At 35.9% G+C, this 72,089-nt stretch overlaps 3 protein-coding genes across 6 annotated transcripts in view; 1 reads left to right on the forward strand and 2 right to left on the reverse strand.

The window, feature by feature from the left end:
* The first annotated feature begins 1,979 nt into the window (after positions 1-1,979).
* Positions 1,980-6,690, forward strand: LOC131165812 (reticulon-like protein B5). Its single transcript, XM_058123906.1, has 5 exons — positions 1,980-2,402; positions 3,129-3,309; positions 5,716-5,857; positions 6,145-6,214; positions 6,304-6,690. The coding sequence occupies exons 1-5, from the start codon at positions 2,186-2,188 to the stop codon at positions 6,468-6,470; spliced, it is 777 nt and encodes a 258-aa protein (XP_057979889.1). The 5' UTR covers positions 1,980-2,185; the 3' UTR covers positions 6,471-6,690.
* Positions 6,691-8,771: 2,081 nt separating this feature from the next.
* Positions 8,772-50,344, reverse strand: LOC131165813 (golgin candidate 4). 4 transcript variants are annotated; one of them, XM_058123908.1, is made up of 16 exons: positions 49,904-50,337; positions 49,082-49,180; positions 33,796-33,903; positions 33,270-33,464; positions 28,425-28,563; positions 28,271-28,335; positions 26,739-26,903; positions 26,501-26,614; positions 25,835-25,945; positions 25,518-25,664; positions 24,240-24,536; positions 24,069-24,134; positions 12,461-12,663; positions 11,272-11,326; positions 10,008-10,193; positions 8,772-9,226 (listed from the first exon to the last, which is right to left on the reverse strand). In XM_058123908.1, the coding sequence occupies exons 1-16, from the start codon at positions 50,108-50,110 to the stop codon at positions 8,891-8,893; spliced, it is 2,493 nt and encodes an 830-aa protein (XP_057979891.1). In that variant the 5' UTR covers positions 50,111-50,337; the 3' UTR covers positions 8,772-8,890. The 4 variants fall into 4 exon arrangements, with proteins under 4 accessions (XP_057979891.1, XP_057979892.1, XP_057979894.1 ...); XM_058123909.1 differs by having other exon boundaries at positions 28,425-28,553; positions 33,281-33,464; positions 49,904-50,325; XM_058123911.1 differs by lacking the exon at positions 25,835-25,945 and having other exon boundaries at positions 28,425-28,553; positions 33,281-33,464; positions 49,904-50,344.
* Positions 50,345-71,622: 21,278 nt separating this feature from the next.
* The window catches only part of LOC131166676 (uncharacterized), a 555-nt gene continuing 88 nt past the window's right edge, over positions 71,623-72,089 (reverse strand). The window contains exons 1-2 of the mRNA XM_058125252.1: positions 71,808-72,089; positions 71,623-71,708 (exon numbers count right to left, since the gene is read on the reverse strand). The exon at positions 71,808-72,089 is cut by the window's right edge and continues 88 nt beyond it. Of these exons, the coding sequence (XP_057981235.1) occupies positions 71,623-71,708; positions 71,808-72,089 (368 nt within the window). The remainder of the gene's footprint in view (positions 71,709-71,807) is intronic.

A 72,089-nucleotide genomic window follows, 5' to 3' on the forward strand; every position in this document is an offset into this window, starting at 1 on the left:
CATGTTGCCACACACTGATGTGTCTTACTCCTATAATTTCTAACATTTTAGGAAATCCCATAAATCAAGCCTTGAGTGCTCCAAGGCAAGGCTGATTAGAGTTTGTTCAGGGTAAGTTTTTACGAGACACAATTATGTGAATGGGTATACTTAGTGTTTCGAGTGATGTATTTATAAACTTGCGGGGAAATATGTATGTATTGCATTTGGAGTTTGTACATTTTTGTTCTGATGTGTTGTGTGGGAAGAGTTATGGACAGGTGTACCTGGTGCCCACTTTGGGTATCGAGTTGTTACAAATGTGGTATTAGAGCATATTTATGGTAGATTTTCATAGGACGCCACAGTATGTTTTTCCTACGTGGCACGCTGGACCCCACTTTTGGGTTCGAAGTGCTACAATTATAGTCTTAGGAATTGTGACTTAAAAAAATATTAAAAGTGGAGAGGAATTGTGCTAGTTATTTCAATAAACTTAAATGATTAGGATACTAATCTCTCTCTCTCTCTCCACATAATTATTCGACAATTTTCCATTTGCCATTTGCAATACACCATGTACCCAATCGTAAAAGGTAACTATGATGCAAAACTATTCTTCCACACTATGGAATCCCAAATTGTCATCACTAAACTATATAAATACTTGTCTCTCTTTTGTCAATTTTGTCCAAATATAATTCTCCTTTTTTTAACTATCAAATCTTCATCCAACCATACCTACAATATTATATTGTTGTATTTTTCTAAACCTACTTTACCTTCTTATTTTAGCCTAGGATCCTTTTTTTTTTTTTCAAATAACTAAATATAATTATTTTTTATTAAGGTTACAAAAAATTCCTACAAGCATTATCTTGATTCTTTAATCCTCGTTGAACCACATGAATTTACGGATTTATATTTAGATTTATTTCAATTGATTGTACCAAAAAAATTATTTGAGTGAAAACAAATTGTATGTATATTTATGCAGCTTTAAATCCAAAGATTCCAAATTTATTTTCTAAAGACACAATAGTTTAGAGATTAAATAAGAAATCTAATTAATAAATTGGAGGGTACAAAAATTAGCTTTTATTATTTATAGTTTTTATCTTCTAGAAAGATCTTTTTGAAGCTCATATCTTGATTAAAAAAAAAATATTCAATTCACGAAAAATATGCTTCTTAACTCCTTTAAATAATAGAATCATGAAAATATTTTTTTAACAATCATTACTTAAAATGTAAAGATTTTTCTTGTTATAGGAATTAGTAAGAATATAAAAATTACTCAAAAATATTCCATCATTAATAGTAATAAATAAATATCAAATGAGGAATTAATATTTAATATCAGAATATTCTAATACACAAATAATTTCTTAAATCTCTTAAAATGGGATATTATTAACACTCTAAAAAATATCGCTCATATTCTATATTTATCTTTAATTTATTAAATAATAACTTTACCTTTTATTTTTCATTTGATTAGTAAAAGATAAAAAAAAAAAAAAAAAGAAATTTTATTATTTTACTATAAAAATTTAAAAATTTATTATTTAATATAAAAAATAGGTATAAAATTACAATAATATATTTTTTCTAAGTGTCATTAACTTTTTCTTTTAAAGTAATGCCATGTCATCTACGTTTCTTCTTTCTCTTTTTTTAAATTAAATCTTTCAGCGGTCCAATTTTTAGAGGTTCAAAATTCAAACTAGCCCGATAGATCTGTCCCAAAAAAAAATAAATAAAATTCCCAACTGCTCCAAGATGGACCCCACCTGCAAACGCTTAGTCCACAAATCCAACCAAAGTAACCGGCCACACCACTCTCCTCCACTAACTCACTGCCACGTGCCTACGTTTTAAATTTATTTTCCAAAAGTACCCATTTTTGTTTATTAGTCGGTGACTTTACAGTACAGACCTTGTGGGCCCCACTAACGCCGTCAACTACCGCCGCTAACCTCCTCAGCAGAGCTGCCCATTGCTCCAAATCTACTGGCTGCGCTCCCAAGCCTCAGGTTCGGACTCTCCACATTTTGAACGGCCACGATTTCATGTCTCCGCGATCTTAAAACGCCATTCTCATTTCATTTCTTCTCAGAAAGCTGAGCTCTGTGAAGCGAGAGTGACGAGAGTGTTGTGTGTTTTTGGTCGGCGAGTTTCATATTGGAGTTTTTGGACGGAAAGCATGGCGGAGAACTCTGAGAATTCGGGGATTACTGGTGAATCGTTGATGGAGAAGATCACGGAGAAGCTGCACGGCGACGATTCGTCGTCATCTTCTTCTTCTTCTTCTTCCGACTCCGAGACCGAGAAGCTGGCGTCGCCGTCGCCTGTGAAGGAGAAGATTTTCCGTTTGTTCGGGAGGGAGAAACCGGTTCACAAGGTTCTCGGTGGTGGAAAGCGTATGTATTCTCTCTCTCTTTTGGTTTATTGTTAAGCAGAGACTGTGATTTGATCGATTAGGCTTCTTAGGAGTTGTGCTCATGTTTAGATTTGTAGAAAGTGCTTGTTGATGTGTCGATTTGATGATTTTGGTATTGCTTGTTAGCAGTTTGGGAGTACTTCCATTGCTTTTGCGAGAGAAAACTAGTACCATTTTTACTTCCAAAATTTGAGAAGAAGCTCCTAAATTTCCGACTCAAGAACGCGAAGGTTTTTAGTAGGGTTGAATGATTCTTTTAAGATTTTTGGGAGCTTTCTTGTTTATTAATCTCTTGATATAGCTTTTATGCTCTGGCTGGTTGTCGATACCTGATAGATCTTAGAAAAGAGGAAAATATTGAAATTTTGAATCTCATAGTTGAGTTACATTCGGGATCGGGAAAATAGTCCTTCACTCTTACTTTGGTGCGACTATTTGTTTGCCTTATATTGTTTCATCTGTTCGGTCGGCAGTGAAACTGCGAGCAATTGAACAAGCTTGGTCATGATTCTTTTGGGATTTACCGAAATTTTAGAATGTCAACAAAATTTGTTTCGCACTATCATGTAATATTTTTTTTAAAATACAACTTCTTTTTCTGATTCAAAATTGTTTTCAGTATTCTGCATCGTTCAGACCAATGATTTTGCTCCCCGTCTCTCTCTCTCTCTCCTTGCTATTGCATTGATGTGGTTATTTGTTGCAGCTGCTGATGTGTTCTTGTGGAGGAACAAGAAGATATCTGCAGGAGCACTGGGTGGAGCCACTGCAATCTGGATTCTATTTGATTTGCTTGAATACCACCTGCTCACTCTTGTCTGCCACATTTTGATAGTATCTCTGGCAATCTTGTTCTTGTGGTCCAACGCTTCTACTTTTATTAACAAGTAAGTTTCTTGGTCTGGTTTAGTTGGGGGAATTTTTTTAGTTGTTTCTGTATTACCCTTTATTTAGTGCCATTCTGTGGCTTAAAAAATTTCCGGTACTGTCCTGTGTGGGCCTTATGTAATGTGATTATTTTCTTTCAATACCATTATAGAGCAATATCTCTGAGCTTCACTGTTCGAGTCTGTATCAACTGCTATGGTCCTGAAGTACCATAATGGCTACTATGGCTCCTTCATTGGCTGTTATGGTCCAGTATAGGCCACGACACCCTTGTGATTTACCTAAAGGAGTTTTTTTGCACGATTTTTATTTTTGTTCCTTTTCAAATATCATGCATTTAAAACCTGAAATCAAATTTTCTGAACTTCAGTCATGATGTTTTTACATCAAAGGCTCAATAATGAAACTCAATATTAAGATCAAAGGAATGGAAGATAAATAAACCATTAGTTATATGGAAGAGTAAAAATTATAGTTACAAAATAAATCAATAAATGTGCAACATTGTCCTGTTAGGAGGATTGGAACTTTAATTTGAAGGCAGGTTGTGTGGCTTGTTTTGAAACACTTGTGTGGTGATTAACTTGGTAAAGTAACTCGGTTCATCAGACCAGTCTTTCAAACTGGTGATAATAGGGTAATGTATTTACGTACATATATCTGACAAAAAAGGGTTTGATGATAATGATTAATTTTCAATAATATTGCTGAGGATTTGAAGCAATAATCGTTTTAAGAGTAAAATAGTTTGATTAATTCATAAAATCAAATGAGTGAGAAATGTTCGATTCACTTGAAATTTATATGAGGTAAAAAAATTCAGAATTTGATTAATTCTATATACTATACTTATGTATGTATGTGAGAGTGATATATTTGCATCTATTTGCAATGATTATGTATATTACTTGTTCAATTTAATTATCCCAAAAGTAACGTTGGTTGTTCCATCATCCCCAGCAGGGGAATTGGAATATTTTTTATTAGATGCATGATTTGACTCCTGTTTGTATGATTTGGCTGGGTAAGGCTGGGTAAGGCTGAGTTGCCCGAGTCAGGCTGGTTTGACTCCTGTTTGTATGATTTCTGGTTTCAGACTGGTACCGTACCAGTTCTGGTCTGACTGCTTGGACCTGTGGGGTAGTTGTATCCTGTCTCTTTCTTTATGAATTAGAAATAGGTTATGTTCTGTTTGTTTTTGTTTCAATATTTCTCTAAGTTTTTAGTTGACATTTAGGTTCAACAGAATGGTGAATTATAGCAAATACAAGCTTTTTTCTTTTTGGTGCCCTTTTAAGAACAGAAACAAAAAATGAATATAATATTCAATCTGTTTAGTGTATTTGATGTATAATTGTGTAAATTGATTTGGAATTTGATACAAATCATTTAAGACATTAATCTATAAAATTTTAGAGTCAACATGTGAATTTATTAGTTTTTAGCAAGTTTGCTAATGTGATAAATGAATCGCAGGAATGTTATGCAATTCATGTTACTAACATCTGAAATGACCACAATTGCTACTATTAAGCAGAGTCACTGTTTGTTGAACTTGGTGTCATATGTTCCAGGAGAAAAAGAAGAACTCTTCAAAAGAAAGTAAGGGACATTTGGTAAAATAAAGTGTTGAATGATGAATTCAAAATCTAATTTGGTGAGCTAGTTCTGAATTGAACGTGAACCAATCACTAAGTCTAAAATCTAAATTATTTTATCCAATTAGTATCTAATATCTGAACATATGTTATTTCTCAATTTTTACTTTCTCAACATTTAGGAGCATGAATGTCTAGTAAAATTAACAATCTCATAGACTAAAGTTTTTAATTTAACATGAATAATATTTATTCTTGTCATATATTTAAGTAATAATTGTAGATAAAAATAATATAATTTATTGTTATACAAAGCTAAAATTTATTATTTTAATTTTAATCAATTGGATTTTGTGTTTTTTGTCATTTTCATTTTTTATGAGGGATAAAAATGGAAAACTGACTCCTAATTCTAAATTTCCCACTTAGCAAATCAGACATGTATCCATGTCATTGAATTTTATTGTCATATCTTTAAACATTTTACTAACACATGTCATTATTCCTTTTTCTTTTTTCTCCCACCACATCCTTTTTTCAATTGTGTTTGGGACATTTAAAGGAAATTATTTTTCTCCAAGCTTCGCTTCTCCTCCCCACTCATCCCCTAATACTAATTGTATATTCCCCTTCCTGTGTGTCCCAGTACTTAAGTTTTTTTTATTTAATTTGTTTTGTGTGTATGTATACAAATTGTCTAATTAAATTCACTTATCAATGCTAGCATGCCTTATCACTAGGAGTTTTTAGTTTTATTCAATTACTGTAGTTTTAATTCAACTATTATTGTAATTGCTCTATCTATAGATCGTCACCGCGCATTCCAGAAGTTCATTTTTCTGAGAATTCTTTCCATGAGGTTTTCTCTGCTGTGAGGATTGAAATCAATTGTGTTTTTGCTGTCTTGCGGGACGTAGCATCTGGAAGAGATCTGAAGAAGTTCCTTGCTGTATGTGTACCCAACTTTGTTTTTATTGGATGAAAGCTTGACATAGTGGCTTGAAACATTTCATTTTAATTGTTTTTTGCATTCTTACCCAACTTAGTTTGGTGGCCATGCTTCACTTTATGATTTCCCCCTAACTAAAGTGGGTGTGCTTGTTGGGAGTTGGCATCAAAATATGTGATCATAACGCCACATCCTACGGTCTAAACTTACATGGCAGTGGCTACTTTAGTTTTTTAAGTTGCTTGTTTATCAACTGACTCTGGATAAAATTGTGGTCTGAATATCAGGTTATTGCTGGCTTGTGGATTCTGTCAATTGTGGGGAGTTGGTGCAATTTCTTGACCTTGTTTTACATATGTAATGGCGACAACAAAAGCTCATATTTTCATACTTATTTATGCTTATTAATTATTCATAATATGAGATAATCTTGATTTTTGGAACAGCTTTTGTCTTGCTACACACGGTGCCTGTTCTCTACGAGAAGTACGAGGACAAGGTTGACCCATTTGCAGAGAAGGCAACAATCGTAATCAAGAAGCAATATGCCGTGTTTGATGCCAAGGTTTTAAGTAAGATTCCCAGAGGGCCATTGAAAAATAAGAATGCATAGTAAAAAAGAAGTTACACATGTTGGCAGTCATTTGGTTGGTAGCAGCTCTTTTTTCAGGATGTGGTCGTGCTTGCGTTCCATACTCATAAACATTCTGGCATTTTATGGTTATTGGGTTCGAGATTTTAGATGGAACTTGTGCCTCGTGGGCTGAGTTCCCAGTTGTAGGCTTTGTTGTGCCTTTTATAATTATTATAAATGATTTTTGTGTTGGCATTAATATTTTGTGTTCTCTGTACATTTTATAACCTTTTTTGGATGTTGAATGTGCAAGTATATTTGATGATCTACTTGAAGAATGACCATCTGTTGGTGAAATGCATTTTGAAGTCTGTTGCCTGATGATGTTTATGCTCGAGGATGGTGTGTAATCACTGGAAAATGTTTTATGACACGGGTCTGTGACATTGCAGGCAGATGCTATATAACATGACTCGATGGTCTTTTGTTTATGAGTTGGAAGAAAGTACAGTTAAAACTGTTATAAAACTGAAGTACCATTTTTGTGTTTTTCTACTGTGCCTATCCATGCATAATGGTTAATAGCACCTTTTGATGTCTTTGAATTATGACTTTTGAATTATTGCCCTTTTATATGCAAGAATGAAATGAAATGGAAGAGAAATGATCACTTATTGCCTTTTATATTATATATATATATATATAAATATTCTACATTGTAAAATTTTCTTTGAATCAAATAGCAGGAATTATATAAGTACACCTATTCATCCATTTTTAACTTATTTATATAAAATATTTTTTCCCATTTATGACTTACCAATTTAGACATGGGTGAGCTATTTATCCACTATACTTGCATATCTATATCATTGCAAATATATTTAAATCAAACTAATTACATAATTATGTACTTTTATGCATGCATATTAATTTATTTGTATAACTGAACAAACTAATTAGGCATGGTCATAAATGTGCAACTACATAGATATTTGAATCAAGGTGTCCATAATTACCAAATTATATATAGATTTTTTAATTATAGTATTAATTACATAATTAATTATATAATTTAATTTCAAATAATAATCATAGCCAATACTATAGTTACATATCGTATAGTTACAAACATCTTAACAGAACGAATTATGTAATTACTTGCATGCATGTAAATTAATTTGTTAATGTAGCTAAACCATACCAACTACGGCACACATATATATATATATATATATATATATATATAAATTAATTTGGACAAATTAAATTAATTATATTTGTAAATAATTATGAAATTATGTAGACATTCAAATCAAACTATCCATCATTAATTCATATGTGTGCATAAATATCTAGATTATAATATTAATTATGTAATCGTAGTATGATTTAAATATGGTGCTATGATTAGGTTAAAATTTTAAAGGAGTGAATGGATTGCTAATGCAATTTTAATGTCTAATGGATCACTTATTTATGACCCATGTAATTTAAACCTAAAGGTTATGAATTCGAAACATGAAAATAATCTCTTACAAAAATGTATGGATACGTATAATATACCACTATATACCAGCATGACTCCTCAAAAATGTTTTTTCCCACCTATTAAATATTAGATATAATAAGACAAGTACCAATGCTGCTTTTGAAATTTGTAAAACCCCATTTCCAACTTATTACATTTTATTCTAAGATATTTTACAAATCAAACATAAACTAACAGAACCAAATCTATCTAAACAATGACCAGAAACCCTCTGTATCCACGAATCAGGCTACAAAAGTGATCAGAAAGATTACTTTGAAGCTCAAGTTGAGGAGCTCCAACGGTAATGAGTATTGAAACTCGCTGACCATACAAGCACAGATGCATGTTTCCATCAAATTGTATCCTCGCAGGCTGCAACTGGGAGTAATTGAGCCATCATCAGCCAACTCAGGCCGTCCGCATTCCTATAAAACATTATTCCTAGAGAGAATCGACTATTCATTGGACTGGCGGTCCTGTAGGAAATAGTTAATTGCACGCTGCACTTCTGAGAATATATAAGAGATTATATAGCTAGAAGGAAAATCAATTAAAGATACCATCTTTTCAGAGGGAAAATTAGGCAAAATATAACCTTTTTAGCGAGAGAATAATTTTTCCCTTTCTATTTAAATCAAAATTTCCATTGAAGAAAAAAACAAATTTTAAAATAAAAAATTTGATGGAATCTTAGATTTTTTAAATATATATTATTTAGATTGGGATTCATCTTCATCACAACATTTTCAAAGCAGTTTGGGGGAACAGTCTCAATAGGGATGAACACATGTTCATAGAAGCAGATATGCGGCAAACTCTTTCTCATTTCATTTCATGGATCAAAGAATTATATCAAACAGCAAACATGATTGCTGCATAAAAAATTTCCTATACCTTTGATTAATTACACAATTCAATGCATGTTTCAGTATTTTGGGAGCGGTCTCGAGACCCGAGAACTGCTCTCTGATTGAGTGAGAGGAACTGTCGAAAACTCAAAATCAGAATGTACAGACTGCATTGGATTTCCATGAGAGAATGGAGGGTATGAATTCTGGGGCATAGGCTTATTCAAAAATGAGGCACCGGTCACAGCACCAGCCACGCCCTTCTCACTATGCCTTGGTGGAGTAGCCACAATAGCACTGGGACTTTTTCCATCAGGATCTTCCTTGGATTCACCATTGGCCTCCTTAGATTCTCTCTTTTCTCTTTCTTTGGTTTCCTTGAGGAGGAAATCAACCCACAAATCTGCAAAGGACTGAAAGAGAGTGGTGCTTGAAATTAGAAAATGAACTTTAGGAAGAGATGCGTCACAAGGTTGAGCTCCTCGACTACAAGGATATTACAAGCACATGAGCACAAAGGGTCCCCAATTTCACTAGGAGTCTATTTGAATCAAGGATTTTACGTGGACAAAGAAAAGAAAAATAAAGAGAAAACTCATTTTTCCATATATTTTCTTTCTCTATTAGATATTATCATAAATGAAAATTTGTTTTAAAATGACTAAAAATTATGAAAAACTAAATATTAGTGATATGTAAAATCAAAAATTTTGTTTATAAATTTGATACATTTCCCATTTTCTTTCTTATTTTCCTTGATAACCAAACATGAAAATGAGGATTCCTCGATATTTTCTTTTCCCTGATAATTTCTGAGTTCCAAACAGGGCCTAGAAGAAAAAGAAAAAACACAATTGGTATAAATAATGGGATCAGATCCTAGTCTATTATGTAATTGTTCACAACCCTAGTAAACTATTGTCTACTTTGACTTGCCCTCACGATCTTGCTCCACAAGTGAAAAGGTGTCTCATACGGTTAATAACCTAATCCGGTCCTTACACAGCCAAACGATCTTTTCCTCGTATACACCAAATGTGGGATGCCAACAAGGCATCACTCAGGTTAACATATGATTGGATGACTTAGCAGATATAATGCCAAAGCCATAGCTAATAGAAACAAATTTATAAACATGACAAGAAAAAAAAAAAATCAATGATTTTAAAACATACGGACTAATTTAAAAACTACCTGGTTTTCAGAAGCCATATTTGCATGTGCTTCAGCTGAACTCCCTCCCAAGATGCCACCAACTAGGCGGCCTGGCAGGCCTAAAACACCCCGAACAACACCTTTACCTGCACCCTGTTGGGCAAAGCCTATCCTCTTCTTGTCTTCTTCCGAGAATCCCAACATGCGAACCATAAGATCCAAAACCTGGTGCTCACAAATACATGCTAATCAGCACGTGAACAAAGCATATAGGAATCTAAAGACAGCACCAGCCCCTACTTTAATTATGATGGATGAACCAAAAGCATTTAGCTCCCTTGTTGAGTATTTTACTGGAAAATTTCTTATTTTGCCATCACATTACCCAAATTCTGTCTCCCTAAGCCTTGTATGCATCTCCTTCGCCAGTTTTTTATTTTTGGTATTTCTCTTCCTTCTCTTAGGGAGTCCTTCAGGGTCTTCCTTCTCTCTCGTGAAATTCATGTCTTTCCATATAAGTAGGAAACGAATTCTAAAATTTAAACCGATGTTCTATAAGGCCAAGGTGTATGGCGAGGATTTTTAACATTAATAGACAAGAGGCAAGCCTTAAGGTGTTGGGGCATAAGCCTTTTGAGAATTTTATTTTTAGATAAAAATATAAGAGTAAATTACAAATATTTTTTAAATAAAGAAAAATTAAGAAAAAATCACAGATACAATGTAAAAAATAAATTAAATAAACTCTGCAAATGACATATTGGCCATCCATAAATTGCTAACTCGAATTCATGACATAAATCATGACAAGAGATAGCCATACAATTACAAACTTCAAATTATTTTCATGATCTAAGAATACAACCCTCAATTATTTTGGAAAGATTGAGGTTCAAGAGTTTTAGAAATAACTCATATTATGGCATTCCTTTTATATAAACACGTAGTTAAAATTTTTAGCCAATCTAACTTGAGAATCACACACCCAAAATGCTCATGCCTCAACTAAAAAGGCGCACAAGGCATGCCTTTTGTACAAATGTGTAAGCCTCAGAGTGTAATGCGTTAGCCTTTTTGGGATTTGCTATTTTAGAGTGAGCCACAACATGCCTTGCCTTGAGGCAAGGCTCAAGGTGAAGGCTTGCCACGACTGAGCCTTTTAAAACATTGAATTAAAAAGCCCTGCAATCTCTAGACATTCATTACAATGGAGACTGGTCCTTATCTCCATTCTAAAGTAACCACCCCTTTTCAGATTAATATTCAATAAAAAATAATATTTTATATCTTTAAATCACCATACCTCTTTGCTGTGGTTTCTCAGGAAATAAGTAACAAGTAGCTTGATAACAATACGCCTGCCAAAAATGATAGCCCAGGTTACTATGACCTCACAATTTCCATTTTCACAGGAAAAGAACAGTGAAGATAATAAAGCAAGCAAAGTACCAAGTAACCAACAACTAAAGATAGCCCATGAAAGGAAACCCGCAATCCACAATTAACTAATGAACAAAGCACAACAGAGGCATGATGAAGGCACTGAAATCAGCAGAATCGGCATATGCAACAGCATGGTAGTGACAATCCAGGGGCATGCAGGTGCAGTAGCATTGGTTGCTATGTCATGCGCCATGATGATTTGTACTACTACTTATATTCTTGAGCATTTCAATGAAAAAAAAAAAAAATGAAGCCAAAATGACCTTTTGGGGCCTGGACTTTGGTTATAACTTTTTCTCAAAGAATCATACTATTTGAATTTTTGCTCCAAGATATTAAATCACATTCCTATCAAGGAAAATCATCAACACAACAAGGATTAAGCTAACAGCAATACCAATTGTTTTCAATAGTTAATCTAATGTACACATTCAGTAGTTTCCTATGTTAATTAAAAACTTAACAGGAAGAATTATACCACTCACATTTGCCTCTCTTGAATGAAATAGAAAAAATAGGAAACATAATACATAAACTATTGCTGAAGACAAAATCAATGGTTTAGTATATATATATATATATATATATATATATATATATGTGTGTGTGTGTGTGTGTGTGGGTGTGTGTGTGTGTGTATCTACATATATACATATATATAAATATATCATATGTGTGTTGGCAATTTGTTAGTACATTTGCTTTGTTTCATAAGCAAGAGGCGATGTTTATTAGTGTGTTAGTTGATCACTACAAAATGGAAGGCCATCAAAAGTCAAAACTGCAATACTTACATGGGATTTTTCTTCCCAATTTAATCAAAAGGACAACCCTCTCACCATTGTTTTTTCCAAATTTAATATATATCTACAAAAAAATTTGTGCATCACTGAATAGAAAAATTAGCTAAACATGTTTTATTTACACACTTAAATTAAGGGAGTAACAAGGACAATAATGCATAATTGAACATGGGCACTTTCATTGGAAATGTGTACAAAAAATTGTAAGAACTGCATATTTGAATTTCAAAATGTATATTTGCTAACCTGTCAACAAAATAATCTGAATCCATTGACATCCTATTAAGTCTTGTCATGCTTTGCTCAAGAGCACGACGTAGTTTTGCGTTGTCTTCCTCAAGCTTATTCACTCTTATTTTCCCTTCCGCTAGCATCCTATCAGCTTGTGAAAGCTTGGCTAAAATTTCTTCCTTCTCTCTCTTCGATACATCTGCCTGTTGATCTGCAGCCTGGCAAAAGAATGGACAATGGACCATTTTACTGCCAAGAAATCTAGGGAGAAAAACTGGCCTTGCATTATAGAAGCAACTGCTATGCTACCTTTTCAGGCACCAAAAAAATGATTGGTAGGACTACATTTCAAGCGGAGCATACAATGAAAAAAACTTTTATACAACCAAAACACTGAATTTTAAAAATCCAAGAACAATCTGAGATTTGAAAGTGATGTGTGCTTCATATTTCACAAGTATATAGAGAAAAATTAATGAAATTATGTTACGGTTTATTTTTAAAGAAATTCAAATGATGGCAAAGATAGCAGTCACTTAAAACCAAGAATAAATCCAGTATGGTAGCGTAGATGGCTAGAAATTTTTTCTGCAGAGGGTTCCCATATATATTACTAGCCACCAATCTCAATGCTCATCCCTAGAATACTTTTTTAATAAAAAAAAAAAGATTTGTACAGAAATAGAAATATGATGAAAGATAGAAAAGAAACGAGGGAGGGGAATTTTAGTAGAAACATGGGATTGGTAGATGGGTGAGATGGTGGTTATAGATAGTTTTAAAACTCTATATAAAAAAAATTAGAACTTTTTTATTCATATGTAAGTTTTAATGTCAGTTAAAACATAAAATTGTTCAGGGAAAAAAGGTTTGAAAACCGCCACCACATTTCATTAGCAATATAAATTATAAAGGAAACCATTTTTTTTTAGTGGCTATCAAATTGATTTCCTGAAATGTCCTCTAGCAACATGTAAAGAAATTCCAGAATCAACTTGTTTTGGGACTTGCTAAATTCTTCCTTACATGCCACTTCAGCAGATTTAACATCCCACTTCTACTTTAACAGCCTATTCACCCCATCAACAGACCAAGAATTTTCTCTAGAAGAATTAACAACATTTTTCCATTTCATAATATTCTGAACACAATCTTTTTATACAAGAGTATTATGTAAGACATGAATAAACTTCATAAGAGGGATCACACCAAACAAGTCTCAAGCGTCCATTGATTTTAATATGGACCAAAGGGAGATGTGTTGACCATCATATTTTTGTTGTTCATCTAAGCAGGATGTGCTTCAGTAGACAACTTGTTTAACAGCAGCTTTTGTGGTCATATTCAAGTAGTACCCAGGGTCAATCACAATCCTACAAAATTTTACCAACCCACACACCTCAAATGTATGTGGAAGCCAGTGGCTTGATTCCAAATGTCATGCTCGGTAGGTGATAAGGGGGTGATTACCTTTTAAGAATGTATCCAAAATCACTAATATCCATCACCACTTAGGAAGACACAAGGCTTTTTTTTTTGGCAAGGCTCACTTCTTTTACAGTTGATATTTTTTCCTGTTCTCCTTTACAAGAATGTAAGGAGTAGCAATAGAAAGAAGATTAAACTAGATAATCAAGAGGTTAATGACATTGATAGATTTAGATATCTTGGATCTATTATGCAAGCTGAAGAAGAAATTGAAGAAGATGAAGTACATAGAATTAAAACATGTTGATTAAAAAGGGGGAGTGTGTCAGGTGTGTTATGTGATCATAGAATACCCTTAAAATTAAAAGGAAAGTTTTATAAGACGGCTATAAGGCCAGTTATGCTTTATGGTTCAGAATGTTGGGCAACTAAGAAACAACATGTACAAAAAATAAAAGTTGTTGAGATGCAAATGTTAAGGTGGATGAGTGGTTTAACATGAAAAGATAAAGTAAGAAATGACATATACGCAATAATTTAGGTATAGCATTGATTGAAAACAAGATAAAGCAGGGGCTGCTTAGATGGTTTGGGCATTTAAAACGCACGCCTAGTAGAGCACCTATGAGGAGTGAGTGAGTTAGTATGTTCGGCACAAAAAGAGGTAGAGGTAGGCCTAAAATAACTTGGAATGAGGTAGTGAGGAAGGATTTAATAGCCCTTAATCTAATAGAAGAAAATGCTCTGGATCAAGTAAATTGCAGGAAAGGATTCATGTAGCAGGGCCCCACCTAGTGGGACTTAAGGCGTGTTGTTGTTGTTGTTGTCTTTTTTTAAAAAACAAATAAAAATAAAAATAAAAATAAAAATTAGATTGAGTTATGGGCAAATGAATTGGTTCGCAAAAAGGGGGTGGTCCAGGTAAGGGACTGGGCCCTAAGAACTGGTCAAGCAAGGGACTGGTCAGTTCAAGTTTGAAGGATTGTTTCAGAGATTTGGATACTACATGGATAAATATTTTTTTCTGCTTGCTTTTCATGTGTTCTTCTAGTGACAGTGTGATATGGTGATCTAGCAGTGGATGGAAAACCATGAGCAACGGCAAAACCAGGCACCCTTTGATGGCTGAAGATCTAGATCCTATTAACGTCGTCAACTATGGTGGTCAACCAAGCAAATGGAGACATCTGCAACAACAAAATCTACAAAAACAAAGAGTTCATTCAATGAATGGAAAAACAAATCAACAACAAAAAACCAAGCCTAGTAGTAGGTGGGGTTTGGCTACATGAATCTTTTTCCACCAATTTACACAATCATGGGCAATTTTCTCCAACAATTTAAAGGCCATTAAATCTTTACTGACTATCTCGTTCCATGTTATTTTAGGTCTACTTTACCTCTTCTAGTGATAGTAACTAGCTCGCTCCTCACTTGTGCACTATTTGGCTTACCTAGTAGATTGCCCAACCATATGAAGCACCTCTCCCTTATCTTATCATCTATGCTATGCCTAACTTAATACAAATATGTTCATTCTTTAATTTATCTGTTATAATAATCATCCACCTTAACATTCTCATTTCGGCAACTTTCACTTTTTTGATATGTTGTTTCTTAATTGCCCAACATCTGATCCACATAGCTCATCTTATAGCCGTCCTATAAATATTTTCTTCTAATTTTACAGATATTCTATGATCACACAAGACGCCCAAAGCACTTCTATATTTAACCGTGCTTAACTTTATGTATAACATATTCTTCAATTTCCCCTTCAGCTTGCATAAAGGATCCAAGGTATTAATTTCTTATCCATCAAGTTTAATATTTTCTCCAATATTCCTTTTGCCGCTTAAATTACATTCCATGTATTATGTTATCTGTCTTACTTCTACTTATCCTAAAACCTCTAGATTTTAAAGCTTCGCTCCATAATTCTAACTTAGATTCTAGTCCGCCCCTACTTTCATCAATCAGAACAATATCATTTGCAAACATAATAATGGAACCTCATTTTGGATACTCCTAATAAGTTCATCCATCACTTGTGCAAAAAGATAAGACTCAAAGCAAATCATTGATGTACACCTATTGTGATTGGAAATTCCCTAGACTCCACTTGTAACCCTAATCCATACATATCCTCAAAGACATTGGTATACCCACTACATACTCCTTTTTTCTAAAACCCATCATAAAACTTCTCTAAGTACCCTATCATACGCATTCTCTAAGTTAATAAAACAATATGCAAATGCCTCTTTTTCTTTTTAATAACAAAAGAAGATTTCATCAATAGACAAAGAATTTGCAAGAGCGACAAATAAGACATCTCTCGAGAAAAACTAAGACAATCCAAAAATAAACAATTAAAAACAGCAAAGAGAGACGAGATAAACAAGTCAACGTGTTCCTCCAATTTCTTTGAAACTCCTGAAAACTTGCCCCCCCCCCCCGCCCCCCCCCTCTTTTTTCCTAAGAAATCCATAACCGACACACCATAGTGAGGCCAAGTATTGAATTTTTTTTCTCAAACCAAAACCCAATTTTATTTTTCCAAGAAAATATATGAGCATTCAACTCCATCCATATTCCCCATAAAACCACAAAAATACCACATTTCCATAATGCTGCCCTATCCTTCCTTCTACCAAAGCCTGCGAAAGAAACTGTTAACAAGTCTTCCACCGAAGCACATACCAGCTCTCCACCATAGTACCAAAAAACATATTCCAAATCCTCCAAGAAAATTTACACTGCAAAAGAAGATAATAAGTAGTTTTAGAGCTCTTGTAAAGAGCACACACACATTGGGATATTGAGCCTTCAAAGGTCTCATAATTTGCTCAAGTTATTAGTATCTACCTTATTAAACACAACCAACCAAGTGAAAGCCTTAACTTTTGGGGGCCTTGGCCTTCCAAACAGTATGATAGAGTGGAAGTGACGAGTTGGAACAAACCAAAAATTCAGAAAAATATTAGCAAGAGTACACTCTGACTAATCTAAAGACCAAGAAAGAACCTGAAGAATGGTTACCCTCATTTAATAAAGATGACAATTCCACAATCTTCTATCATTAAAAGGTCTTCTAAAGTGGAGATTCCAGGAGACCAAAGGACTACTCAAAATCATCAACAAAGAAAGATGTCTCTATTTTTCTCAAAACTCATTGAAAGAGGCGATGAAAAGAAGTGAAAACCCATTGAAAGAGACAACGGAAAGAAGTGGAAAAGAAAGCCTTTCCTAGACAAGGGTCTTCCCAAAAACAGATACCAGAAACCATTTCCACATCCAGGTTAGTGCGACAGATGAATGAAGGATATTTCTAAGTAATGGACCTGCACGAACACCCCACAAAGAACATCTTCAATTAATATTGGTATCCCAACATTCTCATCCAACCCAAACAGCCAAACTTACTTATTATTTACGCCAAAGGGATGACTATTCTGAAGGGTAGCTCCATAACCATTTAGCTAAGAGGTCAATGTTTTTAGACACTAGCTTACCTCGACCCAACCGCCTTCCTTTTTAGACCTACAAACCTCATCACAACTCACTAAATGGTCCCTATGACTCCCCTCCCCCTCCCACCAAAACACAAAAAGTTTCTCATAATCCTCTCAAGCTTGCTAACAATCCCTATTGGAATCTTAAAAACAAACAAGAAGTATAACAGAATGCTAGAAAGATAGGCCTAGATCAGAGTTATTTTACCCCCAAGCGAGAAATGGACTCCTTTCTAACCATCTAATCTCTTCATCACCCTTTCCACTATGGATTCAAAAATCTGTAGCTCTAAGGTTACCCCCCAAAAGGACTCTTAGGTAAGTCAAAGGCCAATCTAGAATACCACACCCCACTTCAGTAGCTCACTCCCTAACACTCAACAAGTACATTCAAAGCCACTGAACCACTCTTCCCATAATAATTTTAAGCACAAACACACTCTCGAAAATATGGAGAATACCCAGGATTCTCTTGAAAGATAGATTGTGATCATCTGGAAAGAAAATGGTGTCGTCAGAAAACTGGAGATGAGAGAACACCACTCCTCTCTCCACTTCTAATCCTCTTACCAATGCCCTCTCCACTGCCCTATCCACCATCCTACTGCAAACATTTGCTATAAGGACAAACAAAACAAGAGATATAGGGTCTCTTTGTCTTATGCCCCTCAAAGCACTAAACTAGGATTTAGGTTCACCATTCACAATCATCCAAAAGCACACATTACACAAACAGCCCCTAATCCAACAACACTAACACTCACCAAAACCCTTTCTAGCAAAGACTTTGTCCAAGAAGCTCCAACTCACTTTATTGCAGGCTTTCTCAAAATCTAGTTTAAAGACGAAACCCCTCTTCTCATTCCTACAAATATCCTCCATCACCTCATTGGCCGCTAAAATAGCATCCACCATTTGCCTTCCCCCTACAAACACACTTCAAACACTAATGATAGTACCGACAAGCACCGCACTCAACCTATTAGCTAAAACTTCAATGATAATCTTACACGCTCTAGAGACGAGGCTAATAGATCTAAAATCCTCAACCTTAATAGATCTGGACTTTTTAGGCACAAAGGTTATAAAAAAGAAGTTAATGCTCTTGCTCAAAATTCCATTTTCAAAGAACTTAGTAAACGCTTTCAACAGATTGCCCTTCACTACTTCCCAACAATCTTGGAAGAAAGCAATGTTAAATCCACCCAAACTTTGAGCCTTATCTCTATCCATCCCAAAAAACGCTCCCTCACTTTCTCATCATCAAAAGACATCTTTAAACAACACATCTAATCAAAATTTATTAGGTTCGAATAAGCTAATCCCTCTATCATCGATCTACAATGGTCCTCCTTTGAATACAATCTCTGAAAAAAATTAGTGTTGAAGTGCTCTGGCATTGGTTATTAGTGACTCCCACCCCCCACAACACCTTGCTAGATTCCAACAAGATCTGAAAATGGTCAGACGTAGTCCAAGGGAGAATACTTTGAGTAAGGTTCAGGAGTTCATCTCCCACTCACGAAAAAAAGAAATCTATCCAGTCTACTAGCCACCGCTCTAGCCCCCCTACATACGAAGTAAAAGAAGCATTCCCCAAGGGGAGATCTCTCAAACCACAATCCTTGATTAACAAATCAAAATTCTGCATGCTAATTGCAACTCTACCTCCCTTTTTTCTCTCTAGGAAATCTCACTACATTGAAGTCACCTCCCACTATCCACCTAAGGGAGCAAAAACCAAAAACGTAGTAAAGCTCATCCCAAAAAGAGCTCCTTAGAGGTGATCTAGCAGGTCCATACATAGAGAAAACCACCACTAGACCCTCCCTCTCACTTCAAACAACACAAAAAGGGTAAAAAACCGACAAGTATCTAATTTGGAAATAGACCAAGAATATCATATGACAAGGATACCATATACCACCTAAAGCACCTCGCGAGGGTAAGAATTCTCAATCCCTACAACAGCCATAACAACCCCCCATCAACCTCTTCTAATTTTAAGGACAATATTAGGGAAGTATTTATCCAAGACTTCCTCAATCAAGTTCCTTTTCCTTATCCCCTCTAATCCTCCGACATTCCAACTATCTTCACAATTTGACTCACTTACCCACATTCCCAACCCCTTTACCGCCCTTGTAATTCATCAAAAAAGTCAGATTTTTAAGTTCTTTTTGAACATTCTTTTTCTTCCTCTCATATGTTCTAGGGCTCAAGTCCATCCTCACCAAATTCACAACAGAATCTAATATATCCAAGCCTAGGTCAGTGAGGGTCTTTTGCAGGTCTAGGCGGTCTCTCTCACCACCCTCATAGCTAAACCCACAGCCCTCCCCTCTATTAGAGTCCTCCCTTTGGCATATACTTTCCAAAGAAAGAATGGATTGGATAGGAAAAGGAAGGATAACTTTACTAATTCTAGATAAACAAGGATCTTCTGATGGAGAATCCTTCTCCCCAAAGTTATCCCCTCCAACACCACAAGAAGGAATAGCCGAATTAACCGAAGAAAACTTCAGTCCAAGTCCAGTCATAAGATAAAGGCCCTTTGTCATTTAAAACTTTCAAGATGTCAAAATTATGATAAATAAGATCTATACCTGCTTGAGCATTTCAGGATACGCAAAAAGGCATTTTCTCCCCAACTGCTGTGAGGATCGTTACAAGATTGACGCTCTTAGCTAGCCCCTCCCACTCAAGCTCTCCACTGTAGCCCTCAAAAAGCTAGACCCTCCTCTTCTGCATATTCAAGACTGGCTCTTATCCGATCAACCAATAGTTCCTTCTCAGACTCAGCCATGCTTCCCATTTCTTCTTCCAAATCGTAACACAAGTCCTCATCATCTTACCTCTTTGCTCCCGTCATCAACTTCTCCCTCAAATCTGGGGATAATGGAGAAACTGATTGCAGGTTTCAATTCGCTCCCTGCTGTTCATGGGTATTCCTAATCCATTACATAATGTCTGGATCTTCTCCAGCCAAAGATGCTTCTAAACTCTGCCCAGCCAAGTTTACCAGACTTGCGTGTACTGTTCTGCCCCGTCCACCTCTACCACAGGCTTGTGTTGCTGCATATCTTGTGTTGCATTCTCTTCAACAGCCCCTATAAATTCAGAACTCTTTCTTTTAATTACCTATATTGGCTTCATTTTCCTCAGCCCAAAAGTTTTGGACCTTAGAATTGCCAGCCCAGCACCATTCAATCCTTTCAGTCCCATGGAAGACCTCCCAAAAATTTTTAAAAATTTCCCTGCACCACGGCCAATTGATCACAAGGAATGAGGATTCCCAGTAGGAAGGAATCCTCCGCAGTCCCTGTGGTTAGAGGAGGTTTCCTTTACCGCATATCCCCTTGTCGCCGGAGCTCCTCTGGTTGCATCAGTGAAGGTGATATTGGACGAAAGTCTCTGAAACACGCTGCACACTACCCCTCTCACTCTTCTCTTATTTTCTAACATTCTCAGAACCACAATCAGTGCACCTCCAGCAGCCACAGTTGGGTCTGAGGGTCCATTCATAGTCGAAGACAGCTCCAATATAGCAGCTAGAAAGGTCCTACACCCACTTTTCTAATCTCCCTCGGGAATGCGCACATCTTGGAAACTTCCTTTGTTCTCCTTTTTCAAACATATGTATCTCCATCTATCATTATCTATAATCTTAAAGCAAACTGTCTCCTGTTTTTTTATAAAACCTCTCCGACCCCCAACATTCACGTCATTGGCTTCACAAATTATCCACATCAGCCCTAGAGCCCACACAAGCTCCTCTTTCTCCATCACTAAAAAAGAAACATGTTTTCCTGAAAATTTCATGATGCAGCTAGATGATCAACTTGGATTATCCCAATGGTGTGTGAAATTGCTAGTGGTTGACAAGGAGACTAGTAGATTCAAATAAGTTTCTCGCTGGTAGAATACGAGCAAACTCTGAATCCCAAATCTCTCGGGGTAGATGAGCGAGCTAAAGGCCAAAGAAGAGTTACTGAAGGGGTTCGCAAGATTCTAGGATGGTTTAAGAGTCTTCCAAAGGGCGAGTGGTGCTTGACAAGACTGAAGGCCTAGGAAGAGTTTCCAAAGGGTATCGCAAGATGATGGTCAAGGGTCTTTTGAAGGGCGAATGGTGGTAGAGACGAGAAGGTAAGTGAGTTATAGGTAGTCGTCGATGGAAGTTGTGCGATCACTAATGACCAAGGAGGGCTTGTTGAAGGAAAGCACAAGTGTCAGATATGAGAGCCTTTTTAGGAGAGAAATAGGGTTCAATTGTTCTGGTTTTGTTGTTCCTAGGAGTCGATTCTAGGTTAGGATATCAATGGAAGGACATTTTAGGGGATAGGATTAGAAGAAACACGGAGAAACAAATCTCGCCTTGCTCTCAATCTTGAAGAAAGGAGACATCGAGAGGATGTCCTTTTCCCGGAACTTGTCCATTAATCTTCTTAAGCTATTGAATGATTAAGTGTTCTTCCCTTTTCTTAAAGCATGTATTCATCATAATAAGCTTATATGACATGGCAAAGTTTAAGATCATATCTCCGAACTCATTTTTATCATCATATCCATGTCCTCCATGAATCTTATCATAACCTTTACTGTCCTTTCCAATGTGTCCATTCAAATCAACTCCTCTAAATATTTTCTCAATCTTTGATATCCCTATAATAATATCCATACTTTCCCAAAATTGCCTTTTAAGGTTTTTGCCAAACCTATCTAAGGAGCATAAACACTAATAACATATATTACCTCTTGACTTAAGACCATCTTGATTTTTATTATTTTATCCCCTACGCTTTTAACATCTACAACACTATCTTTAGGTCTTTCTCTAAAATGATTCCTACTCCATTCACATGTTTTCCTTTTCCAGTATACCAAAGTTTAATCCTTATTTTTCAATTTCTCTAGTATTCTACCCTACCCACTTAGTTTTTCTTGAAGGAAAAAAATATCAATTTTTTTTCTAATGATGGTGTCTCTCTCTCTCCATGTTTCCACTCTAAGTTTCCCTATATTCCAGGATGCTAATATAGCCTAATATCCTAAATTAACTTCTTCACCCACCCACGTTTTTGCGGGAATCTTGCATATTTGACACTGTACCGGGCACCAACACGATGCACGATGTGTCGCTTCAGGGCAATGACCTAACACACCCTCACTCATTTTTGGCTACATTTTAGTGTAAGTGCAAAACATCACTCATAGGGGACACCCCAATGCATAATTGGCAAGGATTCATTTCATAAAGATCTGACCAAGTTTTACACAAGCTATCAACTAGCTAACATGACCCTCCTTGTTTACCCGGGCTTGAGACCGAATGCATGTGAAAAAATTTAGGACATTGTGTATGGAAAACAAATCACAACGCTTTGATAGCATGAGTGAAGAAAAGCCCCTTGATGTTCTCAAATTTCAACTGATAATAGATTATCTGAAGTGCAGCAATTTTTTGACTGAATGAATATGACGCAGAAATAGGAGAGAACCACAAGGTAGGGACAGATAGGGCTGACCAATTTGGATATGATACCAAATTGATGCAAGATAGTAGAGGGAGGAGAGCAAAAGAAAGAAGGGAAGAGATTTAGGGATGCTGAAATAATCCCAATTCTTCAAGAAACCATGTACTATAAAAGACCTGGCAAACCAACCAAATTCAACCCCCTCCCCCCAACACACACATGCATAACGCCCCTTGAATCTTCTCATGTTGGCAAGGGATGTTTCACACAATTTTGAAGTCATGCAAAACATAAACATAAATATATCTAAAATCAAGTATTTAAAATTCTTACATTTGCATTCTAATCAATTTTGTAATAATATTACAAATATGCAAGACTTTTTTTAAGCGAATAAAACTTCACTTGTCATAAGCAAGTGAGATTTTGTACCATCTATTCCAACTACGTTAGGATATCTTACGAAATTATTGTCTAAGATATCCTAACGTAGTTGGAATAGATGGTACAAAATCTCAATAATTTTTTTTTTTTGTAGCAATCAATTACAAAAGTTTACATTTACAAACCTTTTCGTTTGCACAGTTCACAAAAAACAACCTGTTAACATAAACTAAAATAATTAACATACTATAAATTTTATAAGTTTTTCTCAAATTTTATAAATTTTTCTCAAGAATAGGTGCAGATGTTAAGAGACATTAGACCACATTATAAAATTTTAGTTTCAACAAATATAGAATTTGTTATAATATCATTTTAAAAGTATATTCATTTTAAATTTAATAATATATATAATTGATAAGAACTAATCATTTAAGTGATCATTTGCTGGCATGTATGTGTGTGCACATGTGTGCATTTTGCACCCCTAGAACTTTAGGGATTGAAATTTTAACACCGTTGCAATTTTAATTTCTTTCCAAGGGGAACTCTGAGACTAGAAAGTTTCAATGTGTTAATTCCTGGGCATAGCAAGAGTTTGAATTTTTTCAACAAAAAAAATACTCTCTAATCTTGTTCGCCAGAAGAAATATAGCACCTGCATGAGTACACATCATGTAGCACAAGAAAACCTGCTGCCTACTGCACGTCAATTAAGTTAAAAGGAAGAGTCCAGAAATTTACTCAAATTAATAATGAAAGGAAGGATGGGCTGTTTTATTGAAAAATAAACAAATTAAGAGGACAGGAAGGGCGCCATGCCTTCAAGAACTCAGAAAGTTTAGCTATTTCTTCTCTTGCCAAAGCCAAATCAACTTCCAACCGCTCCTGCACATAAACAAAACTGAAATAAATACCATAATCTGATCAATATTTAACCCTGCCAAAAATACATAGAGCTATACAATGCAAACACAAGAAAGAAAGGTTTACCTTCGCTTCAATTTCAGCATAGTACTGACCGAGGGCAGTTTGAAGATTTAGAAGTTCAACATTTTTGGCATCTATTGTGCTCATGCAGCGTGCAAGTTTTTTATTTAGGTCAGCAATGATACCTCTGGTCTTCTGAAGTTCACTGTCATTAATCATCTTAACCTCCTCCAGACTTGAAAGAGCCTGCTTCAGGGCTTTTTCCAGGTGTAATATCTGATTTCTTTGATATTCATTATTTGCTCGTAGTTCTTCAATAATTTTGCTATCCTCATCCATTTTTTCGGATTCTTCAGATTCCTAGACAATATTGCAGCAAACCACCTTCAATTTCGACTGCAGTAAGTTTGGAAAACAAAATTCCTTTGAGATGCAAAGAATCCCAAATCTACCTAGAATTTGGCCTCTACCCTAGAGTGAATTTGAGAATAAAAACATCCAGTAAAAGACATCTTTTTTAAATCCTACGGTGACCGTCCACGAAAAAAATCACCCAAAGAAAAAGTCTTTATCCCAACTAATACAAATCAAGGAAAATAGTCCCAACGTCACGAGTATAATCAGATATGCTTGGCCCCAGACACAAAAAATCAAAATTCAGATCTAATTTACTTAAAAATCTAATAGCAATATATCTACAAATGAATTATTTCCATCTATGAAGACAGCCCACTGGAAAAGATGCAGCTGCCAGTGTCAATAATGGTAAGCCCTTTGTAAGCAACTAGTAGCAGCAGAAAACTGCATCATTGCATGCAAGCAGACACATCATCATATACAAAACCAGGTATAATCAGATACATTTGAGCCCATTGACGCAATAATCAAAATTCAGATCTAATTTACTTAAAAAACCAAGATAGCTATATATCTAATAAGGAATTTTATCTATCTATGGTGAGAGCATTCTGGAAAAGATGCAGCTGCAATGTCAATAATGGTAAGCCCTTTGTACTGCATGCAAGCAGACACGTCATTATATACACACCCAGCTACATACACACCCAGCTATGCATACAAGCAGATGCATCCTACAGCCACCAGTATTACATTCATTACACAAATGAATCATGACTAAAAAACAAAAAAAGTCTGAAACTGAGAACTAATACAAAAGTTGCAGCATACTTTACTGTCAGAGAAGTAAATTCTATCCAAATACATGCCCAGTTGAACAAACCAGCATAATATCCAACGCAATTATACGAGTTACAAAACATGTCATGGAATCAAAAATGGATGGCTAATTACTGTAAAGATTAGATTTTTGGGATATACAACCTTATCTAACAAGTGCTGTTTAAGACGGGTCAGTTGTTGTAATGCTTTGTCCCTTTCTTGGCATGTTTCCTTCAAATCTTTCTCCAACTTCTGCAAATTTAGCTCCAACTCTTCTTTTCCAGAATAACTTCCAGGAGAATGTGCCTTCTGCATGGCAGTATTCAGTACATAATGAGAAAGTGCATATATGCAAATGTAACCAGAGAATGGTAATATGAACTTTCTGTAGAGAACGGTAAACATTCACAAAGCAACAATTTTTTTCTTTTTCTGGTTGGAAAAATACAGAAGTGCAAGCAGCAGCAATTTTTTAAAACCTGGATCAGTCCTTGACCCAGATCGGGAGCTGAAGGTTGGTCTAACCAGTGGCAGATAGGGAGCTGAAGGTTGGTCCAACCAGTGGCTGAGTGATCGTCCAGATGGTTATACTGGCAAGTAATATTTACAAATGTTTTTATACATTTTATGTGCATTAAATATATTTACACATTTTGCATATGTACTGAAGGAAAAAAACTCAACATTCTATGCATATACGCACTTTTAAAGATAAAGCCAAAAGATTTTGTTTTCAATTAAAACATGTATTACTAGTTTAAAATTTTGAATCAATACTTCCCTCATTTCATACTCTTACATGTTTGTATCACACATTTCTTTTGTAAAAGAAAATAATTAAACCAAACAGAAATATTATTGGACAGAGTAGTAGCTAAATAAGCTTATGTTTGACAAACACAACAACATTCGACCAACCTGCTGGATCATGGCAGGCTGACCTGTCACCCTGGGTTGACCAGGTTGACTCAGTTTGGTTAACATTTGGGTACTAGCATTTGCTTAGCACAAAAAAGTGACCAGATCCGGTTGAGCTTGGTCTGACTGGCCAGGCCTGTCTGAGCTTGAAAACAATGAGCAGAAGATGATTTGTTTAAAAACATGCTTTAAATTTTCCAGAAAATTCTAATAGGTGTATACACTACCTCATTCAAAGTATTTGAATGCTTAATTGGATCCTCTGAAACATCTGAAGAAGTTTTGTTGGTCGAGCAGCTCCTGCTAGTCTTTAAGGCAGCCTCAAGTTCACCCTTTTCCATCTGCAACACATCAGATAACATTAGACCAGCTCCAGTAGCCCCAAATCACTGAAAAAGCATACACACTTCCAAATATTTACATGAGACAGACTTCTGAATAACAGAAAATGTATAAATTACCAACCTTAAGATTCACATTTTCCTTTTCTAGAGATGCAACTACTTTTTTCAAATTCTCCACATCGTCTGCATCTTCATCCTCCCTTCTACTTAACTCCACCTGGAGGCGTCTTATTTCTGATATTTTTGCATTCAATTCATTGTGCATTTTGCTCATCTCATCAGCTGCCTGCCAGTAGAGAAGAAGCAACACAAAATGCATGGATTAGGGAGCCAAGAACCACAAAGAACATATCAAAAAGGAATAAAATAGGTCTGATCGACTTAGTATGCATGACCAGGAGGTCCTGATAGGACCTTGCCACACTAGCTGGTTTTCTTTTTTGTACAAAAAACCAATATATTTTGGATATATTATATACTATGCCTACAAGTTCATCATACATTTAACACTTTTACTCTTAAATCAACTTTTAAATGAATCAAACTTTCACCCTCACTGTTTATATGAATCCTACACATAATAATAATTACTGTTTTAATTTTTTAATTATTATTATAAGTTTCAACAAAAATGAAATTATTTGAAAAAATAACAATAGGAAAAGTGTCAAAAAATTATCCTAATTTCTGTTATTAATGTCCTTTATTTTGATTTGCTAGCAGGAGCTTATGACTGTTATTTGCTTACCCATATATGTATACCTGTGTATTTTACACACACATACAAACATATATATATATATATACGTGTGTGTGTGTGTGTGTGTGTGTGTGTGTGTGTGTAAGGTTACAGACTTACAAGTTCAACCACCAGTCTAACCAGTACGACCAACCTGGTGACTTCACCTGGTAGGTCACGGGTCTGAGTTTTAAAAATTAAAACCATGTGCAGGAAATATTAACTTATTAAAACATATAAGGAAAACGAAAATTTACAAAAGCAAAGAATTTTTTATGCTCTTATAAAATCATTGAATTTAAAAAAGCAAAGCAACTTTTTAATGATGCTAGTGGGTAATATCATGATAACGTCACATATGATATACATTGCTTAAAATGTAGATAAATACAGATACATATTATGCATTTACATCCAGAATATGTGTGTGTGCGCGTGCATACAACACATGCCCTTAATTCAAAGCTGAATACAATACCAATGGAAACAACAAAAAATTGACAGGTAAAATTCGAATATACCCTTATTATATTTACGTTACTGTTTTCTTAAACTGATATGCCTAGAGTGGACCTATTATTTCACTCACATTGATTCAAGAAACAATAAATCAAGTCAAAATTAAAGAAATGCTCAACATGTGATGTCAAGAGAACTGAAAAATCCTAGAGATGGATTCATCATAACCAATTTTCGCTCATAATGGATGAGTCCATCCAAATGTAATGCAATTTTAGACACTTAAGGCCACACCTATCCTTATCCACTTCAAAAACATGTCCAAGAAAAAGTGCGCCCCCCTCCTGTTGAACCCACTGAAAGTGTCTATACATCATAGGCTGCAGCCTACTCCCTAAAGCCCAGTCTCAAAAAACAACAATAACCATCAACTCCAAATCCATGTAGACACTCACTTTGTCCTTGTCTCTTTTTAAAGATGAGAGCTCCTCTCGAACAGATACATTCAAGTTGTACTCATCTGGAAACGAGACAGGAAGATTAGACAAGATATGCAAAACATAAAAAGGTAGATAATCACAATCAGATCCTCAAGGTGCAGGAAAATACCTTGTAATTTTAGTTCTAAAATTGCAGACTTATTGCATTCTTTTTCAAGTTCCAATCTCAGTTGTTTAATTGGTGACTCGTAACTAGCTTTTACTGCTGCCAAGGATTTGTTTTTCTCTTCTAGCAAAACTGCAGGCTCCTAGAAGGCATTCACACATCTGTTGTCAAGTTCTTTCATTAATGGATAAACATATTAAAACAAACAAACAAAAATCATCCGCATATTTTTGAGACTAGTACATACATCACATGCATCACAAGTGATTGCAAATGAGTAATCTTGAGTATTAGTTAAATAATTTACAATATTGTTTAGATCTTAAAAATGAATTGATAAGTCATTACCATAATTGAGTTCATAAACTAAAATATGAATAAAACTCATCTATAAGAATTTACATTTTATTTCCAACTATAAAATAACAGAACAGACACAGAATAACAGACACAGAACCGTGCTTTAGTACAACTCAGATAGAAGAGTACAGTAAATCTTAAAATGTATGGCACGAGACAATAATGACATGCTAATTAAAACTACACAATGTTATATATAAAAAAGTTGCATATGATAAATGTTAAATTCTAATATTTATATGACACTACAATAAAATCTAATAACTGCAAATGCATCTTTTCATTATTTTCTATTTTTTAGAAATTCTCAATATATAACTTCTTCCATTAAATATGTCAATAATTTATAATAATTTTTAAAAATAAAATTTGTTCCGTATTTTTTTGTAAGTATCATGTTTTATGATATATTAAAATAAATATTTATTTATTATATGTCTAAAATATACTAAAAAACAAGGGTTGGAGGAGTATCCAAACAGTGCCCCCAGATGCATCTGAAAAGTAACAAATATGTGAGGGTTATTACATCATTCTAGACGTAGGTAGGCAAAGAAAGTTAAGGAAACTAGGATTAGATTAGCAACTTGGAATATAGGGACACTTATAGGTAAAAGCATGGAAATTGTGGACACAATGATAAGAAGAAATAATATAATTTGCCTTCAAGAAACTAAGTGGGTGGGGGAAAAAGCAAGAGAAATTGATAAATCGGGATTTAAAACTTTGATAAACTGGAAAAGAAAAACATAAGAATGGAGCAGGAATTATTATAGACAAAAACTTAAAAGATAGCCTCATTGATATAAACTAAGTAGGGGATAGAATTATAAAAATCAAGATGGTATTAGGCTAAGAGAAAATAAATATCATTAGTGTTTATGCTCCTCAAGTTGGCTTAACAAAAAATCTTAAGAGACTGTTTTAGGAAGATATGGATAGTATTATACAAGGCAAGGACTAAGAAAATATTTATAGGAGGAAATCTGAATGGACATGTTGGAAGGGATAATAAAAGTTATGAAAGGATACACATAGAGGATATGGATATTGAGACAAGCATGGGGAGATGATCTTAGATTTCGCTATGGCATATGATTTTAGTATAATGAATACTTGCTTTAAGAAGAGAGAAGAACACTTAATAACCTTTAAAAGTGGACAAAATAGAAGTCAAATAGATTTTTTTTACCTAGGAGGGTAGATCGTTTATCATGCAAGGATTGTAAAGTTATTATAGGTGAAAGCCTAACCACACAACATAGAGTCTTAATGTTAGATATATGTATTAAAAAGTGAAAGAAAAAAGATAAAATAAACCAGTGTAAGATAATTAGGTGGTAGAACCTAAAGGGAGAAAATATAATAAAATTTAAAGATAAAATGATCAAAATGGGGATTAGACTATAAAGGATGGGATAAATAAAAAAACTCTTTGGAGTAGATTAACTAGCTCTATTAAAAAGATAGCAAAAGAGATTTTAGGTGAATCAAGGGAAAGATTCTCGAACAGCAAAGAAAGTTGGTGGTAGGATAAAGATGTCTAAAAGCCCTAAAGACAAAAAAAAATTGGTATAAAACATGGCAAACATGTAGAAACATGGATAACTTTGAAAAGTATAAGGAGGTGAGAAAAGATGCAAAAAAGACCGTTAGTAAAGCTAAATACAGATCATTTAATAGTTTGTATAATAGATTAGATACAAAATAAGGGGAAAGAGATATATTTAAACTTGCTAAAGCTAAAGAAAGGAAGAGTAAAGACTTAGGAAATGTGAAATGTATAAAAAGTGAGGATGATATTGTTTTGTTTAAGGACAAAGACATTAAAGAAAGGTGGCAAAGTTACTTTAGTAAGTTGTTTAATGAAAACAAAATAGAAGGCTTAAACTTAGATTTGACAAATAAGGAAAAGACTAAAAATATGAGATTAATTCGCAAAATTAGAGTTAACGAAGTTAAGTTTGCACTAAAAAAATGAAAAATGGAAAAGCAATAGGACCGGATAACATCCCAATTGAAGTTTGGAAATGCTTAGGTGATAAAGGAATTATATGGTTAACTAATTTATTTAATACAATTATAAAAACTAAGAAAATACCAGATGAATGGAGGAAAAACACTTTAATACCTATATACAAAAATAAAGGAGATATTCAAAATTGTAATAACTATCGTGGATTTAAACTTATGAGTCATACGATGAAACTGTGGAAAAGGGTAGTTGAACAAAGATTAAGGTTAGAAACAAAGGTCTCAGAAAATCAATTTAGTTTTATGCCTAGGAGATCTAAAACATAAGCTATATATATTTTAAGAAGATTACTAGAAAAGTTAAGGGAAAAGAAGAGGGACTTGCATATGGTATTTATTGACCTAGAGAAAGCATATGATAGGATACCCAGGGAAGTTTTATGGCGGGTTTTAGAAAAAAAATGTGTTTGAAGTAGGTATACTGATGTCATTAAGGTTATGTACAATGGAGTAATAACTAGTGTAAGGACTATAGATGGAGAAACTAGAGAATTTTCAATCACCATGGGTGTACATCAAGGATCTGCTTTGAGCCCTTATTTTGCTTTAGTGATGGACCAACTAACTAAGAGTATTCAAAATAAGGTTCCATGGTGTATGTTTGTTGCATATGATATTGTATTAATCGATGAAACTAGGGGCGGAATAGAGGCTGAGTTAGAATTATGGAGAGAAACTTTGGAATCTAGAGGCTTTAGTATGTAGAAATAAGATAAAATATATAAAATGTAATTTCAGTAATAATCAAAGGAATATTGGAGACAAAGTTAAACTTGATGATGAAGAAATAAATAGCACTCATAGATTTCTATACTTGGGATCTATCATGCAAGCTGAAGGAGAAATTGAAGATGATGTAAAGCATAGAGTTAAAGTAAGTTGGGTAAAATGGAGAAGTGTTTCAAGTGTGCTTTGTGATCGTAGAATATCATTAAAATTAAAAGGGAAGTTTTATAGGATGGCTATAAGACCAGCTACGCTATATGGATCAGAATTTTGGGAGACAAAAACAGAATATCCAAAAAGTAAAAGTTGCCGAGATGAAAATGCTTAGATGGATGAGTGGTATAACACTGAAAGATAAATTAAGGAATGAACATATTCGACGTAAGTTAGATGTAACTTTTATAGAAGATAAGATAAGGGAGGGACGACTCAGATGGTATGGACACTTGCAATGTAGGCCACATAGTGCGCCAATGAGGAAGAGTGAGTTAGTTACTGTAGGGGGCAATAGAAAAGATAGGGGTACCTAAAATTACTTGGAAGGAGATAGTGAGTAAGGATTTAATAGCAATGAATTTGTCAAAAGAAATAGTCTATGATCGCATAAATTGGCGGAAAAGGATTCATATAGCCGACCCCACCTAGTGGGACATAAGGCTTGGTTTTATTGTCGTTGTTGTACAAATAAGGAGTCATATGCATATATTGGAGAAACACACAAAGTGTGCACGTTACATATACAATAAAAACATAAACAGGATACTATTTCATGAAATTTTTAATTCTTATTTTTTTATGAACTTGCTAAACAGCTATCTAGAACTAGCTTAAATATTTTAAACAAATTACCAATGCTTTGTCATAATTATAATTTTTATTTAATATTTATATATACTTACTAATAGATAGTGTTCTAAAAATTAAAATTTTAAAACAGAAAATTATACACTACACCATATTGAATGAAACAGTTCTTTTTAATAAACAATAGAAAATTTAAATAAATTATTTAAATTAAGTACCAAGTTAATTATGTGAAATATTACATATAAATAGATTAGGCAATTTTTTGAAACACAAGTGATATTATAGGTTATCATGTGATAAGATGTATAAGGTATTTTGAAAACATCAAAAGTATAATCTTTTTTTTTTTTCCCATTCTAACATGGTATAAGGGTTAGTAGGATTCAATAATTTTAGTACACTTTTCTTTTATGTATCAATAGTTAAATATTTGTGTGGTTGTGATCCATCAACTTCAGAACTTATAACTGCTGTTTTTGAGAACTGATTAATAAGTTTTTTTCTAATTTCAAAATAATTTTGTTTTTCTTATCTGAAAGGTATTCTTAATTTGACACTTTATCATTAATATTTATTATTTATAAGTTAGGTCTATTACTTAATTGAGTAGTAACAGAATTTTATCTATATTTGTTTGACCTTATTATTCTTAGAAATTTAGCTTTGCCCTAGTTTTGAAAGATAAGGATATTTTTGTCTGTAGAATCATTTACACTGTTCATACTCATATATAGTACAGATGTTGACGCTCAGAAATTAAAAATAAATCAGAAGAATGTAGTCAAAAAGTATTTTAACCATAAACTCAAATTCAGAAATGATAGGATCAGCATCCAGTCTTACTTATAGAATAGGCAATGCATAGGAATTAAAACATGGACTCTATATCAGAAAGCATAACAGAGAACAAAGTGTTTTTACCTTTTCCTTACCCAGCATATTTGCATTTCTTAGTTCCATCTCACTTTCAATATCAGGATGAGTAGCACGTGCTATTCCATTGCTTAGTCCATCCTGTCTAGACAGAATGCCATTGTTTATTGGGTTCCCACTAGGACGGTTCTTCACTTGAGCTGTAAGTTTATGCTGTCGATTGGGTGATTGTTCGCCATTGCCCTACACAATTCCCAGACATGATCAACCTATATCTTGTACAAAAGGTGGAATATCTATTTGCAAACAGTGAGACAAAACTTAAAAAGGTTTAGCTCATATAATTTACCAAGTCCATTGCAAATGTTATATGTACAACCAAAACAGTATTCAGAAGTTGTGGGGTAGCTAACTAGCCGCCAGATGAAGTCAATAGTTTTCAAATTTCAAACGAAATTAATGTCTCATTCTTCAATAACAACAAGAAGGGAGTTTTTTAATGCCAAAATTCACCATGAAAAACTTACATTATGTACACATGCATTCAAAAACAGATCAAAAATAAAAAGAGTACCTTGAACACACTTGGGCTATTTGCCGATGATTTCAAACTGTCATTTCTATAGGTATTCAGATTCTGCTTCAGTGAGCCATTTTCTTTATTCAATCTGGAAATTTGATCCTGAAGATAAAACTTAACTTTCAAAGGCTTTCTAAATCCTAATGCACTGAGTAAATAAGGTGCAATCACTAAGAGAATATAAGACATAACCCTTTCAGAAAGAGCTAAACCAGGCACATATTTGACTTTAGACATCTCCAAATAAGAAAGCAAAGACACTAAAGGAAGAAGTGAAATTACTTAGAACTTTAGTAAAAGAATCATAACATGCAGATCAGGTGATTTTTATTTTTCATGCAATAATACCTCACTGGTAAAGTTTTTAGGAGGAAATAACAAAGAAACAGTTAAAGAAATTATTTCTGTAGGTAACCAAGCAGACCACATCTACAATCAGTAGAATGCATCGTGCAAACCCAAAAACAACGAGTTCAGTTATCAAAAGAATGGCTAAGTCTCATTAAATATTATGTCTTCAAAGAATTATATCAAATTACGTTTGAACAGTTTTATTAAATGTCCGATTCAAAAGAATTAAATATTAAATTACGATTGAACAGTTTTAGTACTGTTTTAGTAGAAGTCTAATGGCTTTCTATATATTAAAGCACAGTGAAAATATATAACTCTGCACAGTGATTGAGGTGTATGTATGCACATATGTATGTATCCATGATCTAATAGCATGGAATACAACCCATACTAGTTGGCCACTGTGCACACTTATGACCGGCCAACAAGTTGGACACTCCCTAAAATTAGAGAAGTTTAAATAAGTGCACTATGTGGAAAAGAAACAACTAACATTGCTATTATATCATGAGAAGTATTCACTTCATCAGAACAAAGATCTGTCCAAATCAGTTGCATTTGACTCATCATAGAAGATCAGTCCAGAGTAGTGGCTTTTAGCATCAAGCAAGATCCACGGTCAAGAGGGAGCAAGCCTCGTGGCAGTGGCACTGCCACGCAGTGATGATTGATGAAAGGTCAATTCAAGCTAGAATTTACCTTGATTAACCTACATATGAGTAGTGTAGGCAGGAAGAATCAGGGATCTGTACTCTAATAAAATACCAGCTTACTAGTAAGACTGCAAAACAGGCTTCCATTATAAGCTTTTAGATATGATCTCTTATTGAAAGGCCCTCTTTTCTTTCTTCTGGGAATTCGTAAATGTTGAGGGATCATTGAAGGTCTATAAAACCATCCAAGCGTTACAGTGCTAAAAGAATCAATTTTTTAAAAAAAAAAAAGATGAATATAGCAGATATCTAGATGCTACACAGATGCAAGGCAGTGCATGAAAATGCTTGAAAAAAATAAAGATAAAATCAATGAAATCATCAAAATTTTTAAAGTTGCATGCAGGACAACATAAGTCAAGTCATCCAACTGCATGTGCAACAAAGAAATGAGTACAAATTGAATAGTCAAAAAATGAGTGTGTCCAGATAAATCAAAATAGAAGGAATAAAAGGAAGAAAGAGAAAAATGCCCTAGTGAAAAGTCTCAATTTTGAGAAAAGATGAGAAGAAATCATCCAAGATAGTTTATTCCTGTTCAATGAAGACAAAATAGTGGTCTAATTGAATTAAAAAAAACAAATGAAGCCAAAAAAAAGAAAGGGAGGGGAAGCAAAGGTCCCATAAGAAATAAAACACTGCCTCTTAATTAACAACATACACAGGCATATAAAGAGATCAATGGAAATAAAAGATCATAGCCAACCCAATCAGCTTGAATTAAAGCATCATTGAGTCGCATAGAAAGTGCTGCTGCAGTGGCTGGTGATTCAACATCCATGGTTCCCATTGCGTAATGTTTCCCTAATATTCCCCAAAAGGTATCAGCTTATCCCAAGGGCCAGTTTGGATCAAGGATTTTGTAAAGGAAAGGAAAGGAAAACAAGAAGGAAATTCATTGTCCACTACATTTTCTCTCTAAATCAAAGGCCATTAAAATAAAAAAATTATTCTAATATGATTAAAATTAAGAAAAATTATATATTAATTATGTGTAATATCTATTTTTTGTACATTGATTTGGTCTATTTTTTATTTTTCTTTTTATTTTCCTTGATAACCAAACATGCAAAAGTGAAATCCTTTGTGTTTTCCTTTCCTTTCTTCAATATTTTCTGAGTTCCAAACAGGCTGTTAATATTCCATGGAGGGAAAAAAAATTTTCTTTTTAGAGAAAAATAAATTATTAAAGGCATAATAATCTTTTGCTTGAAGCAGAAAATTTGTTTTCTCTCTCATCTCCTGTTAACAGGGTTGAGCAAACATGCACCAAACTGAATTTCTCCATTTGATCAACTTCTGCTGGAAACTCGTCTTGTTGGAATCCTTCGCTTGGATCACAAAATTTAATCAATTTTGATGGCAGCTAACCATGAGGCTTCTTTAGTGAAATAAAACAGTACACAGGAAATGACCTCAGCAAGTTGTGTATGTTCCCAAGGAAGATCAAATCCTGTGTGGCACAAATTGTGAGAACCAAGTGCTTTGAAGCAAAATTCACAAATTGGTTCAGAAAAATAGAGTGATGCTTTAGTTGTCCAATTTCTTCATGAACCACCTCCTTATTCATCTGTTCAAACTATAATAGAAAAAATCTGGAGGAAAATAGATGAGGTTGAAATATGTTCTCTACGTTCAGGCTCATTCATCTTCAAATTTGTGAACAGGGATAAACACTGAATTTTGGAAAATGGCCTCCGGTTCATTGGAAACAACTCTAGTTCTATCTCAATGGATCCTTTGACTGAACTGAACAGCATTCAACAGGAAAGGATACATATATGGGTTAAATTTTACAATTTACCTCTGTATATTGGACTTCCATTGGATAATTCATATTGGCAATTCTGTACGGAAACCTCTGCACATTGATTCATTTACCAACAACAAGAAAAAGCCAAGCCTTGAGTCTCACTAGGTGGCGTCGGCTATTGATTCATTTGACAAGCAAATGAAAAATCCTTCATCAGCTAGGGCCTGTATTACTGTATAGAAATTGATACGAATGAGGAGCTTCCCAATTTTGTGGACATCAAAATACCTGATGGAGAAGTCCCTATAATAGATGCAGAAAAATATGCATAGCAACCTAAAGTGTATAAATTGTTCTATTTTTGCGCATAATGCAAAATGCAAGCACTATAAAGGTAAAAAACAGTGGGTGAAAAAGACTAGAGAAGAAGAGAATAAGGTTGCAGAATCATCGAAACAGGAGGCAAAGGAAGTGCTGTGATTGTACAGGAAAAGGACCATGTGAATAAAAATCAGCAGTCCAATGCTGGAAGTTTAGTTCAGCAGGCTGAGGTGCAACGTGCAACAGGAAAACTCTTTTGCAGTACTGAATGGGATATTTGATGGCTTGGAAGGAACTGATGAAAAAGAACTGTGATAAAGTGCCATCAGGCTGTATAATAAAAATGGAGAATTCCTATTTCCTAGCAGTGGAGAAATAGAACTGAATCATCAGATGAAGGGCAAGTACTCTGAAGAATATTTAAGAGCTCAGACAAATAACAGTAGTTAAAATGCAAAGAAAACAAAAGATGTCGGATAAAGAAGCACAACAGAACAGGAAAAGAAAGGGAGGAAGAAACGCAGGCCTCCTAAGCTATAGGCTAAGCCAGTGGAAAATCCAAAGCAACAGTCTCAATGATGACTACAATCAATAGTCAGAAAATCAAAGGTCAAAATGATCATATAAAGCAGGAGGTAAGCAGGCTTAGTACGTAAAGAAACATTCAGATGCTTGCACTGTAAATAAAAACTGCTAATTTTACAAAAATGACAAACACCATTCAAAAGAAGTGGGTTTACTTACATAACTATAGAAGTGATAGGTCAGTTGGAAGAATCTGAACGATTAAACCCCAATGCATTCAACATTATAGATATGAATAAAATAAACAGGCTATATTTCCGCATACGCAAAAGATAAGGTGAAAATTATTGGTTTTCAGACATGCCTCAAACTACAACCAGAAAAGGAACATGCTATGGGCTGATTTAACAGCACTCTCAAGAAGAATTAATGAGACTCCATGGCTTGTAATAGGAGATTTTAACCCAGTGAGGAGCATATCTGAGAGTAGCAATTTGATCTCCGCTGGAAGTATGCTAGCTGTAAATGATTTTGGATATTTTCTTTACACTAAGACTTCCCTTTTGTTGGTCCTCTCTTTACATGGACTAACAAAAGGGAGGAAGGTTTCATTGCCAGAAAATTGGACAGAGTGCTGATTTCACCAAATTGTAATATTACTTTTCCCACAATGACGTTGATTTTCTACCACCCAGGTTATCTGACCATTGCCCTGCTATGGTAAAAAAGTCCCATTATGAAAATCAGAAAAGCTAAAGACCCTTTCGGGTATCTAAATTGCTTTAAGCAAGAGAGATTTTAAAGTACAGTGGCAGAATGTCGGAGATCATAATTAATGGTACTCCAATGTAAATTGTATGCAGCTCCTAAATAAAAATCAGTATCTTACTCCAAAGGCACTTCTAAAACATCAACAGCAGAATATCTGATGCAAGGGAAGCTCAATCACAAGCTTAGCTTGGTTTTACTCCCTCAACTTAAATGCTACTACTGTAAACTCAAAGATGGAACGTCTTTGAAACTTGTTAAGAGTTAGGGAGGAACTGTTAAGGCAGAAAGCAAGAATGAAGTGGTTGCAGCCTGGTGGTCACAGTAGTAAATGACAAAAGAACTAAATCCCAAATATGTTCATTCATTAAAATGCATTGAGAAACACTCGTGGTGGAATCTCAGAAGTGCTTCAGTTTTGCACAAAGTTCCTACTTCCTGGGTCAGAAAAATGAGAAGTCATACCCTGCAAGCCAGGTTTTCTGAGTCGGAGATTGTGAAATATCAATTGCTTGTTGAACCCAGTGAATTGCATAAAAGTAGGATACTCCAAATTTGGGGGTCAAAGAGTTTTATAAAACGTTCTTGGTGGGAAAAATGAATGAAAGATCCCACTGAATTGAAATGCTGAGAGTACTGAGAAATGCTGAGAATACTTGCTCTCTCTCACTACCTCTCTCAATTTGAAAATCCAGGATTTGAATTGACGTCCTCTCATTGATACCTCCTAAATTGCATTGATTTATCCTAAAAAATCATTTCAATTGGAACTTGGTCAATACCACCTGGAGTGAAGAGGATAAAGCTTTGCTAAGCAAACCTGTTGATAAAAAAAATATTGAAGCTATGTTCTCCTCCTCAAAAAAAGCCCCAGGCCCCCATGGCTTATGCCAAATTCTACAAAGCACGTTGGCATATGGTTGGTGGGGATGTCAGCACTTATTATTTTTTTTTAAGCACTTAAAGCTGCAGAAGCAGACAAATGTCACTTTATTGACCTTGATTCAAAAGTTATAAAAAAAAACAATAAAAAAAACTTTTGGAAGGGGCTCTAGGCCTATGGCCTGTTGTAACCTCATATAAAAATTATATTAAAAAAAAAAAAGGCACCCCAGGCCATAAGGCTCCTCACTTTGCAAATGAAAGGGGAGGGTTGTCACAGTGTACACATCCTTACCCCTTCTTTTATGCAGAGAGACTGTTTCCTTGGACTCGAACCCGAGAAAACAGGTCACAAAGGGGCAACCTTGCTGTTGATCCAAGGCCTGCCCTCTAAAAGATAATGGCCACCAACAGACAGCAAACATGCCTTGGTTCATTCATCGGGCATAACCAAACTGCATTTAGTCTCATGACAATGCTTTTCTTCAAAAGGAGCTATACCCACAACTATTGTCAAAATATCAAGCCTTCAAATTTGATGTGAAAGTTGACCTGATGAAGACCTTTGACTCAGTCCATTGGTATTTCTTCATACGCATAAGCACTCTCAAAAACTTTGTTCGGTGAATAAAAGCATGCATGTCAAATCCTTACTTTTCAATTACCATAAATGGTTCAATCAAAGGTTTCTTCAAAGCAAGACGTAAATTAGGCAAGGAGACACTATCTCTCCCTACCTGTTTGTTATGAACTTATGATCACAGAAGCGCTAATCATGGTACTACAGCATGCTGCAGTACATGGACAACTGTCCTATCATCCACTTGCTGATGATGTGCTAATCCTAGCCCTAGGGTAACAACCCTACTGCTAGTATAAATTATACCCTCTCCATCTTCTACAAACTAATATGATTAAAATGCAATGCTTCAAAGTCAACAGAAAGATTTTCTGTTCTGGTATTTCTGATGCTGGCATGCAGGATATCATTCAAATTTTAAGAGTTCTTATGCTTTTATCAGTGGATAAAAGCATGCATGTCAAATCCTTACTTTTCAATTACCATAAATGGTTCAATCAAAGGTTTCTTCAAAGCAAGACGTAAATTAGGCAAGGAGACACTATCTCTCCCTACCTGTTTGTTATGAACTTATGATCACAGAAGCGCTAATCATGGTACTACAGCATGCTGCAGTACATGGACAACTGTCCTATCATCCACTTGCTGATGATGTGCTAATCCTAGCCCTAGGGTAACAACCCTACTGCTAGTATAAATTATACCCTCTCCATCTTCTACAAACTAATATGATTAAAATGCAATGCTTCAAAGTCAACAGAAAGATTTTCTGTTCTGGTATTTCTGATGCTGGCATGCAGGATATTATTCAAATTTTAAGAGTTCTTATGCTTTTATCAGTGGATAAAAGCATGCATGTCAAATCCTTACTTTTCAATTACCATAAATGGTTCAATCAAACGTTTCTTCAAAGTAAGACGTGAATTAGGCAAGGAGACCCTATTTCTCCCTACCTGTTTGTTATGAACTTATGATCACAGAAGCGCTAATCATGGTACTACAGCATGCTGCAGTACATGGACAACTGTCCTATCATCCACTTGCTGATGATGTGCTAATCCTAGCCCTAGGGTACCAAACCTACTGCTAGTATAAATTATACCCTCTCCATCTTCTACAAACTAATATGATTAAAATGCAATGCTTCAAAGTCAAAGATTTTCTGTTCTGGTATTTCTGATGCTGGCATGCAGGATATTATTCAAATTTTAAGAGTTCTTGTGAGCAACTACCAGTCAAATACCTTGGGCAACCTCTAGTCACAAAAAAGGATCTGAAAAAATATACTACTACAATATACTCCCTCTGTGATGCACTCAATGTCCTAACCTTTTCACACACAACCAGTCCCAAGCCCAGCTAAAGGAGAAAGGTTGCGTCAAGTAGCTAACAGCCAACATAAAACTTCTCAAATCTCTATGATAGAAATCCCTACTAATTATTTGCAAGAGTATCCCCAGCAGGCGAAAAATTTCATTTATACCACGTGTAGCGAAAAATGGGTGATGGTAGGCTAGGCCGCCACTCCGAAGCGACATGCCGTGTCAACACCCAAGTACGGTGTCAAATATGCAAGGATTCCTGCATCATTCTAGACAAGTGCGAGTAAAGAAGTTAGTTCAGCTGTTCAGGAGACAAAGATTAGGTCAGCAACTTGGAATATAGGGTTGCTTACGAGTAAAAGCATAGAGATAGTGGACAAAAAGATTAGAAGAAAAATTAATGTAATCTACCTTCAAGAAACTAAGTGGTTAGGGGAGAAAGCTAGAGAAATAGAAAAATCAGAATTCAAACTTTTGTACACTAGAAAAATAAACATAAGAATGAGGTAGGAATTATTGTAAACAAAGACTTAAACTATAGCGTTGTAGATATCAAAAGTGTAGGAAATAGAACCATAAAAATCAAGATGGTTTTAGGCCAAGAGATAATAAATGTCATACTAGCTTGTGTTCCTCAAATACGCTTACCAGAAAACCTTAAGAGACAATTTTTAGGAAGATATGGATAGTATTGTACAAGGGATATAAGTGAGTGAGAAAACATTCATAGAAGCTCATTTGAATGGACACATTAGAAAGGATAATAAAGGTTATGAGAGGATACATGAAGGACATGGATATAGAAATAACAATAAGTTTGGAAATATGATCTTATAATAACTACTTGCTTTTAGAAGAGAGAAGAACACTTAATAACCTTCAAAGGTGGACAAAATAAAAAATTGATTTGATCCTCGACTTCCCGTGTCGTATGATCTTCTCATTGCAATGAATACTTCCTTTAAGAAGAGAGAACACTTAATAACCTTCAAAAGTGGACAAAATAAAAAAAAAAAAAATTTTCCTTAACAAGGAGTGTTAGATCATTTATCATATAAGGATTGTAAAGTTATCCTAGTTGAAAGCTTAACCATGCAACATAGAGTTTTAGTGTTAGATACATATATAAAAAAATAGAAGAGAAAGCATTAATATAAATCATTACAAAAGAATGAAGTTGCGGAACTGAAGGGAGAAAATATAATAAAATCTAAAGATGAAACTATCATAAACGGTGATTGGATAATAGGAGATGGTGCTGACACAAACACTTTTTGGACTAGTATAGCTACTAGCTCTATATAAAGGATAGCATAAGAGATTTTAAGTGAACCAAAAGGAATATCCTTGGATAGTAAAGAAAGTTGGTGGCGGGATCAAGATGTTTAAAAAGTTGTAAAGAGAAAAAAAATGGTACGGAGAAAATGTAAAAACATGGAAAACTTTGAAAAGTATAAAGAGGCGAGAAAAGATGCAAAAAAAGGCCTTAAGTGAAGCTAAACATAGACCATATAATAATTTATATGTTGGATTAGATACAAAAGAAGGGGAAAAAAACTATTTAAACTTGATAAAGCTAGAGAAAGAAAGAGCAGAGACTTATGTAATGTAAAATATATAAGGAGTGAGGATGATATTGTCTTGGTTAAGAAAGAAGACATAAAAGAAAGATGGCGAAGTTACTTTAATAAGCTATTTAATGAAAATCAAGAAGAGAGCTTAAACTTGTAATTGACAAATGAGGAAAGGCTAAAAATATTATATTTATTCGCAAAATTAGAATTAATGAAGTTAAGTTTGCACTAAAAAGGATAAAACACGGAAAAGCTATAGGATCAGATAACATCCCAATTGAAGTCTGGAAATGCCTAGGTGATGTATGGAATTACATGGTCAACTAATTTATTTAACACAAATATTTACTAAGAAATGTCATACAAATGGAGGAAAGGCACTTCAATAGCTACATGCACAAAAATAAAGGAGATATTCAAAATTGTAATAGCTATTGTGGAATCAAACTTATAAGTCATACAAATGAAACTATAGAAAAGGGTAGTTGAACAAAGATTAAGGTTTAAAACTAGGGATTGAGAAAATCAATTTGGTTTTCTGCCTAGGAGATCTACTATAGAAGCTATATATCTTTTACGAAGATTAATGGAAAAGTTAAAGGAAAAGAAGAGGGGCTTGAATATGATTTTTATGGACTTAGGGAAACCATAATATAGAGTAACTATATGATAGGGTACCTAGGGAAGTTCTGTGGCGAGTTTTAGGGAAAAAAAACATATGTAGTAGGTATACAGATGTCGTTAGGGATATAAATGATAGAGTAATGACTAGCATTAGGGCTACAAATGGAAAGTCTTGGGAATTTTCAATGACAATAGATATACATCAAGGATCTGTTTTGAGCCATTATCTTTTTGCACTAGTGATGGATGAACTTACAAGGAGTGTCCAAAATGAGGTTCCATGGTGTATATTGTTCGCAGATAATATTATCTTGATTGATGAAACTAGGGATGGAGTAGGAATCTAAGTTAGAGTTATGGAGAGGAACTTCAGAATCAAAAAGTTTTAGGATAAGTAGAAATAAGATAAATATATGAAATGAATTTCAGTCATAGTAGGAGAATATTGGAGAAAAGATTAAACTTGATGGTCGAGAAATCAATAGCATTAGTAGATTTAGATACCTTGGATTTATTATGCAAATTGAAGGAGAAATTGAAGGTGGTGTAATAGATAGAGTTAACACACGTTGGGTAAAATGGAGAAATGTTTCAGGTGTGTTGTGTGATTGTGAAATACTCTTAAATTAAAAGGAAAGTTCTATAGGGATTGTAAGACCATCTATGCAATATGAATTAGAATATTAGACAACTAAGAAACAACATATCCAAGTAGAAGTTATCTAAATGAAAATGCTAAGATGGTAGTATAACGTTAAAAGATAAACTAAGGAAAGAACAAATTCGTGGTAAGCCAGGCAGAACTCCTATGGAAGATAAGGGAGGAGCAGCTGAGATGGTTTGGGCAAGTACAACATCAGCCAAATATTGCGCTAGTGAGGAGTGAGCTAGTTACTATAAGAGGCAATAAAAGGGATAAGGGTAGACCCAAAATAACTGGGAATGAGATAGTGACTAGAGGATTTAATAGCCCTAAATTGTAGGAGGAAATTGCCCATGATCATGTAAATTGGCAATAAAGGATTCATGTAGCAGACCCCACATAGTGGAACTTAAGGCTTGGTTTTTTGTTGTTGTTTTTGTTGTTGCTGCTGCTGTTGTAATACATGCTTGGACACTTAAATACCTATAATATGGTGGAAGATTGCATTTAATTATGTTAAAGCTTGACATACATTGTTGGCCCACAACCTAACAGCTTAAGGTTTTAGGTAAAGTGGTAATCTAACAAATCAAATCCATTATCCAAAGCAGTCAAGAGTTACTGATCAACAATACTATTTCTTCATCAATCTGTTACTAAGGAACTTGAAAGAAGATTCAAGGCTTTCTTATGGAGAGGAAATGACTGGAATACACACAGCTGCAACAAAAATGGCAGGATGCCACGAAAGAAGTATAGGATTCAAATTGCTATCGAAGTGGAGTGAAACAGCTGTTATAAAGCTTCTTAGGCGCATATGCACATCAATTTTTCTATAGGTTACTCAGACTCGCACCTACAAAAACTAAAAGGTAGAAGTATATCGGCTGTAATTTGTAAAGGCCTCATCTGGGAGTACATGGACATGGAAGAGAATTCCAAAGGTCAGATCCTCGGCCCCACCCCAACTTTAAATGCAAGACAAGATTGGAAATGGAAACTTTCTCTTCTGCATTCTTTGATAATTGATATCCAAACAGTGATTGCAACATTATGGAACCCACCAGCCAATTGATTTGAGCATTCATTTAAATGCAGAAGTAGCTGACATACAAAATGGAAATGGTTGGATTTGGCCAAGAAGGTGAACACAAAATGTGTCTCAGATCAAAGCCACCTTAACAGTACCCTTGATGCAGCAAATGAAGACACTATCTATATACTGGGACCTACCTCTGCAGGAGCATTCACATTTCCTCAGCCTGGAACTCTATAAGACAAAAGAAATGCACAGTTAATTAGGCCACCTTCATCTGGTTTAAGCACTGCATTCACATTTCCTCAGCCTAAAACTCTATAAGACAAAAGAAATGCCCAGTTAATTAGGCAATCCTCATTTGGTTAGTCAATTAGGCCACCCTCATTTGGTTTAAGTAATGCATTCTAAACACTCTTTTATTGCTTGGCTAGCAATACAAGAGAGGCTACCCAGACTCAAAATCCAGTTACTAGGGCCAAAGCTGCAGATATTACTTGGAATGAAAATTTTTCTTTTGTATTCTTTGATATTTGGCACCCACAGTGATTGAACATCATAGAACCCACCTGCCAATTGAGTTTAGCATTCATTTAAATGCAAAAGCAGCTAACCTGCTAAATGAGAATGGTTGGATTTAGCCTATAAGGCAAACAGCAAATGTATCTCAGACCAAAGCCACCTTAAACAGTATTCTTTATGCTGCAATGAAGACACCATATACCCCACCTGAACTCAGCAGGGGCATTCAAATTTTCCTTAGCCTGGAACTCTATAAGAGAAAAGAAATGCCCTGTTAATTGGGCCACCCTCATTTGATTTAAGCACTGTATTCCTAAAAAACTTTTTTATTTCTTGGCTAGCAATACAAGGCAGGCTATCCAGATTCAAAAACCAGTTTCTTGGGCCAAAGCGGCTGATATTATTTGCAAAATCTGTGGGTCAAATCCTGAAACCAGAAGCCATCTGTTTTTCACTACTTCAACTACTCAAGATTTTAAAGGGAGTCACTGCAGATCTAAAACTTCATAGAACTACTACAAAATTGAGAGGTGAATATGCATTGGCTCATTGCTCTGGGTAATTCTCCTGATGAAATCAACAAGCTGTCTTAGGCATCTACGCTTCTCATACTTGGAAGGCCAGAAGCTACATGATATATGAAAGATTCAGGTAACCATAGAGCCTACTGTGCAAAGAGCAATTCTGGATGTAAGAAGCAGATATTCAGGGATTAGGAGATTTGATAAGTTGACTGATCGAGTGTAAGGCTTGATAGCTTTATTTTTTTTGCATCCCTTTCGGTGCTAATATATGATTCTTAATTTTTCCAAAAAAAATTATTACTAAGTGAGAAATATAATGGGGAGGGCAAGGTTTCCTCCTATTAGGACCTCCTGAGAGTAGTGCCCCGGTGCTCTGCTAATTATGTATGGTATTTCAGTGTGCGCTCCTGCAATCATGTGCAGATAATAATAATACTCCTTTTGGGTTGTACTCTGAACTAGCTATTTTCAAAGTTATTAACTCATCTACTTATGAATAATCCACTTCCAAATTTCATTATATGTTTAATTAAATGTATTCATGATTAATATTTTGCAGATTGAATTTTGAGCACATGATATAAAGCTTCAATTTGAAAGCTAAGAGTGGTTCAGCCATTTCAATTTGGAATTCCCATCTCTTCTGGTCAAATGGCTCATGAGCAACTGGTTGTGTTTATCTTATATATGTACAATTATTTTTGGAATAAGATTGATTCAAATTAGCGGTTGTTTTTAAATAGTGAATTTTAGTGTTTTCAAAGGTGAAGACATAAGGTGAAGCATTTTACTCTGGACAAGGGAATTTAATTTTAATTTTTTTAAATGTATAAAAATATATTTTATATATTATAAATAATTAAATTTTCTTAAATAAATTATAAAATAATTTCTAAGACTTCAATTTCATATAACTCCAGCTGTCCTTGCCCATAAATGAAAAGGCCACAGCCACATGCCTTTCCGATGAAATACAATTAGTAATGTGTTACCTTCCATCCAATAAGGATAAAGCACATTGCTTTTGAGAGTCAAAGAGATTCAATGAAATCAGCACTTCAGCCCTTCTCACGACTCTCTTTTGCACTTCTCACCTCATCATCCTATAGAGAATCAAGTACAAAGGAACCATTTAGAACAGATAAAGTCGAGAGAGGGTCAATCATTGATCGGAGAAACTCGTCAGAGGTAAAGAAAGGGTCAAGAGAGGTCATCTACGAAGATCCCTGCATGCAACCAGCAACCAAAGAGTGAATAAGGTGGTACAAACAGATTTGGGTCAAGGGCAAAGAGAGATCAGAAAAGCTGCAGCTCATCTCTTCACTTTCTGCTGCAGAACATCACTTAAAGCCCTAATCTGTTCTTTTGCTTGCCCCTTCTGATGTTTGTTCTCATTATGCATACACTCCCTTTCCAAAGGTGTCAAAGGGGAATCTTTTGCTCTTGGGCGTTCACCCATCATAGAAAAGCAATCGCCTTTCAGGTCTTGCACATTTAGAAAAGTGCCTTGACGTGGTTTGGCCCCAAAACGCCTCGAGGCGGAGCCATTGAAAACACCTTTTAAAACACTGATAAGGAGAATTCTTCTATATTATTGCTATGTCAACTAAAATAATATCCATCCCTAAGGAAACAACAACCCACTTGTTCACGAGAATTCTTCTATATTATTGCTAAGTCAACTATAATAGTATCCATCCCTGAGGAAACAACAACCCTTGTTTTAAGGAATCTAACACTCTTTTGTTCGGAAATTATTTAAATTTCACATTGTGACCCGTTCTTGTTCATTGTGTTTAAACAAAAAGGGCAAATAAAGGGGATAAAATTGAGATCTTAAAGGACCTCTCATTTAACCTAATCTTTTATCGAATATAATTATATAAACTTCTCACAGGCTTTTTGAAAATTATAAGAGAGCTTACATTCGTGCACTCTCAGTTTCTGAAAATTCTCTCTGCATATGCAACACTATGAAACTTATTTGTGAGCAGTCTGTGATGACTTACAGATGCTAATGATCACCCATGACGAACACCTTGAGACATATCATCACTGTCGTGGATGCGCAAAAATTGACAATAAGGCCAGCCTTATGTAGCTCAGTTCTACACAGTGATCATTTAGTGTTCTTAGCTATGGTGTTTGAAAGTCATTAATTATTCATCGTGTCTATGTGAATCAATTTGATTTGAAGTGTACCATATGTTCATTTACATGTTTTGAATCAAGTATCCGTTGTGCATCTAAGATCTGTATGCTAAGGGCAAGTGTTTTGTTTGCTATTTTAGTGAAAAAAAATTAGTGGGCATAGGTCGAAGGAGATAGAACCACTATAAATCTTGTGAATTGTCTTTTATTTTCTTAATTACTCTTATTTGTTTTTATTACTTGCTATGAGTGATTACTTCCACACTTAGTCGTTAAATTCATATCCATAAAAAAAACTTAATCACACCTAATTTAACAACCCTCCCTCCTCCCCTTTTGGCTGCCATACCCAGACCAACAAGACCCCAAAAAAAAAAATAAGGAAAAAAGTGGAAAAGAACATAGAAGATATAATCTCAAACCAATGAACTTAGCAAATCCCACTTAATGTTCAAAACAGGCACTCCATGGGAGTAATCTCAAGAAAAACTAAGAAAGACCAAAGCGAAACATGAAAGACGATTTTGTCCCAAGGCAACTAACTTTTAGAGGAAAAGTAGTTCTAAAGTTTCATTAAGTATTTAAGAGGCTCAAGACAGTGTCATAATTTATGGATTGTGACAACATCAATCGAACATCTAAAGTAGAAATGACAAAGCTATATCTCTCAATAATATACTCACAAAACATCAAAGCAAAACACATGGAATCCAAAGATCATAGTCAATAATCGTTTGTTCGTCAACATCTTAGAAGTCAGTTTTAAAGATATATCTCTCAACAAGATACTCACAAAACATCAAAGTAATACACATGGAATCCAAAGCTAATAGCCAACAACCATCTGTTCATCAACATCTTAAAAGTCAGTCTTAAAGCTAAGTGAGAACCAACATACCAATGAACCAAAAAGAGACTTCTTACAACAGTAATTGTTAACAAACACCATGGTGCATGGATACAAAACAAACCAAAAGCTGTTAAGTACCTCTTTATCCTTTAATAAAGCTGCATAATTAACTGACAATGCTTTAATTTCTGCCTCAGATTCTTGAAGCTTCTTGATTTCTGCTTTGTATTGTTCAATCTGCATGAAGCACGTAACATAGGAAATACTATATTATTTAGCAAAATACTGAATCTGAAAACAATTAAACAAGCAGCTGCAATCAGATAACATATAAAAATGGCCAATGCCAATCCCATTCATTAAATCCATTGAAGTTCAAAATTTTTAACTTACAAATATGAACATTTTCAAAATTAAAGCCCATCATCACCCAGTAGAATCCAATTTATGAAAAAAGAATCTGTAACCACAATTTGCTGCAATCCACAGAATATACTCAGACACGTGTTCACTTGCACTGAAACTTGGTATAATGGGGGTATTCTCATGCCACTAGATCACAACTGCTAGGACATCGGTATTTGAAGTGACTATTTCACATAATAACAGAAGGAGCACGATCATAAGGCTCACAAAAATGAAAAACAATAGCTTCGAATTCCTACTTTTAACACAGTCTTTATCCCAACCTATTACCGTAATTCACAAACCTACAACTTTGTTTAAATACAATATCTTCTTGCCACCCCCAATTTTACCACACAATCCACGGGTTTACCGAAACAATATTTAATAGTAAATGTCAAGAAAACTTCTCATTAAAGAATACAATGGCAAATTCAGACACTTGGACGCATTCAAATCCTCCATGCTGTGCAGTCTAAATACCGAACAAACAGCAAAATTAAACAACAGAACCGACCAACAATCACAAAATTAAGACGACAAGCATAATAATACCTCGGGAGTAAAAGGAGAATCGATCCCATTGGCCACCGGAGAGCGCGAGGCCGATTTCGAATGCGCGAAACTGTGAGAACTTCGCCGATCAGAAACGGAAGAATCCTCATCGCCGCCGTAGATCTCAAGCTCTTCGTCAGAACCATGGACGTCGAGCGCGATCTTATTGAGGTTCTCTTTGAGGTTAGCAATTGAGCTCCACATCATTCAAATCGATCCCGCCAAACCCTTATTCCTAGAAACAACAAAGTTTGCAGGAATTGCCTTCAAAATTATCAAAAATCTGCGAGATATAGCCGAGGATCTCGAATGGGGGCGTGACAGAGATGAGGAGGAAGGAAGAATCGAGTATTTTCGAAAGACAGCGAAGAGAGATGGGAGAGGAGGGGGTGTTACGACGCTGTAATTAGGGGGTTTTTGGTAGATCCAAGGACAGACATTATTACATAAATATAAATAAATAAATAAATAAATTTTTTAGGAACAAAGCACGTTGCCCGGTGGCCCGCCCGTGTTGTAGAAGTTGCCGACTATTGGTTTCGCCCTTTCTGCACATATTTTTTGCCCGAAAAAAATAAATAAAAGTTTTAGTCGTCAATATGTTTTAAAATTTTTCTGATATTAACCCGCGCTTTGCGTATGAATTATAAAACAAAATATTTATACTATTTATTTTTTATTTAAATATTAAAATAATAAAATTAAATTACCTTCAAAATATTGATTTTACTTTTTAAAATAATTTTAAATGGTGAGTAGAAATAACATTATATTTTTCACCCAATCTATTTGTATTAATAAACAAATTTTATATACCTATGAAGATAAAAAGCTTATACATAATGAAACTATATAATTTTGTTAATAACTATTTACAAACAAATAAAATGAATTTTAATAAAATAAATATTTTACCATAAAATATGATTGTCTTTCTTTTCATATTTTAAAGTTTGGGTTTTAATACATGCAATATTAATTAATATATATATATAAATATATATAGGCGGGGATGTAAACTGGTTTGACCGAACCTCGATAACAAATCTTGTGTCTCTCTCTCCCTATCTCATTTAAATTGCTGCACTTTAAATTTAGCGTGTGTATGTCTATTTATTTACCGTTATATTTAGTTGCACGCATACATTTACTTTAAATGACATACACATGTATGCATGAACTAAAATAGCTTAATATTCTTACATACATGCGTTTAATACTGAACGGGATATGATATGTGATGAATCGGTGAAACACTTAAATTAGCCGAAAAGTTTTTAAACTCCCAATTCATCCCCCCCCCCTTCTTGGGATCACACCAATTCCAACAGATAGAGATCAGCAAGTGGCGATGGCGAGTGCCAAACAACCCCACCTGCGTCGGTATGAGCCCGAAAGAGTTCCTGCTACTCTAGCTCTCATCTCTTATCTCTCATCTTCAAACTTTAGCCAAGGAAAATGTTGTAATAGCAGGATAATAGGACAGCAAAGACTGCAGCAAAAACCAACATGGTCTGTGGCAAGGACTCCAGCAATAAGGGACTGAGACAAAGATGCCGTAGAACTAGAAATGCATCCCTAGAACACCGACTAGATCACCCTGTGTGGAGGAGGCAACCGCGGTGAGGAATTTGGAATAGGATTTAGGGTATTTCATTTTGGGTTTGAGTTTTATTGAACGTGAGGCAAGTAAACGGTTCACCCGGCGGGTGACCCGACTCAAACCCGGGTTGACCCGTTTATAAATGGGCGGGTGACCTGACTCGAACCTGGGTTGACCCGTTTATAAATGGGCAGGTCATAGGTTGATCTATTTATAAACCAGTTGATTTTCATGGACCCATACCCGTTTTAACCAAGCGGGTCACGGGTGACATGTCGGATCTAGACCTGTTTTGCTAGGCCTAGTTATAAGTGGGTTGATTGGTTGGTGCCTATGAAAAACATGAGATAAAGCACAAATTGCTTTACAACAAAACACACCACTTCCTATGCATCAGCTCCCTCTCTCCTACAAGGAAGGAAACTAAATGCCTATCATAAGTTTATTTGTGTCCATACCTTGTATATATATATATATATATATAACCAACATGAAATCTCATAAAAGCAAAAGGTTTTCTTTTAGGAAGAGACGTGGTCTATTTAATTAAATGATATCATTAAGAATTGAATAGGCAAAAAAAAAGTCTAAATACATGACTTGAAATAAAAAATAAATAAAAATCATGCTTTGATATAAGGGCAGATAGAGAAGCAATAACACCCAATTGTCTATGTTGGAAATGCTAAAAATAAAAAAAAATAAAAAGTGCCATATGGACACACAAAACAAAAGCTACATAGCAGCCACATGACTTGAAAAGCAGAGTTTGAGAAGAATATTTTGTTTGTTCTTTTTTTTTCGATGAATTCATACAATACATATAGAGATGGGTCAGAGGTATAGATCCTATAACCAAACTATTGTTCCTACAATCAAACTACACATATAATGAATCTGTTCACACCTACTGGACAATTACATTGTCTTTATAATATGAAAGAATTCCAAATTTAATTACAAGAATAGTTGACTATCAACCCAATATTTCAACACTCCCCCTCAAATTGGTGCATAGATGTCACACATGCCCAACTTGCCCAAAAAATTTAAGAACACTTGATTTGAAATTGCTTTGGCGAGGATATCGGCTAGCTGATCCTCTGATCGAACGTTAGGCAACTTCATAATTTGCTCATCCAACTTAGCCTTAATTGAAAATTTTGTCTACCATTATATACTTTGTATGATCATGTTGAACCCTATTATAGGCAATATCACATGTTGCTTTATTGTCACAATATAGTCAAATTGGTTGCCCAGGCGGATAGCCTAAATCCCTTAACACATAATTTTAAACCTTCTTCCACTGGTGTATCAGCTGGTTGACATGCTGACATACCAGTTTCTTAGAACAAATCTAAGGCATATTTCCTTTGAGAGAGAAAGATCCCTTTATCAGATTGGGACACTTCAATTCCAAGGAAAATTTTCAAGGGACCGAGGTCTTTCATTTTGAATTCTCTAGACAAGTAACTCTGTAGTGTTTTCCTTTCTTCATGGTCATTTCCTATGACTACCATGTCAACTACACATACGATGAGTGCAGTGATTTTATCTTGTCGTTTTTTATGGAATAAAGTGTGGTCTGAATTGCTTTAATGGTAGCCAAAGGTTATCATAGTCTTTGTGAACCTTCCAAACCATGCTCTTGGAAATTGTTTCAACACATACAATGATTTCTTTAATCTGCACACCTTCTGACTATGTATTTTTAGTATCATGCTTCCTAGTGGGAGATCCATGTAGACTTCTTCGGACAACTCTCCATGTAGAAAGGCGTTCTTCACATCAAATTTTTGTAATGGCCAATCCAAGTTCACAACTAGAGACAACAATACTCAAACTGTGTTGATTTTAGCTACAGGTGCAAAAGTATTTGTATAATCGATCCTATAGGTTTGGGTGTATCCTTTTGCAACCAATCTTGCTTTAAAGTGTTCAATTGCACCATCTGCTTTGTGATTCATAGTAAAAATCCACCGGCATCCAACTGGTTTCTTTCCTGGTGGACAAACAACAAGTTCCCAAGTTTGATTCTTCTGTAAGGATTTCATTTCCTTATTTATAGCAGCTTTTCACCTTGGGTTGGCTAAGGCTTCCTACGCATTGTTAGGAATAGATACAGTAGATAATTGATTTATAAATGACTGATTTGATTCCGACAAATGATGGTTAGACACATAGTAACTCATAGGATATTTAACTTTACTAGAAGGATTGGGTTCATATGTGCATTTAGGAATACCTCTAGTGTGACGTTGTGGTAGCCATTTTCTAACTAGTTCAGGAACATCCTCACCAAGCGGTTGGTTTGGTGTATCAGTTGCCTGTGGTGCGAGGGACTCGGACGAAGGTGGAGCCATGACTTCAGTTTCTAGGTGTGTATCACCACTTTGGTCCAAAGGTATACATCTCAAATCCAATTCACCCACTTCTTGATTGGTCAACCTAAGTTGTGAGTGTTCATCACCAATAGCATCCAAATTTATACCACTTGTATCCAAATTACCCACATCACGGTTACCATGTTTAGGGAGTTTCCCTTATTTAGAAATGAGAACATCATAGTCTAGAGTCTGAGCTTCCTCAACACCATAGTCTAGAGTCTAAACTTCCTCCTAATACTCCTGCTAAAGTTTAGACTAAGAGGAAAAATACATGGATTCTTCATGAAAGACAACATCCAAAGTAATAAACATTCGTTGAGTTGGAGGATGATAGTTGTAACGCTCTGAACCCACCGAGTGGGACTTTGGGTGTTATGAGACCAATTGTCTGTCTCTAATACCATGAATACCATTCACACAGTGGAAAATTATTGAACATTCTCAAATAAAATACCAGAGTTCTATTATGTACATCCAAAAAGTGTATCCATTCACTCCCTATTACATAACCAGTATTTAAAGACATAAACTATGCATATATCAATTCTTACAACCACTCATAATTACCAAAACTAAACCCTATCCTAGAGGCTATTAAGGTCGATCACCAGAAGGACTTGAAAAGTTAATAATTCGCTGGGTGAGACACTTCTCAGTAAGGATGAAATAAATTATAACAGTGTGTGGCAGATGAGATTTAGTAAATATAAAATATAGTTGTTAATTAGTCAACACTAACTGAGAAGACACATACAGACTACATTCACACATGCATAAACATTTATAAATAAAAGTTCCCAAAGATTAGGGAGATTACACGACCACACATGTATCGTCCCTTTACTCTGATTTGTAACTTTGCCTTTTTTTAAAATTGGGTGAGGCTATAACTGAACTGATTAGGGCACTCACCTTACTCAATAAGCCCTTAGGCGGAGAGTTTTACTTTGCCTAGATTATTTATGCATTTGAGTTCACATACATAAGCTCACATGCACATACACCACAGTACATCCACACAGGTTCATTCACATCCACATAGGATACACATCCCCACATGATACTACACCAATACTTCCCCACCGACATCCACCATTACACTTTCACCATGACCTATCCATAGTAAATTAGTAAAACAAACTCCTCAGACTTGCCAATGTTTTACCCCCATTCATATAAATGACAATATAATAAACTCATTAGGCTTGCCAACGTTATATCATGATTTATATCCAGGGCAATATAACAAACTCCCCAAACCTGCCAACGTTATATTGTGAAATACACGAATAACCACACATAATAAATCATCCAAACACATCAATGCATTTACCACAGTAATCACAACTGGTCAGTATCCACAACCAGTTAATTATGAAGAGTTATTCTTATGCCACAATGTTTGAATGTCAACCATACTATTATATACTATAATTAAATGATTTACCCTACTCACATTGGTTTTTCCTCAAATTTGAATTATAATTAAAAAAAAACCATCATTTTCAAATGCCTAATCCATTCCAAGAATCATACATATATAAATGGGCTTATATACTCAAAATTAACCGGTTCAAACTTAATAAAAAGCTGGTATAACTTATTCCCCTTGCATGTTTTTTTGAAAACAACCCAAAAAGAATGGGAAAGAAAAACTCGAGCTTTCCAAACTTGCCAAAGAACGGGAGCCCACAAGCCGGAAAGATGAGAGGCACCACTGGAGAGTGTGAGAGACCTTCGGGTGAGCTCGGGAGAGTAAGAGGGACTCGTGAAAGATAAAATCCTAAAACCCTAGTTTTAGGTGAAAGAAGGAAAGGAATTTCCTAAAAAAAAATGAACTAACATCTATATATAGGAAAGCTGCCCCGCACAAAACCCTTCCTTCATTTTTCTTATTTTTCCTTTCCTTTATTTATTTTTCTTTTATTTTATTTATTTTTCTTTTATTTTCTAAGTTTGGGTTTCTACAATAGCACCAGTACCCCTTTTGATGAGTAGCGTACCCAATAAAGACACATTGTGATGCTCGAGGTGTCAACTTATTGCGCTGATGCTTATGAAGGTGTTTGAATGCTACACAACCAAATACATGAGGAGGTAAGTTTGGGACAGTTGGGGCAACAATCGCTTTAGAAAGAGCTTGGGATGGTGTATGGAAATCAATAGTACTCGAGGATACTCGATTGATCAAATACGTTGCATAAGTAAGTGCTTCGCTCCAATAACATAACGACTTTTGAGCTTCTATCAATAAAGCACGGACAACCTCCAATAAGTGATGATTTTCCAACTCAACTACACCATTCTATTGGGCTGTATAGGAACAAGTAGTTTGATGAATAATTTCATGTGCTTCCAAATATTGTTGCAATTCAAAACTCAAATATTCTCCTCCATTGTCAATGTGGAGGACCTGAACTTGTGCAATATACTGTGTATAAACCATTTTATGAAAATTTTTAAATAAAAAGTTCACTTCCCCTTTGGACTTCATTAAACATACCCAGGTCATTATGGTACAATCATCAATAAAAGTAACAAACCAACATGATCCACCCAAGGTAGTGACTTTGGATGGACCCCAAGCATCAAAATGTATAACCATAAAAGGAACATAAAAGGAACTGAACTTTTATTCAAAGTTAATGGAAATGAATCACAATGGCTCTTTGTAAGTTCACAAACATCACATTGGAAACTAAAAACATCAAATTGTGCAAATAAATTAGGAAATAATTTATTGAGGTAATCAAAAGAAGTATGCCCTAGACGTCAATGCCATAACAAGATGTCAGATTTTTTTATTTTCCCCCTTAGAACTATCAACCTTCAGAGCTTGACCTAACAGATTTATGTTTTCAGTTTATCCTAAGGGGCATATGTTCGCCAAGATGGAGATTGTTGTGATATGTGGCTCATATACTGAATGGAAATGTGCACAAAGGAGAAAACATGGTAGAAAATCAAGATGCTGGGGTGAAGTAAGGGAAGACGTCAATGGTTTGGCCAATTAGTTGACGGAAATTTCAATGGTTTGGCTCAGAATTTCAGAGTTTTGCTCTCTGTCTAAAACCGTTGACGGTTTGGCTCGGGATGTCCAGCCCAAATTTCAAATTTAAAGAAAGGGACATTTATTTGGTTGGGGTTTGGAGGGGAAACCTCCAGGAATTCTATTTGTATGTCATTTGTGATTTATTTGATAAAAAAGGTTGATGTATTGTTCATGTCCTTTGGACAAAGAAGATAGTGAATTATTGTCGTTTGCTCTCGTGGATGTAGGCATTGTTGAATCACGAAATTCATTGTGTTATTGTTGTTATTGCTTTCATATAATTGTTGTGGTTTGTTTCTGTATTTTCATCATTAAGTGCTGCATGTGTTTGATTTGATATTCTGTCATGCAATTCATTTTCCACAACATTCCCATCACACAACCATACTCTCAAACTTGACTTTGATATCTTAGATGATGACTACTGATTTCTCAAACCAGTTTTAGCTAATGACCAATTAATCAATTAAGTGAAATTAATCATGTGTAAGTGGGGAAAAAAAAAGGATAAATGATGACTCCATAGAACTTTAACATGTATGATCTCCCACACCTAATCATTTTTAGGATCATCATCTGTCATTGAGGCATCAAAACCCAATCCACACATGTGAATACTCATTATTTTACTTGGATTTTAATTTATTACAAGGATTGATATATTATTATTTGGATGAAACGATAACAATATTATTGCATCAATGATGCAGCCCATTTTTGAGATCGAGTAATTGTCAATCGACAGTCAATTAACATAATTTTTATTAATAAATTATAATGTCAGGAGGTTCTTTGGTAGTTGTTACAAACTTGAGGGGATGCAATTTCTTTGTATTTTATTTTTTAATATTAAGGTTAAAAAACATCATCATATAAAATGTGAATATTCCATTAATACAATAATATAAGTTGTGTGCATAATATAACTAGGTGTGCACTCAAGATAAATCCACTATCGTCCACCAACACTTATACAACAGTGTGGTTGCACTCATATTCATCTGTAAGTTACAGTACCGAGCATTCACAACATTCGAGCCATCAAGGTTCTTAAAATATACAATTATAATTTATGTAATAAAAATAGTATCATAAAAATAGTATTTAATATTGTGAGCCATATTTACTTATATATAACAATCTATTTTTTAGTGGTAACATCTGGTACATATCCAAACACTCACTGAAATTGAGCACTTATCTAGCACCCTACCCCTTCTGATAAGCCTATTCCATAAGTCCTCCCAATTCAGCAAGCCCTCGGACCAAAGTCCCGAGGATTAGGGCGTTACATATCGCCGCCCCCCTTTACCTTGATATCACCAAACATATCCCTTATATATGCAATTAAAACGATATCGTATAACTTTACCATATCTAACATGCAACTTAATTAAATAAAAATAAGCTCATGCCACACGATTTTCGTGCTAAAAGTATGTATTTTTAACATAATATAATAATGTTGTAAATTATCCCAAGATAAATAAATTTATAAATATTTTAATAAAAAACTGACATAATCTTACTTACCTTTCAATCAACTATTCTTTGAATTTTTTTATGAAAAAAGAATTAAGAACTTTTCTATTTATAGAGAATTGGAGGGTATTTTCATAATTTTAAGAATTTCTTAAGGATTAAGAAATGAAATAAATAAATAATTAATTAAATTAAAAGGAGAGAGAGAGGGAGATAAAAACGGAGGGAGAGAGAAGGGGCGTTGAATTTGGGGGTGGATAGATTGAAATTCAATCTGATATAAAAGCATCCATATCTTATATAATATTTGATATGAATGGTGTGATCCCAAGAGGGGGTGAATTGGAGATTTAAAAAAAAAAAATTTCCTAGGTCAATTTAAGATCTCAGATAGTATTTCGTAACTTATGGTCTTTCTAAGCAGTCTCAATTCCCAAATGATCATGTATGCTAATATTTAAAACCAATAAGGCATTCATAACAAATTAAATATTAGCATACAAATACCTCATCATATCCCATTTAAATATTTAGGTGTGTATGTAAAATAATTCACCAATTAATGCGAACATACACAAGTGCAACATATCTCATTTAATTTAATGTGTGCATGCAAATAATTATAACAATAAATATAAAAGCATACACATGTGAAAATTAAAGTGTGGAAATATAAATGAGATAGAGAGAGACACACATAATATTTGTTATCGAGGTTTGGCCGAACCAGCCTACGTCCCTGCCTTGGGTATACCCCCCAAGGATTCTACTATCCCTGCTCACTTAACCGGGCGGAGTAGAAACCGTTTACAGCCTTTCCTTATGGGGCAAGGTAAACTCCAGTTACACTTACCAGGCGGAGCTATAACCCAGCAACACTTTACGGGTGGTGCCAAGACCTAACTCAATTACTAGTGTAACGACCTAATATTTCATGCATTTTTTTTATACATACATATATATAACTATAAAAAATTCCTCTACTCTGATACCTTCTAATAAACCAAACCATCATCATAGCCAGATAGGACCCTTGGAATTTGAGACACAATAAACTACCTAAGCAATGGGAAGCCAAATACATGCAACCACATTAATATATACAATATCAGAGTGTTAGAAGTTTCCCAAAATATGTAAATATAATCATTTCCCAAAATACCCTCATCTAGACCTAGAGACTACTCAAAAATGACTTTCCAAAATACTCACCCTACAAATAGGGCAGTACTATAGTCCCCTCTATTTCTGAGCCTGATCTGCTCGCCTAACTAGATCACCTGAAAAATGTTAAATCACTAGGATGAGACGACGCTTAGTAAGACGAAATATGCTATTACTAGTGTGTGGTGGGTGAGTTTACATATTTGTAAAAACTGATTTAGAGATGCCATAAATAGCTGAGTTTGAGAAAACATGTATAAATAATGTACAATATAGTTCATACCTATGTTATTTAACACAAGCTGTTTTTCTGAATTTTCTATTCATAATACTTCTAATATTCATAGGTATGTCTATGATTTCCGTAAATCTAAATATATATATAATAACTGAGAAAATTTCCCTGGATGGATAACTGAAAGTCATGATTTAACCCCTCATGACAGGGTTGTGCGGCCCGTAGGCGGGACCTATTCTGGCTAGCCAACCAGGATAAGTCAACTGATCTCCGAAAGTCAGATCGGCCTCCTCAACCCTAACTGATGGGGAGCCTGTCCACAACATAGGCAGGATCGACTGCTGAATCCACATACTATCTAAGTTAAGTGGTTGCATTCTAAACTAAATATAACTAGGGTACCTTGCTTTACTGACTGAATCTGGTCCACCAGGGTCTGATACTATATATGTAACTAAAATATCTATATTACTGTTTTATCATGATTTTGTAATAATCATAACACTTGTAAAACAGATTTGAATAAATTTAAAAATCTGAATAACTAACTGAATATTTAATATTTACATAACGAAATATCTGTCTGAATATCTGAGTATCTAGGTGTTATGGTTCTGAAATCATAGTATTCTGAAAATGCTAAAAATATATGTTTTTGTACATATATTGCAAATCATGTTTCCAAATGCATTGTATAATTTCTATCTGTATATATACTAAAAATTCTTCATTCTATTAAATATATATATATATATATATATATATATTCCATGGTATTTCTGCTAATATATTGTAAAACATGGTATCTGTAGCTGCATAAATACTGTGCTAATTTTCTATAAGTTCATGCCGCACTTTTAAAATAAATAAATACACGTGCTCTAAAATCTGTATTTTTTGCTATACAAATATTTTATAATCTGAATAATAATAATCCGATAAAACATGTATTTCTGCTGATAATCTTACTAAAATTCCTAGCATAGCATATTTCCCTTACCTGACTATTCGAACACTAGCTGCTATTTACAGTCTCACATGTGCGGTGTTTATAATTTCAACATCCTGATATAATACACACATAATGTAACGACCTGCTATTTATTCTCTAGTTTTTTTTTTATACTGTAAAATTTATAATGCTCTGATATCTACTAGATTAAACCAAACCATCAACCTAAACAATGAAAAGCGGAATTCACATAAACACAATCAAGAAAATATACAATACTAGAGTGCTAAAATGTTCCCAAAATATACATATACGACTGTTTCCCAAAAAAATACCCTCAACTGAGCTATGGTTATATAGAAATACTCCCAAAAATACTCACTATACTGACAGAGCAGTACTGAAGCCCTTCTATCTACAAGCTTGATCTGCTCGCCAGCCTGGATCACCTGAAAAATGTTAAAGTAATGGGATGAGACGACACTCAGTAAGATGAAATATGCAATTGCTAGTGTGGCAAATGAGTTACAATACTATGAAGATCTGTTTCTATATAATCATGTATAACTGAATCTGTAAATATAGTACAAATAATATAACCACCACCTTTCCTATGTTGCTTAAAATATCTGTATTTTAGGTTTTTATACAAAATACTTTTAATATATATATACACATATTCCCTGTTTCTGTGCAACTGTACATACATAATAATAATAGCTGAAAACTTACCTTGTTGGATAACTGTATGTCATGATTTAACTCCTCATGACAGGGTTGTGCGGCCCGTAGGTGGGATCTATCCTGACTGGTCAACTAGGATAAACCACTATACTCTATCAATCTGATCAGCCCTCCTCAACCCATATCTAATAGGGAGTCTGTCCACACGTGGACATTTGATCGACCTACTTACCACGCATTATCTAAATAGGTCGTTACACTTTATTATGTATATAGCAACGGTACCGTGCTCTGTAAACTGTATTTGTAATGGTCCATCAGAGTCTGATAATATATAATATATCTCTATATACAACTATATGTTTTACCATGATTTTGTAATAACTGTATTAACCATGACGCTGTGGTAAACTGCATCTGTATCAACTGTATTTCTGAAATGAACTGTAAAATTGTATGTTATGGTACTGTAAAGTATATAATCATGGTATTTTGTAATTACTATAAAACATATCCACTGTCTGTATATTTTGTAAAACATAACTCTGAAAAATACTGCAAAACATGTTTCTGTACTATATCTATATTCTCAAGTGACACAGTAATTTAAAACATATTATTCATAATTAATAAACTGTATAAAGTTCTGTTGTGAATAATAATCTGGTAAAATATACATTTCATACTGAAATCATTCGAAAGCTGCCTAGCATAGCATATTTCCCTTACTTGATTCCTGCTAAAAATCCCCTATTATGATGGATCCTACACCTGCAAGGTTCTCCACTCAACACCCTGAAAATCATATATATCCCAGAACAAAATATTACTATTTCTATGTCTACAACATTTCTTACAACTGCTGGAAAGTCAAATTTCAACAAAAAGACCTTATCCTGAATCTAGGATGAAATCAAACTTCGTCCCACCAACGATCCGCTCCGGCAAACTTGAAGAGAACTTCCCCAGGAGCGTCCTGGTGGCCTCAGATCGTCGATTCGGCGACTAACGGGGCCATAATAAAAGAGAGAAGAGGGAGAAATCGTAAGGAGGATAGAGAGAGGGTGTCGGTGAGTTTTCTGTGCAAGAAAATGAGTTTAGCACTATTTATACTGCGACCTTCATCGACAAGCCACGTCATCTCGTCGATGAGGTCACGAAGGAGGTTCGTCGACGAACACCATTTTCTCGTCGATGAATTTCAGAGTTTTGAAAACAGTCTCTTGGTATCTTCTCATTGACAAAACTTGTCTTTATCAACGAGGCCCTCTTGTACCCTTGTCGACGAATCCTCTGTGTTCGTCGACGAGGAACTGATAAATTCTCTTAGGTCATTACATCCCAAAGTGCAACATCATCGACGAACGCTCGTTGATAAAGTTGGCTGCCTCCTTCTGTTACTAACTCCATTTTCCTTCCTCTTTATTATTTAAATACCATTATTCTTCAAGTCGTTACATTCTCTCCTCATTATAAAATTTCATCCTCAAAATCTACTATTCATGTAGCTCATCATCTCTTAAAGGCAAAACGGTCTACTTATTTTATTACTTGCCCTCACTTATAGCGGAGGAATACCGTGGTTACATGGGTAGTTATGGGAGATTACAAGTATAAAATAAAATTCCCCCAAAACCAAAATACTACCTATCCTATACACAACATTACAATTCCACTGTTTAAACAAAATAAAATTACTATTACCTTATTTATCCATCACTGTTGTATTCACGAAACAAGTGGCGATATTTTTGTCCGATCTCATCTTCAAGCTCCTATGAGACTTCTTCTATCGCGTGATTCCTCCACAGGACTTTTACTAGTGGTATCTTTTTTTTACGCAATTCCTGTTCTTTTCTGTCTAAGATCTGTACTGGAGCTTCCTCATATGCTAGATCACCACTAAGTTCCAATTCTGCATAGCTAACGATATGAGAAGGATCTGAGACGCATTTCCTTAACATGGAAACATGGAATACGTCATGAATCCTGAATAAAGATGGCAGTAAAGCTAGCCAATAAGTCACTAACCCAATCCTCTCGAGTATCTCAAATAGGCTAATGAACCTAGGGCTCAACTTACCCTTCTTCACAAAACTCATGATCCCCTTCAATGGTGCTATTTTCAAAAATACATGATCACCCACTTCAAATTCCAATTCCCGGCGGCAAGTATCCGAGTAACTTTTTTGCCGACTCTGTGTTGTACTGATTCTATCTTGAATGAGTTGAACTTTATCGTACGCTTGTTGTACTATTTCTGGTCCCAAAACTTGCCTATCACCCAGCTTACTCTAGTATAAAGGGGAACGACACCTCCTACCATAGAGTGCTTCATAAAGAGTCATGCCAATGCTAGCCTGGTAGCTGTTGTTGTAGGCAAATTCCACCAATGGCAAATACAGGGTCCAGCTACCCCCAAAATCTAACACACACTCGCAGCATATCCTTAAGTACCTGAATTGTTCTCTCTATCTAGCCGTCTGTCTGAGGGTGGAAAATGGTGCTGAATGCTAACTGAGTCCCCAATGCCTCCTGCAAGCTCCTCTAGAACCGCAATGTAAAACGTGGATCACGGTCCGAGACTATGGATACCAGCACTCCATGGGGTCAAACAATCTCCTGTATGTAAATATTTGCTAACCTGTTCATAGGGTAGCTAACTCCAATGGGCAGAAAATGAGCTGTCTTTGTCAGCCTATCAATAATTACCCAGATGTCATTCTGACCATGCGGTGCCGGTGGTAACCCAGTAACAAAATCCATGGATACGTGGTTCCACTTCCACTTAAGAATGAAAAGTGGATACAACTGACAAGCCGGCCTCTGGTGCTCAGCCTTAACCTGCTGGCACGTCAAGCACTGCTGCAAAAATTTTGTTATTTCCCTCTTCATACCACTCCACCAAAAATACTCCCACAGATCCTTATACATTTTCGTACTGCCAGGATGAACAGTGTACAAGGATCTATGTGCCTCTTCTAGAATCGTCCTCCTCTTGATGCTGTCATCTGCAGGCACACACAATCTGGTGTGAAATCTCAAAGCCCCATCATCAGAAATACTGAATTCTTCCCCCCTAACCATCCTGTATTCTGGCTATCACTTCTTCCAATTCTGGATCATTCCCCTGCGCGACTTTAATCATTTTATAAAGTGTAGGCTGTACAACTAGATTGGCAATAAATGCCTGAGGATCATCTGTTACTAATTCCATGTCGAGCCTTTCCAAGCCCATTTGAATTGGGTGCGGAACTACTACTGCTAGTTGTGTTGTATCTTCTCATATAGGGCTCAAAGCATCAGCCACCACATTTGCTTTACCTGGGTGGTAACTAATGGTGCAGTCGTAATCCTTGATGAGTTCTAACCATCTCCTCTGTCGCATATTCAACTCTTTCTGTGTAAATAAGTACTTTAGGCTCTTATGATCAGAAAATATTTCATATTTCTCACCATATAAGTAATGTCTCCAGATCTTTAGTGCATGTACAACTGCAGCCAATTCCAGATCGTGAGTAGGTTATTTCTTTTCATATTCTTTCAACTGTCTGGAAGCATACACTAACACCCTACCATTGGCATTAGTACACAACCAAGCCCTTTTAAAGACGTGTCACTGTAAATCACATACCCATCACCTCCTGATGGAATCGTTAGTATAGGTGTAGTGGTGAGTCGCTGCTTTAATTCCTGAAAACTCTACTCGCATTCTTCATCCCACATAAATCTGGCATTTTTCCTGGTCAAACACGTGAGAGGTCCTGATAAGGCTGAAAATCCCTCAACAAATCGACGGTAATAACATGTCAGCCCCAAGAAACTTCTGACTTCTTGCACATTCTTCGGCCTCGTCCAATTTACCACCGCATCAATCTTACTGAGATCCACTGAAATACCATATCCTGAGATCACATGGCCTAAAAATGCAACTTTCTCAAGTCAGAACTTGCACTTGCTAAATTTGGCATAGAGTTTCTTTTCCCTGAGTGTCTGCAGAACCTGTCTCAAATGCACCTCATGATCCTCAAAAATCCTCTAGTATACCAGTATATCATCAATAAAAACTACTAGAAACTGATCTGGATACTAGTGAAAAACTCTATTAATCAAGTCCATGAACACAGCTAAGGCATTCGTCAGATCAAAAGGCATAATGAGAAATTCACAGTGCCCATTCCTGGTCCTGAAGGCTGTCTTTGCAACGTCCTCTGCTTTTATCTTCACTTGATGATAGCCTGATCTGAAGTCAATCTTGGAATACACCCGTATACCTTGGAGCTGATCAAACAGATCGTCGATACGGGGTTGAGGATATTTATTCTTAATAATAACCTTGTTGATTTCCTTGTTGTCACGCTTCGAACCCGGAAATGGGACCTAGGGGTGAATTAGTAACCTAACCTGTCTCTGTATCATTCAAATAACAACGATACTACATAATGAATGAAGGTCCGACCCCTTGGGGTTATCAGGCACCCTATACACATCCATACACAAATCATATATATAGCGAAAAAGGTCATTCTATACATTTACTGTACCATACCAGAATCTATACAAGAGAAAACAAAGTCCAGGCTCCATACATACAAAACGTACATTCGGGTGCCAACATACCCCAAAATGGCAACCCGTGAAACAAAAGTCCTAACACTTACCCAAGCGCTACCCGCAGTACACCGGCCACTACTCTCCCAATTCTAGGACGCTAGTTTCGGTTACTCAAAGGACCTATAAAAATGTACGTATAGTAGGGGTGAGACACATCTTAGTAAGGCAAACACAGGTTATATTAGTGTGTGGCATTTGAGTGTTATCGTGACAGCAAATAAACACAGTTAATGCAATTCTAGTATTCTCACAATACAGTTCCAATATAGTGCATACATGCACACACATGCATACGCATGCCCATAATCTACATGGTGTCGTCACACCCCTTGGCACGTAGCTGGTCCGCAACATACGATGTTGGCCCGTAGCCAACTCGCGAAACACGACTCCACCAGCACATGGCTAGTCCCAGACTCTTATGGCATCGTACTAGCGCTAACTGGTGGATCCACACCCTTCGGTGATCAACCAGTATAGGCTCACACCCTCTGATATAGAGTCAGATACTCTTGCCAACATGGCAGGCGATAAACACACGCCCTCGGATATAAAGCCGGACACTCTTTCAGTACCTCGAACAATTCAGAACCCAGTTCCTATTCCATTTCAACATAACACATTCATGCATGCTCATAAAACCAAATATACCACACCCATTTGGTAATTCGAAAATCATGTTTTCCAATCATATATAGTTTAAAACAAAGTCAAGGCACAGTCATCCCTAATTCACAGTATAAATCACAATATACCAACAGTTTTCAATAAAACCAGGGATGCAACCCAATACCCCCTTTTTCCCCAAAACTATAACATGAAAAACCCATAATTTTACCCATCAAATTCCCCCAAATGAGTAACCAAAATGCACACAGGACCGTGAACCACCGTTCTACCTAGTCCGATTTCAGAAATAACCAATATAAACTGTATTTCCTTACTTTTCTCCCAAAAGACCAATCTCAAACTCTACTGCTCCTAAACAGCGAACCGAGTTCTCAAAAACTATAAAACATAGTACAAAATATACTCACAACTCCATCCTCTACCAAACTACCAGATTAGAAAAGAAAACCAAGCATTACCTCGATTTTAAGATGAAACCCAAAAATCTTTGAAACAAGATTTCGATCCGTAGGTTTTGTAGAGAATCCTTCCCTGATCCTCATGGTATCGTCAGATCATCGATTCTAGCGATGAACGATGAAGAAATCCAGAGAGAGAGAGAGAGTTGGATGAGTTCTAAAGAGAGAGGGAGAGGATTTTTAGTTAACTAAGCTTGGAAGCAACTAAATTGGATATTTATAGCCCTTTTACTCAGCCGCCCTCATCGGCGAGGCCCTATAATCAGTTCGTCGATGAGCTTGAGATCCTCGGTTTCCCGAAATCTCTTGGCTTCTCCTCGTTGATGAGCCTTTGAACTTCGTCGACGAGTAGAACAAAGCCTTCGTCGATGAAATTTAACTTCGTCTACGAAGCTTGCTCAAATTCCAATTTTACCCTTCTCCTAATTATTTAAACCCACATATCACGGTTTGGGTTCTTACAACCTCCCCTTCTTATAAAAATTTCGTCCTCAAAATTTGTAATCTCTCATTCATGAACTCATACACACAATAAAACACTCACACATACACTTAACTCTAGAGAAAAACTGGTGACTACTATAACGCAGCCCCATCATAACACATACATACATACCCTCACTTATGGCGGAGGAATACTATGGTTACAACATAAACTGTCTCAGGAGTTCACAATATACACACTCCTGATGACTAACCACCTATCCCAACCCAAAGCAGAATGACGTACAAGTACTCAAAACAACTGTGGATACTTCTGGCGTATTTTCATTTCCAGTTCCCAAGAAGCTTCCTCAACCTCGTGGTTTAGCCACAATAGTTTCACTAATGGTATCTCTTTGGTACGAAGCTTCTGAACTTTACGGTCCAGAACCTGAATAGGTATCTCTTCATACGCTAAAGTATCCCCCAATTTCTAAATCATCATAACTGATAACATGTGATGGATCCAACATATATCTCCTCAACATCGACACGTGAAACACATCGTGGACCCTCAAGAGTGCTGGGGGTAGTGTAATCTTGTAGGCTACCGGACCCACTTGCTCAAGAACCTCAAATGGTCCTATGTATCTCGGGCTCAACTTGCCCTTCCTCCCAAATCTCATCACCCATTTCATCGGAGTGATACGCAAAAATACCTTACCCCCCACCTCGAACTCTAACTCGCAGTGACGAACATCTGCGTAACTCTTCTACCGACTCTGAGCTGATTTAATCCTCTCTTGGATCAAACCCACCTTCTTAGACGCTTGCTACACAAGTTCAGGTTCTAACACCTGACGTTCACCAACCTCATCCCAACATAAAAAAGATCAACACCTCCGACCATACAAAGCCTCGAATGGTGCAATCCCGATACTAGCCTGGAAGCTGTTGTTATAAGCGAACTCTACTAGTGGCATAAACTGTATCTAGCTACCACCAAAGTCAAACACATAAGCTCGCAACATATCTTCCAAGATTTGTATCGTCCTCTCCGACTGTCAATCAGTCTGGGGGTGGAATGCTATATTAAAAGTAAGCTTCGTCCCCAGTGCCTCTTGTAAGCTCGTCCAGAATCGAGAAGTAAACCACGGGTCTTGATCTGACACAATGGATATCGATACTCTGTGCATTCTCACAATCTTATGCACATACATATCTGCTAGCCTACTCAAAGGATAGTTAACCTTTATCGGTATGAAATTAGTAGATTTCGTCAATCTGTCCACGATCACCCAAATAGCATTCTGCCCGTGAAATGCTGACGGCAATACGGTAACGAAATCCATGGAAACGTGCTCCATTTCTACATTGGAATAAGCAAAGGCTGTGACTGCCCTGTCGGCTTCTGATGTTCAACTTTCACCTACTGACACGTCAGACACTGCTTCATGAATTGAGCAATCTGCCTCTTCATATCAGACCACCAGAAGGTTCTGCGCAAGTCACGATACATCTTTGTGCTACCAGGATGTACCGTATACAAAGAATGATGTGCTTCCTCTAGAATTTCCCTTCTGATCTCATCGTCGTTCGGCACACATAACCTGGTCCCAAACCTTAACACACCTCCCTCCGAGATGTTGAACCCTGCAACCAATCCCTGTTGTACCTTTCCATAACCTCTGCCAACTCCGCATCACTAGCCTATGCGGTTTTTATACGCTCAAACAAAGTTGGCTGGACCACCAAACTAGCAAAGAAGGCCTGATGATCCCCAAACACCAACTCAATACCCAAACTCTCCAAATCCCATCTGATGTGATGCTGAGCTACAATTGTAGATACTGCTGCATGCTTTGACTTCCAACTCAACGCATCTGCTACCATATTAGCCTTTCCTAGGTGATAACGAATCGTGCAATCGTAGTCCTTGATCAACTCTAGCCACTGCCTCTGCTTTATATTCAGCTTCTTCTGCATGAAAAAGTACCTGAGGCTCTTGTGGTTAGTGAAGATCTCACATCGCACACCGTAGAGATAGTGTCGCCAAATCTTTAGTGCATATACAACAGAAGCCAACTCCAAATCATACGTAGGGTAATTCTTCTCGTATTCCTTCAATTGCCGAGAAGCATATGCTACTACCTTACCCTGCTGCATAAGCACACATCCCAAACCTTTCAGAGATGCGTCGCTATAGATCACAAAACTACCATCCACCAAAGGAATGGTCAAAACTAGAGCAGTAACTGGCTGGTGCTTCAACTCCAGAAAGCACTGCTCGCAATCACTGGTCCACTCAAATTTCACTCCCTTCCTGGTCAATCGTGTTAGAGGCCCAGACAATTTAGAGAAACCCTCTACGAATCGACGATAGAAACCCGCCAATCCTAGAAAACTCTGAACCTCCTGCACACTTTTTGGTCTTACCTAGTTGACCACCGCTTCAATCTTGCTAGGATCAACTGAGATGCCGCCCTTAGATACCACATGGCCTCAGAACACAACCTGATTCAACCAGAATTCACACTTCTTCAGCTTGGCATACAGTTTCCTTTCTCGTAGAATATGTAGCACTAACCTCAAATGGTTTTCATGCTCATCCGAACTCTTCGAATACACCAGAATGTCGTCAATAAAAACCACCATGAACTGGTCTAGGAACTCATGGAAAATCCTATTCATCAGATCCATAAAAACCGCCGGAGCATTAGTCAACCCAAACGGCATAACTAAGAACTCATAGTGACCATATCTGGTTCGGAAGGTAGTCTTCTCAACATCCTCAAATCTCACCTAATGATATCCTGACCGTAGGTTGATTTTTGAAAAGACCCGCATCTCCTGCAGCTGGTCAAAGAGGTCGTCAATACAAGGCAATGGGTAACGGTTCTTTACAATCACTTTGTTGATCTCATAGTAATCAATACACATACGCATCGATCCGTACTTCTTCTTTACAAACAATACTAGAGCTCCCCAGGGCGAAACACTTGGTCGGATGAAGCCCTTGTCCAGTAATTCCTGCAACTGCTCCTTCAATTCCTGAAGTTCAGCTGGAGCCATCCTGTAGGGAGCCTTAGAGATTGGTGCCTTACCAGGCAGCAACTTTATTGTGAACTCCACCTCACGCTCCAGAGGTAAACAGGGTAAATCATCTGGAAACACATCCAGGAACTCACAAACTACCCGAATATCCTCGAGTCTCAACTCATCTCGTGGCGGTCCCTTCACACAAGTTAGGTACCCCTGACACCCGTCCAAGAGTAACCTCCTCGCCTGCAATGCCGACAAAACCTGTGGCGTCAAACGCACACATGATCCTACAAACTTATACTCCTGCTTCTTAGGAGGTCTAAAAACTACTACCTTCCTACGAAAGTTGATCACAGCATAAATGGAGAACAACCAATCCATCCCTAGAATAACATCTAACCCCGACATATCGTATACCATAACATTCACCGATAGCAAAATTCCCTGAAGTATCACTGGGAAGTTTGCTAACATCCTACTACAGAATGATATACTCTCAGATGGTGTAACAATAGATAAGACCTCGTTCATGACTTGGGTCTCAACCTCACACAGTTTAACAAAACTCATAGATACAAAAGAATGGGTCGCACTCGAATCAAACAAAATAGAAGCTTTATTTGAAAGCAATAATAAGGTACCTAACACTACATTCCCTGCATGTTCAGCGTCCGCTAGAGTAAGAGAGTATACTTTGGCCAGAGCTATATTCATCTGAACGGTTCCCTGAGGTATCTAATTACTACCCCGATTTACACTAGACGCAGACATATCTTTCTTTGGTGCACAACAGTTGTGAGCCATGCGGCCTGATCGACCATAGTTGTAGCAGTTATGCCCAAATGATCGGTAATCGCCCTCGTGCCATCTTAGGCACTTGGTACAACGATCCTGTGTCTGACTCGCCTGAGTACTCTGGCGCTCGGTATTCTGACGGTAACCCGAGCCCTTGTTCCTTTTCTTCCACGATCTCTAACGAGATCCCGACTAAGAACCAAAAGGTATTGTCCTCTTCTTCGATTCCTGATCCACCTCATCCTTTCGGATGCCGTTCTCGATCACCGTGGCCTTTTCTACCAAAATCGAAAACTCGTGGATCTGAAGCATACCCACGAACCTGTGGATATCCTTCCTCAAACCCTTCTCGAACCTCCGAGTCTTCTCGTACTCACTCGAGATCAGACATGGCGCAAAGCAGGATAACTCTATATACCAAGCAACATACCCCTGCACCATTATATTTCCCTGTGACAGAGCAAAAAGCGCATCTGCCTTCGCATCACGAGTGGAGGCCGAGAAGTATCTCTTAAAGAAAACCTCTTTGAAGTGGCTCCAAGACATCTCCGAAACACCGGCTCTCTGCTTTTCCAGCAGATTCACGGTAGTCCACCAACGCCCCGCCTCCCCAGACAGCTGGAAGGTAGCGTAAACGACTCTCTGCTCATTTGTACAGT

Source organism: Malania oleifera, chromosome 10 (assembly GCF_029873635.1).
Source record: "Malania oleifera isolate guangnan ecotype guangnan chromosome 10, ASM2987363v1, whole genome shotgun sequence".
Taxonomy (NCBI): Eukaryota; Viridiplantae; Streptophyta; class Magnoliopsida; order Santalales; family Ximeniaceae; genus Malania; species Malania oleifera.

Coding starts and splice junctions, on each gene's coding strand:
- LOC131165812 (XM_058123906.1), top strand. CDS start 2,186: ATGGCGGAGAACTCTGAGAATTCGGGGATTACTGGTGAATCGTTGATG. Junction 2,403..3,128: donor GGTTCTCGGTGGTGGAAAGC/GTATGTATTCTC, acceptor TATTTGTTGCAG/CTGCTGATGTGTTCTTGTGG. Junction 5,858..6,144: donor ATCTGAAGAAGTTCCTTGCT/GTATGTGTACCC, acceptor TCTGAATATCAG/GTTATTGCTGGCTTGTGGAT.
- LOC131165813 (XM_058123908.1), bottom strand. CDS start 50,110: ATGATGTGGAGCTCAATTGCTAACCTCAAAGAGAACCTCAATAAGATC. Junction 26,904..28,270: donor TAAAAAGAGACAAGGACAAA/GTGAGTGTCTAC, acceptor CTCTACTGGCAG/GCAGCTGATGAGATGAGCAA. Junction 25,946..26,500: donor ATTCAAATACTTTGAATGAG/GTAGTGTATACA, acceptor ATTACTTGCCAG/TATAACCATCTGGACGATCA.